The sequence below is a fragment of the Manihot esculenta genome, chromosome 18 (genome assembly GCF_001659605.2).
Source record: "Manihot esculenta cultivar AM560-2 chromosome 18, M.esculenta_v8, whole genome shotgun sequence".
Lineage (NCBI taxonomy): Eukaryota > Viridiplantae > Streptophyta > Magnoliopsida > Malpighiales > Euphorbiaceae > Manihot > Manihot esculenta.
This window is the reverse complement of record NC_035178.2, coordinates 7,241,457-7,311,749: the sequence shown is the minus strand read 5'-3', so window position 1 is coordinate 7,311,749 and position 70,293 is coordinate 7,241,457. Positions and strand designations below refer to the sequence as shown.

At 31.3% G+C, this 70,293-nt stretch overlaps 9 protein-coding genes and 1 long non-coding RNA gene across 17 annotated transcripts in view; 5 read left to right on the top strand and 5 right to left on the bottom strand.

The window, feature by feature from the left end:
- Positions 1-1,597, top strand: part of LOC110606162 (proteasome subunit beta type-3-A) — a 4,407-nt gene extending 2,810 nt beyond the window's left edge. Inside the window, exons 6-7 of the mRNA XM_043952963.1 lie at positions 305-399; positions 1,309-1,597. Of these exons, the coding sequence (XP_043808898.1) occupies positions 305-399; positions 1,309-1,357 (144 nt within the window). The 3' untranslated portion in view covers positions 1,358-1,597. The remainder of the gene's footprint in view (positions 1-304; positions 400-1,308) is intronic.
- Positions 1,598-3,497: 1,900 nt separating this feature from the next.
- On the top strand, positions 3,498-4,463 carry LOC110606682 (E3 ubiquitin ligase BIG BROTHER-related). The gene has a single exon (XM_021745605.2). It carries the CDS (start codon positions 3,739-3,741, stop codon positions 4,330-4,332), a length of 594 nt encoding a protein of 197 aa, XP_021601297.1. The 5' UTR covers positions 3,498-3,738; the 3' UTR covers positions 4,333-4,463.
- An 8,416-nt stretch (positions 4,464-12,879) lies between these two features.
- Positions 12,880-14,597, top strand: LOC110606683 (NAC domain-containing protein 2). The gene is made up of 3 exons (XM_021745606.2): positions 12,880-13,179; positions 13,265-13,539; positions 13,890-14,597. The coding sequence occupies exons 1-3, from the start codon at positions 13,020-13,022 to the stop codon at positions 14,316-14,318; spliced, it is 864 nt and encodes a 287-aa protein (XP_021601298.2). The 5' UTR covers positions 12,880-13,019; the 3' UTR covers positions 14,319-14,597.
- A 3,681-nt stretch (positions 14,598-18,278) lies between these two features.
- LOC110606161 (replication factor C subunit 3) lies at positions 18,279-22,376 on the bottom strand. The gene is made up of 10 exons (XM_043953068.1): positions 21,916-22,376; positions 21,257-21,473; positions 20,842-20,921; positions 20,590-20,749; positions 19,929-20,010; positions 19,408-19,537; positions 19,232-19,295; positions 19,079-19,147; positions 18,829-18,923; positions 18,279-18,675 (listed from the first exon to the last, which is right to left on the bottom strand). The coding sequence occupies exons 1-10, from the start codon at positions 22,289-22,291 to the stop codon at positions 18,638-18,640; spliced, it is 1,311 nt and encodes a 436-aa protein (XP_043809003.1). The 5' UTR covers positions 22,292-22,376; the 3' UTR covers positions 18,279-18,637.
- A 1,176-nt stretch (positions 22,377-23,552) lies between these two features.
- On the bottom strand, positions 23,553-27,388 carry LOC110606552 (aspartic proteinase Asp1). 3 transcript variants are annotated; one of them, XM_021745406.2, is made up of 10 exons: positions 27,244-27,388; positions 26,875-27,115; positions 25,769-25,886; positions 25,454-25,680; positions 25,003-25,236; positions 24,766-24,904; positions 24,466-24,660; positions 24,248-24,320; positions 24,085-24,172; positions 23,553-23,984 (listed from the first exon to the last, which is right to left on the bottom strand). In XM_021745406.2, exons 2-10 carry the CDS (start codon positions 27,084-27,086, stop codon positions 23,897-23,899), a joined length of 1,374 nt encoding a protein of 457 aa, XP_021601098.2. In that variant the 5' UTR covers positions 27,087-27,115; positions 27,244-27,388; the 3' UTR covers positions 23,553-23,896. The 3 variants fall into 3 exon arrangements, with proteins under 3 accessions (XP_021601098.2, XP_043809001.1, XP_043809002.1); XM_043953066.1 differs by having other exon boundaries at positions 26,875-27,279; XM_043953067.1 differs by having other exon boundaries at positions 23,553-24,172; positions 26,875-27,279.
- A 5,723-nt stretch (positions 27,389-33,111) lies between these two features.
- On the top strand, positions 33,112-34,277 carry LOC110606553 (guanine nucleotide-binding protein subunit gamma 2). The gene is made up of 4 exons (XM_021745409.2): positions 33,112-33,661; positions 33,754-33,806; positions 33,892-33,927; positions 34,005-34,277. Exons 1-4 carry the CDS (start codon positions 33,491-33,493, stop codon positions 34,072-34,074), a joined length of 330 nt encoding a protein of 109 aa, XP_021601101.2. The 5' UTR covers positions 33,112-33,490; the 3' UTR covers positions 34,075-34,277.
- A 189-nt stretch (positions 34,278-34,466) lies between these two features.
- Positions 34,467-47,281, bottom strand: LOC110606160 (ubiquitin carboxyl-terminal hydrolase 26). 5 transcript variants are annotated; one of them, XM_043952932.1, is made up of 15 exons: positions 46,971-47,281; positions 46,245-46,338; positions 45,549-46,145; positions 44,855-45,110; positions 43,378-44,123; positions 43,027-43,138; positions 41,550-41,728; positions 40,735-41,019; positions 40,446-40,653; positions 39,939-40,010; positions 39,357-39,584; positions 38,958-39,221; positions 38,301-38,442; positions 35,751-35,943; positions 34,467-34,596 (listed from the first exon to the last, which is right to left on the bottom strand). In XM_043952932.1, exons 2-14 carry the CDS (start codon positions 46,319-46,321, stop codon positions 35,861-35,863), a joined length of 3,249 nt encoding a protein of 1,082 aa, XP_043808867.1. In that variant the 5' UTR covers positions 46,322-46,338; positions 46,971-47,281; the 3' UTR covers positions 34,467-34,596; positions 35,751-35,860. The 5 variants fall into 5 exon arrangements, with proteins under 5 accessions (XP_043808867.1, XP_043808865.1, XP_043808866.1 ...); XM_043952930.1 differs by lacking the exon at positions 34,467-34,596 and adding an exon at positions 34,911-35,113; XM_043952931.1 differs by lacking the exon at positions 34,467-34,596 and adding an exon at positions 34,911-35,113 and having other exon boundaries at positions 46,245-46,333.
- A 6,050-nt stretch (positions 47,282-53,331) lies between these two features.
- LOC122722481 lies at positions 53,332-53,906 on the bottom strand. The gene is made up of 2 exons (XR_006349401.1): positions 53,481-53,906; positions 53,332-53,390 (listed from the first exon to the last, which is right to left on the bottom strand). It is a non-coding gene; the product is annotated as an uncharacterized LOC122722481 (long non-coding RNA).
- Positions 53,342-55,526, top strand: LOC110606407. Its single transcript, XM_021745202.2, has 3 exons — positions 53,342-53,560; positions 54,428-54,858; positions 55,007-55,526. The coding sequence occupies exons 1-3, from the start codon at positions 53,342-53,344 to the stop codon at positions 55,449-55,451; spliced, it is 1,095 nt and encodes a 364-aa protein (XP_021600894.2). The 3' UTR covers positions 55,452-55,526.
- Positions 55,527-55,660: 134 nt separating this feature from the next.
- LOC110606159 (aldehyde dehydrogenase family 3 member H1) lies at positions 55,661-66,053 on the bottom strand. Of its 2 annotated transcripts, none has more exons than XM_043953222.1 (11): positions 65,895-66,053; positions 65,548-65,789; positions 60,664-60,732; positions 60,459-60,555; positions 60,144-60,350; positions 58,779-58,894; positions 58,532-58,636; positions 58,255-58,427; positions 58,069-58,159; positions 57,444-57,593; positions 55,661-56,080 (listed from the first exon to the last, which is right to left on the bottom strand). In XM_043953222.1, exons 2-11 carry the CDS (start codon positions 65,779-65,781, stop codon positions 55,841-55,843), a joined length of 1,482 nt encoding a protein of 493 aa, XP_043809157.1. In that variant the 5' UTR covers positions 65,782-65,789; positions 65,895-66,053; the 3' UTR covers positions 55,661-55,840. The 2 variants fall into 2 exon arrangements, with proteins under 2 accessions (XP_043809157.1, XP_043809158.1); XM_043953223.1 differs by having other exon boundaries at positions 65,908-66,046.
- Between the last annotated feature and the right edge of the window lie 4,240 nt (positions 66,054-70,293).

Below are 70,293 nucleotides of genomic sequence, written 5' to 3'. Positions count from 1 at the left end.
GAATGACGGGATACTGCACAGGCTTTAGATCACAACATGAACATTGATGATAAAATCTATTGATATTTTATGCAGTTCTAATTTCTTGGTACTAATAGACTATTACTCCATTCATTTAGTTCTGAACAAGTTATGCCTGGTAGGAAATCTGATGAATGATTGACAATGACAAGTCAAGATGCTAAACTGCTGGCTGGCATCTGAAATTTGTTGTAGTTGATTTGATTTATATTGGTTTAGTAGTCCCTTTCCTATGTGTCATTGATGAAAGCATTATTAACTCTTTGATTCAACCTCTGTTCAGGAACCTGAAGAATTGTTTGAGACTGTATCTCAAGCATTGCTATCATCAGTAGATCGGGACTGTTTGAGTGGTTGGGGAGGACACGTCTATGTTGTGTAAGCCTTCTTGTGAACCTCCTTTTTCTTCCCTACTGCTTTGTAGTTTGTACACCATAGAAACTTTCCCCGTCCAAAGCAATGGCCTAAAAATGATTCATTTCAACAGTGTTATCTGTAATTTTTCTTTCTCAATTATTGATGATAATAGCATTTTAGTTTTCTTATCTTTGTTTTCAAAAAGTCTACAAATAGAAAGAAACTTATGCCTGATCTCATAGGATTCAGTTTGTTGTTGAACATTGTGTAACTATTCTTGTGGAGAGTTGTTGGTAAGACCTCTAAATGAACCTGTTTGTCTTCAATTTGAAGAGATGTATGATGTGTCTTGTGCTGCACAGGCAAAATGTAGGTTTAGCATACAAATTTTTGTGATGCCAAATGGTGCCTTTTTGAATTTTAATAAAATCTTTGTAAGATTGGGACTACATGAATATCCATTGCAAGTATTTTCAACTTTTCAATGTTTTCCGATGCCATATTCAACAATTAGATAGTATTGTCTTTGTTCTTCTGAATATCATATTTGTTTGACTTTTGGTTTTTTTATTTATTTTTTAAACTTATCTTCCATCATAATTGCTGGACTACTGAATTTTATTTTTATGAGGAGAATTAGAAAGTAGCTATATAAGTTTGTGGGACAATGATCTGATTTTCTGTAATGCAATAGTAGGTGTTGGGTTAAAACATGTGTGAGTGATTCCATTAGATGGCCAAATCCGGGCTGGAGGGTTTGATTGTCAGACTTATTTACTATATCTAAAAGTTTTCCTCTCAAGTTCATACTTTTATTCAGTTGTTGGTCATATATATGCTCATTAAAGATGCATTCATTTTCCCTTTTGGAGCTGTTTGTAATTGGTGACGGCCTAACCCTTTCTCTTTTAATTTATGCTTATGTGACAGTACTCCCACTGAAGTAAAAGAAAGAATCTTAAAGGGAAGAATGGATTGACCTTTTTTCACAAAAGGATCAAAGAGCTTCTATCTGAAGATTAGGCCCCACCAGTTTCCAATATTTTCCAACCTATTGTTCTGTAACTTGGTGAAAGTACTGTTGATAAGATTTTCAACTTGTCTCTATATTAAGTTATGGTGCAAAACTGAATGCAACTTCTAGTTCCGAGTTTAATTTGCTTGTTATCTGGTTGGAACGAAGTTAGGCCTCTGATAAGATGTCACAGCTATTATTCAAGTGGATCTCTCTGTTGTTCCAAGAGTGTCTGAATGTGTTCTGAATTCGGATGGTAGATTAACACAATTTCAAGAATGGGTTTTATATGATCCACCAGTTTATTCTAAGATGACTTATAAAAATGTTATAAACAAAAGAGAGCACATTCATTAATATATATAAAAAAAAGCATACATTAAAAACATTGAAATCATGCATGGTGTGATGGTAGAGCTTTTCTATTTTCTTTTTGGTTTTTCATTTTTTAGTTTCAAATTAGGTAATTTAAGATGAACTGTTATTTTTTCTTTTCCAGAAAAAATGGACGGGACTTCTTTTGCTCGATGATTAACAGCAACATCACCACTTTTAAACCGTACTATTGCCTGAAAAAAAGTAAAAAACAACTCCGTTCGTATAAATAGGAACGGCAATTTTTAGTCATGTACCCACAATAGAGCTTATCAATTTCCATACCAATTTAATGGCCTGGAAATTCCCACACTTACTATGGCTGTTTCATTTATGGAAGATAATTTAATTAATATTTATGAATTCTTAAAAAGTAATTTCTTTAGTTGATTTTTTTGTGTTTGAACTACACCTAAAAATTTTAGTTTATTTTAGTTTATAATATTAACATAAACACTCAATTTATTATTAGATATAAGGAAAAAAAAAAAAGAAAGTGAACTGATAAATAGCAACTTTATCCGGTGGCTAAACAGGTTTATGAGTTCAGTTTCCACAGGGTCTGGCCTGATATATGTGGGCTTGAAATATATATATATTTTTGTTCTTGTTGAGAGAGTTGGAGAGCATTTGAGGTCCCAGTCGAACCCGAATTCAATCCGCCTAACTCAGTGACCAGGTTTATCCGAGGTGGCTGCCCCTGATAGGTTAGCAAGTATTGATTATTTAATAGGTCAGTCTAACCCACTTTCTTGTCTTCAAGTGTTCGAGTCTATAATAAATCGGATGGTAAATATTCATCTATATGTATATGTCAGTCCAACCCACTTTCTTGTCTTCTAAGTCGAAAGTGTTCGAGTCTATATTAAATGGATGGTAAATATTTATCTTTATATATATATACATATATTTTGATCAACCAGGATAGTCTAAACAAGAAAAGTCCGTACTTTATATTATGTGTTTATACAGTTATTCATATTTTAATAAATATATAAATTAATTTCACTTTTTTATTTAATTCTAAAATTTATTATTTAACTATTGATCTTCTTAAGAATTTTAAATATAAAAAATTTATTATGAAAAAATTTATTATTTAAACTCTCAATTATAAAAAGCACATTAAAATATTTTTAATATTTTAAAAATTTACTAATTAATTTTTTTATTAATTTTAACCATTAATTATTTTACTATTTAATTTCAATAATTTAAAAAAATTATTAATTAATTTCTCAAATTTATAAAAAATTAATTAATTAATTTTTATTTTAAATTTTTTTATAATATTTAATTTTAAATTATTAATTAATTTCTCAAATTTATAAAAAATTAATTAATTAATTTTTATTTTAATTTTTTTATAATATTTAACGATTAAAATTAATAAAAAATTTATTAATAAAATTTTCAAGAGATCAACTACTAAATCTTTCCCGAATATAAAAATTAAATAGTAAAACTAAATAGTTATTTTCCTTTTAAATATAAGTAAATATTAAAAATATTTCTTTTAAGAAAATAATTTTAGCGGAACAAAGTGTAGCCTAATTCCAAAAGCTCACCCAATATAATTAAATGTAAAGATGCCTAATATTCTCCTAAAAAAAACAAAAATGCTTAATACAATTAAAAATCATGCAATAAATTAAATATGAATAATTTGACGTGTACCAGAAAAATAAATCCATGAGGAGACGTAGTGGATTGGATTTGCGAGAGAAGTTGCCTCAAGGCAAGGGCTTCACAAGCTTTTCAACTTAGGAATTTGAAGGAAACAACTTGGCAGAAATATTGGCTTTCAATTGCTTCACAGAAAAACCTTCCTTGTTCCTCAAGAAACTTGTTCAGCTAGCCTAGCGGCGATCGTCGATGCAGAGGCAAGAACATCGATATAACCCTAACCCTAGGAATCTGCAATTCTGCGTACACAAATTGATCTGATCTTCTAGCCTTCTATCATTACAATGGAGAACAACCAAGACGGGAAACGCCCAATGGACGATGAAGGGAGAAAGCAAGCTGCCATGAGAGGGCTATTGCAAGAGCAGGAGAGGGCTTTCAATAACCTAACAAGCATCGGAAGCGATAGTGACGAAGGAGAAGATTATTATTCGAGCGAAGAAGAAATCAATGGAAATGATTATGAATACTTCGAAACCCTAGAATTAGAGTTGCTCGAAGGACAAGATAGCAACAGCGACAACCAAGACATGGAAGAAGATGAACTATACGAAGACGAAGAAGATGATATTGATCCAGACGATCTCTCTTATGAAGAACTGATCGCTTTGGGGGAGTTCATAGGAGAAGAGAAGAGAGGACTGACCTCAGAAGAAATCTGCAAATGCTTGAGGCCATGGACGTTTGAGCATACAGAGAAGAGAAATGAGATTGAAAGGTGTGTGATTTGTCAAGTGGAATATGGAGGAGGCGATGATGAATCTTTGGTAGTTATTCCCTGTGGGCATGCTTATCATTCTGAATGCATAACCAATTGGCTTCAAATCAAGAAGATTTGCCCAATTTGCAGCTCTGAAGTTTATTCACCCAAGAATTAATCAATATTTGATAGGGTTTTATATAATTGTCTGATTAATTTCAAATGGATTGTACATATCTCATGAACATTAGTTCAATTGTAATTAATTTGTTTTGCTTAATCAAACTTGGTTTTGCATCAATTAATTTGTTTGCTTCTCATGATGAATATAACATTATATATAGTTGTTGAGATTCATTTAATATATTTAATTTATTTATCACTAATTTTATATAGGTAACATAACAAATTATTATACTAAAAATGCTACAATATTAAATAGAAAATATAATTTGTTAGGTTAATTGTGTAAAATTAGTAATAAATAGTTATAGCCAACAATAATACATGAGTCTTTAAGGCCCAAATATGAAAAGCCTACTGAAGAAACAACCCTAGAATTCCAAACCTGGAAAACCCAAAATGGAGTGTCGCTCTTCACCTCTGAACTGGGGCCAAATCTTGCCAGCTGCCTAAAATGACAAACTCACAGTAATGGTGGAAACTAGCATATTGAAGAGCAGAGAGCAAAATTATCAACTATAAAAACGAGCACCAGAGAAACAAGAGGCGATGGAGAACGGAGATCGCAAACAGGATAGCCAACAAACTAGACTAGAAACGAGCAGAAGAGAGATGAGATGCCAACCAAAAAGAGAGTAGAACTTCCACAATCGCAACTCAAATTCACCGCTAGGATTGAAAGGAGCAGTATCCAGAAGATTAAAAGCCAATAAAAGAGGAGAAGACGTTTTTGTAGTTTGTTGGCTACAAATTAAAATTATTTTTCAGTTTTGCACTCTTTTTGTAGGTAAACAAAAATGTTCTAGTTTATCTTTTGTCCACTTTATTTTATTTAATTTAATTTAAATAATAATTTTTTTTTGCATATATCTCTAGATGAAATTAGTAATATGAATTCTCATTTATTGGATTGATGAGCTTAAATATACATTTATTTTTATATGATATATTTATTTATTATTTTACAACTCTCTAAATTTTTATGTCTAATTAATTATAATGATTATTTTTTAATCTTATATTATTGTGCCATATAATAGAACTATTTGGGGTTTACATTTAATTTTTAGCTTTTAAACTTATGAGTTATACAAACAGTACAGACTTAATATAGTACTTTGATGTTGATAGCTTTTTTCATATAATATAATTTATATTAAGAAATTATATACATAACGATTAAATTATAATTTCGTTATTTTTATATTTATTATATAGATTTTATTATTTTTTAATTTATGAAAAAATCTTATAATCTGATATTTTTAGCTATTTCTAATAAATATAAATATGAAAAATAATTTTGCATTTGAATTTTCTTCAATTTGTGCAGGACCACTTGAAACAAAGTCTTGAAGAAGCCATTGGAAATATGAATAGAGCTGCCCCATGCCTCTACAGTATGCTTTAACGAGAATAATAAATAAATGGAATATCTGAATATTGCTATTATTAATAAATTATTTTTTATATTTTTAAAAATTAATTAAAAATTTTTTATTTTTTATTTTTATCAATAAAATATTCGTTCGTTCATTAAAAATAGATGAAAAATGAAAGTGAGAATTTTTAAAATTTAATTTACCTTAAAATAAAACTCTTTATTTAATTTTTTAGTATTATCATTATTAACAAGTCAGTCCCTATATTTTTATAAATATATTAAAATATTTTTTATTTTTTTTTAAATCTATTAAAACGTTATTATCTTTTCTCTTCATCAACGAAATAGTCCTACTCTTTCTTCTCGTCGGTCTCTATATTTTTATAAATTTATTAAAATATTCTTATCTTTTTTTTTAATTTATTAAAACGTTTTTATTTTTTCTTTTATTCTCAAAGAAAAAAGGAATAAAGAAGAATAAGAAGAAAAACAAGGAGGCGCCTAGAAAAAGGAGAAAAACAAAAAGAAGAAGAGAAGGAGTAGGTGTCTAATAAAAAAAAGAAAAGTCAGAATCTCAAAATTAAAAAAAAAAAAAAAAAAAGGAGAGGAAGGGGAAAAGAAGGAGTAATTTAGTTTTTTGTTATGTTTTTAACGGTAAAAATAAATTGAATGACTATTTTATTTAAAAAGAAAAAAAATAATGGCGTTTTAATAAATTTTTTAAAATATAGAGACTAACTTTTTAATAATATCAATATCTAGGGATTAAAAATTAAATCTCCCTAAATAAAAAAATTGCAATGTTTGAACTTGAAAATATATAATAGAAAAATTATTTTTTAGTTTTTAAGATTTAACTTAATTAATATTTCTATCTTTGTATTTTGACAATCTAATATTTAAATGTTTCACTTTTTATTCCGTCCAATTTCGTTGTCTTTCTGTCTAAAATAGTTGTTTGATCAAAGAGGTTTCGTTCAATTTCGTTGTTTTTCTATCTAAAATAGTTGTTTGGTTAAAGAGTTCAATGTGAGAAGTAAAAAGGTACGAGTTTAAACAAAAAAACTATGAGTTTTAATGGAATAAAAGTGAGATTTAAGTATTGACCCGTAAAAATAAAAAAATAAAAAAATTAATTATATTAAATTTTAAAAATTATTAAGTAATTTCCTCTATGTAATATAAATTACTCGAGTCATAAATAATAAGAGACGTGATGAAATAGTACGAAAAAAATTTAGAGTTTCACCATTAGACATAGATCAGCTTTAAAACTTATAAAAAAACATTTTAATTTTTTAATAGGTTTATCCAATGCAAATTAAATTAATAAAAAATATATAAAAGGACGCAAAGAAGACTTTCTCACAAAATATATGACATTTGATTAAATAGAGAAGACAATTTCTTTCATTAATATAACAAGCTTAGACAACAACTGATTGGCCATTAGATTAAGACCCTTCATTAAATGTTATCTTCATATATATATATTTAATTCACCACAATGCTCATTTATTACATCATTCAAATTATTCAAAAAGTATAACGTTGAGATGAATATTTAATTCCATTAACGTCAGAAACACTTAAATCTTATTTTTTTAATAATTATTAATTAAATTTTAATAGCTATTAAATCAGTAGGTAGCCAAAAGTTAAAAATAAAAATTTAATAATATTCTTTATTGGCCTTTAAATACTATCTTGAAATTGTTAGATGTTAGACATTGCTAAAAAAAACACATTCATATTCATATGCTAAAAAACATAAGCCATATATGTCAGCTTAGATTTAATTTTTGAGATGACTCATATTTAATATTCTTATTTGATTTTTCGTTTACTTATTTTATTTTATTTTATATTTTTAATCATCAAAGTTTTATGATTAGGTCAAATTAATTTATTTCACTTTATCATATTAATAATAAAAAAAATATTATAAAAATATATTTTATAATTTCATTTATTTTTATTTTAAATTTTATAGTTTAACTTATATTAAAATAATATCTATAATATTATATCGTTAACGGATAACAGTAATTTCTTGATATTATTAAAAATTATTAATTTAATAAATAAAATATAATTATTAATTAAAAAAATATTATTTAATTTTACTTATTTTCAATTTAGAGCGGTGATCGATATATGTTCAATTATTAATTTTCTGAGAAAATTTTCATATTAACATGTTGACTGCGTTTTAAAATTATTATTGTTTATTGATAATTTTGATATAAATTACATTATATATGTTAAAATAAAAAATTAATAAAATCATGTAATATTTTTTTATTTTTTTTAGAAAATGAATTATTATTATTTTTTAAATAATTGAAAATAAATCATTTATTTATTATTTGTCAAGCAATTATATAATTTATTTATTTATTATTCTAACTACTAAACCAAAAATATAAATCGATTTAGACCATGAACATCATATTCAACTCTGCCATAAAAATATTAACAAAATCCTTCCTATCAATGGGCGGACTTTTAGAAAAGCTTACTCACTCAGGGAATATGTTGGGTAGATTAGCTGATGCGGCTTGTCGTTTAACATGACCAAGAAAATAAAAATAGTATATATATAATAAAAAAGGAATAGTTCAGAGAATATACGGCCGCGAACATTCCTGGAACCATCTAGGTTTTAGTCCGACGTGGCCGTTGATCATCCACCAAAATTTATCTTATTTTTACTTAAATTAATTAGGCTTCAATCCAAATTGATTATTATTTAATTAGGATGATTAGGATTTTTTTATTAAGATAATGAGAAGAATAGAAATTTGATAAATTACTATTTAGTTTTTGCTATATAAGAAAAATTATTAATAAATTTTATGCAAAAATGATAAAAAATAGTCTTTTTTTTTTATCAATTTCATAACATAACATCCACTTATATTATTCACTGTCAAATCATTCTTGAAATTAATAAATTATATTTTTATTGCATATTAAATATGAGTATATTAAATAAAAATAAGTAAATTAGCATATAATTTTTAAAAAATAAAATAAAAACGTATTTTTGTGGGACAAGAGTAATAAAAAGAAGAGAAAACTAAAGAAATTAAACACTTCCAAACATGGAAAGCTTGAAATGACTAAACAGATCTTGTAATAATTCAGCCGACTTAGGAAGAATGTTTAAAACATGCATTTGGATTTACTGTAAGAGAGACAACAACAACGAGACAAATTGGCTGGCCGTATATAACAAGTCTTCCCCTTTTCACTATACCATAAATAAAGTATCAACAAAGACTCTTCACATCACGAGATATGTATGACCACTTTGTTCATTTAACTTGGACACAAAACACATTATCAAAAAAAATTATTCCGTTTTTCTTTGATTAGAGATTTCATATTTAAATTTTGACTATAAAATATCTTTCCTAATAATTTTAATAAGCAAAGCTTGACACATGATGATGATGTGATTGAAATCCACCCCAATTCTAATGCTTTCACACCTCACATAGCATAATTAATTAATGGATTTTTATTTAATTAATTATAAATTTAATTTAATAGTTTGAATAGTTAGTAATAATGAAATAATTTATCCGAATTAATATATCGTAATACTTAAAATATAAATAAATGAATTTATTTATAAAAAATTAAATAAATATTATTTTCATATGTTTTGAGTCTATTTTCATAATAATAATAATATAACATGTTTCTCGCTGAAAAGTGGGGCATGAGTTCGCTGTTGAAAGTCATTTAAATGAGGGTGTTTTCAGAGTAGGGGTATTATATTCATTTCACACCACAATTTTTTGTCTTTGTTCAGTGGATTTCAATTTCATCACCCGGATTTGGTGATCATAATTGAAAATGTGTGTCTGGACCATAAAGTTTAAATCTATTTTCGTATAATTATTATAAAAAATTAATTTAATTATTATTAAATTTAATATATATTTATTATACACATATCTTCAATTAATTGTATATTTATAAATATTTAATCTAATTACACTCATAAGCTTAAATTGATGATAAATGAATTTAAATAAATTGTTTCATTTAATTTTTTAAATGGTGAATAAAGTTTGATAAAAAAATTAAATTAAAATTTTTTTCATGACATTTAATAGTTTTTTAATGAAAAATTGATTATTAGTGTGTTGAGTATGTGATCTCTAAAATTTAACTAATACACTTACCAATATATTACATTTGAGTGAATTTAATGATTATTAAATTTAGCTTGTTTATTTACTTTATAAGAATACGAAATAATAAAAGTGATATACAAGGATGAATAATTAAATTATTCTCCTAAGAAGATAATTTATAATTATAAATAAAAATATTTATAAATCTACATCAATCATTATTGATCTTGACCGTCCAAGCATTGACCATCAAAATCTTAAATCTGATGTTATTGATTGAATCTGGGTCCACCAATTTTTGCCCATTCGTCGCGTTGAATTGCTTACCAATTTGCAGCTATTCCAACTAATCATAGTATGCCACGTCACGAGACAGGGGGCAATTTGGTCACTGAGGAGACGTTGATTAGGTCACTCATTGCGACCAGTATATGTCACCGCCTGTCACTCTCTGTGCAAGAATCACGTTCCAAATCGACAAGATTGACGTGGAGACAACTCCACCAGTTGAGCGTTACACATCGTGAAATTAGATTGTGTCGTGGCAAAATCTGATAGGTTGAGATCCATTGCGATTGAAAAGGACAGCATTAATTCAAGTAACCACCACCCAGCCACCGAAAGTAAAAGTTCGGATATGTCCACGTTTGGGAATTCACAAGTTCACGCCTGGCATTCCAAGCAGCACCTTTATTTTTTCTAGGGAAGGAAAATTTGAAAAGAAAAGAAATATATTTTATCTTTTATTTTATTTAGATTAAAGAAAAATATGATAAACAAAATAAAAAATTAAAATTATTATGCACTTTCTCCTCAAATTAGAGAAAGAGTAAATGAAAATAGATGTAATTAGTTTTTTATTTTTATAATTATTTATTTTTATTATAAAATAATTATTTTATTACTAAAAAATTACTTTTTTTTCTCTTATTTTCCTTTTTAACATCCAACTCATGGGAGGATACTTTTATTTTACTTTTTTATTTTTCACATTTTATTTTAATTTCTAGCTTAAAAGTTATCTAAATAAAAGTTCATTTTAAAAAAAAATATAAAAAATATTATATTCTTTAATTTATTTTTTATTATAAAATATATAATTTAATTTGTATCGATATAATATATTGTAGTATTATATCATTAGTAAATAGATGTAAATATATATATATATATATATATATATATATATATATATATATATAATGTTTTATTAATTATTATACTATTAAAAATTATATATTAATTTTTATGTGATTTGAATGTTGAATATTAGAAAAATATTTTATATTAAATTAATGAGTGTTAATATTAAAGTAAAGCATTTATGTCATATGAATTATTAATTTTTATTAAAATAATTTTATTTTAAACTAATAATTAAATAGATTATATTAAATTTTTAAAAAAAATGAAACTATTCAGAAAAATATACTATTTTAAACTAAATGAGACTTCAGTATATCAACGACTGGATGAGAGGATAATTCGGATATCCACATTAATTTTCCGGTGTCATGGTGTGCGCGCGCGCGAGAAAAAGCGAGCGTGGAAGTGGAGTGATTTGGCGATTCCGGCGCTTGCCGAGTAACTTCCTTCTTTTGGCCTTATCCATGTAGACTATTGACACGTCAATACCCAAACACCAACGTTCACCTACCAGAATGTTAGTGGTTTTTGTTTAAATAAATAAATAAATAAAATTGAAAGGTGCATGGCTCTAGAAAGTTTGGGTCAAGCAAATATTCTTATTTTACAATTGCCCACTAATACTCTTACCACATAATACTTCACCCCTACAAAACATTATTACTAAAAATTAAAATTTTAATTTCAAACTTTTTATGATTTTAATACTTAAAAGAGAAGATTTTACTACAGCAAACGTATTATAGCAAATTATTTATTAAATATTACATTAATTATGTATAATCAATACATATACTGATTTACTAATTTAGTATAACTCACAACTCTAATGTTGTAAGGATTAATATCTACTTAATATTTTTTTCATCATATAATTTTTATTTATTTTTTCATACATAAAAATAATATTGAATTATATTCATTTTAAATATATTAAATATTTATTATTAAATTTTATTAAATATTAAAAATATTTTAATAAATTTATTAAAATAAAATTATAATAATCAATTTATATATTATTATATTATAAAAAAGCGAGGTCATTAATTTTTAAATATTTTTATGATAGATGTTATTTTATGGTGTGTAAAAAAATTAAATAATTTATGAGCAAATATTATTTTTATCAAATTTAAAATTAAAAATTCACATATTAGTGTATTATATTGCTCCCATCCCATGCATTTATATGAAGATAAGGATTATCTTCTCATCTATTTTTTCACATTTACAAAAACTTACACTGGTTGGATCTCCATGCTCCTCTGCTCTGCTCCATCCTCAATCCTCAGCTGAGCTCCGGCTCCTGTGTTGCCAAATGACACAATCCGACATTCATTACCGGTGCACGTGGGTCACTCACTCTTCATTGTGTACACCAAATCCGCTGTTTAACTGTCGGCTCATTAACAAATAAAAAAAAAAAAAACCGAGTCCACACGATTTCGACAGGAGAAATTAGACTGTGTCTATTCCTTTTTTTAAATATTTTTCAAATTTTCAGTACGAACCAACTGGTTACCCTCTGTTTGGATGTCTAGAAAATAAGAGAGAAAATATAATTTAAGGAGGATAGGCATTTTTCTATTTTTTTGCCCCTTTATTTTTTTTTCATCCTGGAAAAGTTATATTCTCGGTGGTTATTCTCTGTTTACACTTTACAGTATCTCTGCACAAGAGTCCAAAATACTTGTTGTAAGCAGTGACAAAATCCTCCATGTGGGCTATCGACATACACGCACGCACCCCCACTTAAGATTTGGCCACGTGTCCCGGCTGCTGTCATGGGAAAAAAAAATAAAAGGGAAAACTTTATCAACCACGTGTATTCTAGAAATCACGTCTGCCCTGTGTCGTCCACCATTTTCCCCCTATAAATTCACGGCCTTCCCTTGCATTCTAAGTTTGCGAGAGAGAGATAGAGAGATTCAGAGAGAAGATCAAAGAGTAGCAGGTGTAGTCGACTAGTCGAACAGAGGAAAGGTAGAAAGGTCAAAAATGGCAGCAGCTTTGGATTTACCTCCAGGATTCAGGTTCCATCCAACAGACGAGGAGCTTGTGATTCACTACCTCTGCCGCAAATGCGCGTCTCAGCCTATTGGAGTCCCAATAATCGCCGAAATCGATCTCTATAAGTACGACCCGTGGGATCTCCCAGGTGAATTTATTTTCGCACTTTTTAAATCTAAGGGGTTTACAGATATATTTCGGGGGAAGATTACAATTGCTTCGTGTATTTACAGGTTTGGCTCTGTATGGAGAAAAGGATTGGTACTTCTTTTCACCTAGGGAGAGGAAGTACCCAAACGGATCGAGGCCGAATCGAGCCGCGGGGACCGGCTACTGGAAGGCTACGGGAGCAGATAAGCCAATTGGGCTGCCGAAGCCTGTTGGTATCAAGAAAGCTTTGGTTTTTTACGCAGGGAAAGCTCCCAAAGGAGTGAAAACAAATTGGATTATGCACGAGTATCGTTTAGCCGATGTAGATCGCTCGGTTCGCAAGAAGAACAGCTTAAGGGTATAATAGCCATTTTAATTTTCATTTCCACCGAAAATTAGGGGTAGTTTCGACATTCTATTGCATGAACATGATTCCAAATTCGCACGTGGAGGCCAAATGACTCTTTTAACCTTCCTAAAAAATCCTCTCTGGTATTGTCCATTGAAAGAATTGCTCAATTACACAAGCCTCCAATGATGCGTTAAATCATGTGATGGCGGTGATTGTAGTTCTTGAGTGGTTGGGCCCCACCTGAGTGAAATTCAACTGGCTAATTGCGTTGATAAATATTTATTATGCTTTCGGATTCTGATTATGGTACACGCTACGAATCATTCGCCGAATAACCGATTTTGATTTTGTTGCAGTTGGATGATTGGGTGCTCTGTCGCATATACAACAAGAAAGGCACAATTGAGAAGCAAGGGCAAGTAAGCAACCGGAAATTGAACTCGCCGGAAATAATGGAGGATACGAAGCCGGATATTAGAGCACCTTTCCCTGATCCATCATCGGCGACGGGGACCGCAAACGATTACGTGTACTTTGATACGTCCGATTCAGTACCGAAGTTGCACACGGACTCGAGCTGCTCGGAGCACGTAGTATCGCCGGAGTTCACGTGTGAGGTGCAGAGCGAGCCAAAGTGGAAAGACTGGGGGGACGTAAATGCCCTGGATTTCTCATATAATTACATGGATGCCAGCCTGGACAAAACGTTCGCGTCGCTGTTTCAGGGAAATAATCAGATGTCACCGCTACAGGATATGTTCATGAACCTACAGAAGCCGTTTTGAGCCAAATGCGGATCTAGTGGGAGTGTTTGACTTGATAAAGCAATCGAACGGTAACACGAGACTGAAAGTCTATGAGTGTGCCGTTGGAGAGAGAGAGTAAAGAAGAAATTCGTTCACCAAATGTGAAGGACCTATTTGGGTATAGCAAAAAGGAATAGAAAGTATAGCCGCCTTGTTATGTACATATGGTTGGATTTGTAATTTGAATTTTGACCTTTTAAGGTAGCTTTTGTAGTTTTATTTAGAATAATTATTAATTATTTAGAATCCTTTATTTAATTATACTCTTCTCTCATTAATTATATTGGTAATTTATTAATAAGTATTAGTTAGAAGTTATTAATTATACATTGGGATCAGTAAAAGTTTGTTTTATTATTATTAAATATATCCATCTCAAACATAATTAATGACTAAAAAATTAGTGGTTAAGTAAATGTTTTTTTTTTTTAATTTCATTGTTTGAAGTTTTTATTTAGGAAATATTGAAAGTTGATATTCTATTGCCTAATCTAGTGGACACTGAATAATTTTTATGCCTACTTATCTCGTAGGCTACTCTGGCCATTGAATGTGAGTGTTTGAAAGATGGTGATGGTTAGGTTATAATCCACCAACTACTCGATAGCTACAAATTATTTGGTATATCGTATGGTTTCCTTCTCCGCAAGGGTGGATTTTACCATATATAATTGAAGAGAAAATTAAAATTTTTAAGTAAAAAATATACACGTACATAAGTTGTCAATTTAAATCAAAGTAGGTTATAATTATATTAAAATTAAATTATTTTTAATTATTTAAAAAAACTTTGATAATTAAATTAAATCAAATTAAAATTAAATATGAAACATTATAAAAAGCGGACTAAAACTTACATAAAGTTCTGATTTTGATTACAATTTTCCTCGAATTCAAAAACTATAGCCAAGTTGGTCAGGCTATAACCAAGGAAGTGAAGTTTTAATCATTATTTTAGCAATGTCAGTATGGGAATTAACCCTTTAAAAATAATGTTAAGGTGATTTATTTCCTTAAATAACCTCATAATCCACTCTCACCGTAATCTCTTCGTTTAACTTCAAACAACTATTAAAAGAATTAAAAATTAAAAATGAAGATTTGAATATCATATTCCGTTCTAACATAGATTAATTTTATTTATGTGTCTGAACAAAAATATTACATAATAATTAAAAATAGAATTGAATAAAAAAGTAAATGGGTATTTGTTTATAATCATTTTATATTGATAAAAATTTTTATTTAAATTCGATTTATTATGAATTTAAAATATATACAAATAGATCACTTCTAATTTTTCACGTAGGCCATTGCTAAGTTATTGCTTTTCTTGGTGAATAGAAAATTATGTTTTATCATGTCACATTCTTAATAAAAATTTTGATATTTAAGTGAAAACAAGAACAAGTGTTCATGCTCTTTTATATATAAACTTGATAATGTACATTTCATTATGATATTAATCTATACAATATTTAATGTATAATTAAAAAATAATTAAACTGTTAACATTTATTAGAATACCTAATAATTAATTTTCTAGGTTTATAGACCATTGTCAGAGTACAATGTAAATAGATTATATCAAAACCATGAACTTGTTATATCAATGTTTTAATTTATGGTATAAAGCATCTTGCTTTCAATTTTTCATGTGCATGGCCATACCCTACTAATTAATTTATAATTTTTCAGCTAACCAAACAATAGGTTACTCTCATGCTAGGGCCACCTACATTTTATTTAGTTTCTACATTACCAATATTCATATTTAAAATAAAACTGTAAAATATAATTTAAACTATTTTTTTATTTCAGAGCTAAGGTTACCGTTAAATAGAAATGAGAAAAGAGATTAATATTGGTAAATAATATTAAATAGAAATAAAATATCATATAAAATCTTGACTGCAAAAAAATCATCTGTTTAATTTGCTTGTCTTTATGTATGTATGAAGAAGATAGACCGAATATGATCTGCCAAGAACTTAATATCCTTAATAATACCTTGAACTTAGGTCGGTAGAGAGACATTATCAATGACATCAATGGTGTTTTGAGAGTCTCATTCAATACAAATATTAGTAAAACTTAAATTTTTTACAAGCAAAATAACCTCCCTACATGTCAAGAATTCCAACGTGAAGATATATGAAATAGCAGAGTGCCTTCTACAGTTCCAAGTCAAAGTATTTCCTATATTATCGCGAGCTACTACCACTATAGACCCTATCTTCTTCCTATTGTCAACACTAGCATCAAAAGTTATTTTAATGGATGCAATAAGAGGTAGAATCCAACCAATTGGACGATTTCTCAAAAGCGATCTGGTTGGTTCTTGAGTAAAAGTAGCAATTTGAAAGTTTTGCTAACGATGGACTGCATGGAGGATACTTTCAGCTAGAGGTAGCTGTTGGTGTTTAAACACATGGAGATTCTTGCATTTCCACAAATGTCATATCAGGAAAATAAAAAAGGATAAGTCATCCGAGTTGTTACCTTAACCAATTATATAGTATGAAATTAAAGTCCAAAAATTCCTCGTAGAGTGATTTGGGAGCATAAATGATCTCAATTGAAAGGGAGAGTGAAGCCAAAACTAAATTGTTCTTGAGCACTTAAAGAAAAGATATGGATAAGTTTCCGGTTTCTCCACAGAAAAGACAATTCTATGATATATGAGAGAGTACTCAGTGTATATTTTCTATAAGTGGCAGGCATTCTCTCGTATAAGTTCAAAGGAAATTATGTAGTTTTGGAAGCACATTTACTTCCTGAATATATTTCCAAAAAGAAGTAAGATTCATCGATGAATCTGGACCAGGACCTGCATTTGAACTTGTAGAGATTCTATTAGTAATGGATTTAGCAATATAATAACCAAATCGTACCTTATACTGGCAATTTCTTATGTGATGCCAAACCAACTTGTTTTCATCTCTAATCATAACAATTGGGATGGAAAGGATATGAGGAATATCATTTGGATGAAAATTCATTTTAATCTGATTTTGATTCTAAGAGTGGTGTTGGTAGTTAATGAGTTGAAAATCCATACTATGGAAGGATCATGGTTCGAAAAAAAATTGGGCAATCGGGAAAAAAGCTCTAGGTCCTAGTTATCTTCTTTATAGAAAATTAAGCAGCTATCATTCACTTGTCAACGTATTCCTTTATTAATAACTTATCTGCCGCAAAAAATACTTCTCCATCATTCACTTACCAATTTTTCTTTTATTAATGACTTGTCTGCCTCAGATAATACTCTTCCAATCTGAAAAAGGATTGATGCCCAATTTAGCTTGAAGGAAAGATGAATAATTTTTACTTTTGAGCACCCTGATTAGAAAAGAATGTGATTCCAAAAGAAGTTTCCACCTTTATTTAGCAAATAGAGCTAAATTAAAAGTTTTTAGGTCTTTAAAGCCTAAACCACCACTTGACTTTGATTCACAAAGTTGATTCAAGCATGTCATAGCCCATCTGCACTCTTAATATCTTATAAATTATGAATATAAATTAGTAAACCAGCAGATCTTACGAATATATAGTATAATATCCAAACATGTCATAGCTACACACTTAATAAAATGAAGGATTTAGGAATATATATTTACATTCCTATTTGAGATTTAATTAATTAGACCTTTAAATTAAGGTCAGAACCTATTTAGTGTCTGAAATAATAATAATAATTAGTTATATTTATATCATAGATGATTTGTTAATAAAACAAGTATTCTCACATTTATTACTAATTACATTTTAATTTTTCTGTTCTAAATCTTAAAAAAAATGATAAAATTAATATCAATTATTTTTTTATTTTTCAATTTTACCTTTATTTCTACTAAATACAATAAGTACTGTTATTTTACTTCTCTTTTTGAATTATTTCATTTTTCTATTGATGGGAAATTATTGAGATTGAAGTCATTAGATGAGAAAATTGTAATATAGTAAAAGTATTCAGATCAAGCATAAAATGCCCTTGCGGAACCCAAAACAATCTGGGGCAAGAACAATGATTCTCCAACCCTGCAGCGGAAGGGGCAAGATCATCAAGGGTAGCTTAGAGTCAGGGCTGAGGGACGCCTCCTCGAACTACCATAATGCACTACCCTCCACCAAGTTTCTTCTTTTATAGGTGGCAAGCAGTTCACTATGGCATCATTCCCTGTTCGCTTTGATTATGCCTCGATAGTTGGATATTCAGTTTTTTCTCCAATCGGGTTTTGAGAGAATTAAAATGGAGGTAGTGGTAGAAGTTAACAAAAGCAGGAGTGGAGAATCTCCTAGCGAAATGCGAATTCGTCCATAAGCTGAAGAATTACTGTTTTAAATAATAGATTAAAAGCTTTCAATCAGCTAAGCTCTACACTCTTAAACATGGATGACTCGAGTTATTGCACACGCAAAATTCAACTGTACTGAGCTGAAATCAGCAATTGAAATGGCAAGCACAAATAGCTTGTCAACTACTTACCAGCAGCAGCAACCAGAGCAGATCGAGCCCGCGTGAAAGAAGCAATAAGTGACCCCAATTGCAACTTATCATTGCACCCAAAACTCAACCTGTACCTGCGGATTGTTTGCAAATGCCACAAATTAGTTCAATCAAGACCTCGATAAGTCTATTCTTACCTTCTTTTTTTATTTTTTCTCTTTTGGTAGGCTTGTTACATAACAATTTGGGATAATTGCAAATAAAACAAGAGCAAGACATGGCCACATACTCTATATCAGCCATGTCATTGATCAAATGAATTCTGACATCTGATGGCATCTTAATCTTGAAAACAAACCTGATTAGAATAATTCAGTGGAGAACATGTCAATTAATGCAAATTCACAGAAGTTGATGCCCAAAATTATTGCACAACACTTACATAGTCACTTCTCTCACAATATCCACCAATGCTAATCCTTTCCTCATCTTGATTTCAGAAATTCCTACAGAACAATGAGCACAAAACCAATAAAAGATACAAAGACCAATCATATTCTGCACTTCCATAACTAATATGAAACAACGGCATTATATGAAGAACATATTGTTGAATACGTTTGAAACTTTCTGCAAATGATTCATTTAGAAGCCAGTAAGATATTTGCTCAACGTCTCTGGGCAATGGATTTCCAGTGCAAAGGTATACAGCTTCTTCTGTAATTTGCTGAGAAGCCATGTGTGTTGACTGCATAGATCAGCAAAAGGGATTAAGGAGCCCATTTTGAATTCATTAACACAAGATGGCCAACAGGAACCATAATGTGATTGGCCATAACGATTATTTTACCCTTTCCCTTCCTTTCTAAAGGTTAAATTTCACATTTAATACATAATCATGTTAAATGGAGAGACAGAGAGAACGAGAGGAAAATCACGGAAGTTCTTCCCTACAACACATGCAAAAAGACTATAAAATACTGATATTTTCAACTTCAACCAAGAAACTCTATTCAGAAACAGAGATATTAACTTCCCTTGGTTGCAGATGTGAAAAATAAAAGTAGTCACCTTTTATCACCCAAGCATGTGTGAGGAATACATATGAAGGAGCACAAAAGGGAAAAATATATTAGAACCTGTAATATGTTCAAGGCCTTCCTCATATCACCATTGCTAAGTCGTACAAGTGCTTGCAAGCCACTTTCAGGTACATCAAGCCTATTTAGAGAAAGAGAGGCAGATGTTCAAAGCATTACTGGATAACTTCTAAGAAACAGGCCAAATTAAAACAGTCAGCACTTCTCTAAGGCAACAGATTATTCCTTTTCCTGTATAAACTCAAAAACAGGTCATCACTCCCATTAACTGTTCAAATGATTCAAAACAAGTGGCCCGAAAAAACAAACCCAGTTTGACACCATGCAAGTAAGCTACCAATCTCCACAACACCCTTCGTAGTTTAACTCCCTTCCATTTCTCTAACCCCATCACAATCAAGTCCACATACACTTTTATATGCATGCCCAAATGTTAGGAGAAAACAGCATGCATACATTGGATCAACAATGTGGAATAGTAAGTTATGTGTCTTTCAGCCTTCAAACAAAAACTTCATAAAAGCAAAATAAATTGTTATTTAATTATAGAAAAGGCTACCCTAATAAAAGAAGATGGACCATCTATGGTGCTTCAAAATAGGAGGTACCTAAACCTGGCACAAACCAAAGGCACCATCCTGTTTACACAGTTAAAATATACGTAGAAATCTAAAAAAGGACAAGAAACAGAATCTCCTACCCTTCAGCCTCTATAACATGTTTAAGTCGTTCAGTAACATGTATAGGATCGAGAGGAGCAAATCGAAATCGAGTACATCTAGATTGCAGTGCCGGAATAATTTTGTTCACATGATTGCAGATGAGTGCAAACCGAGTGTTCTTGGTGTATTTCTCAATCACTACACCACAAACAAGCAGAATATACATCAGTGCACAATAAATAACAAGGAGATGGGAGACCCAAAAGACAGTGATGAGTAACAATCAATACCTCTACGCAGGGCAAATTGGGCATCTTTAGTCATGGCATCTGACTCATCTAGTAAGACCAACTTTACAAATGACTTTGTCCTGTAAATAATAAAGCCTTTGTAATAAGCTACAATTGTAAAGAGCCGTTGAGCAGTACTTTCAGCCCTCAAATCAATTCACCTCAGGCAGCACATTCAGAAAATTGAAAGCAAGAAGAAACTATTGCTCTGTTAGATACTAAATAAGAATAAAAGCACTAAAATAATCACATATAATAGATTATCATTATTATGGCCAGGGAAAGAGTTCAACTCATTTGTGAATGTGACCACAAAGTCGAAAAATTATCAAAGCAAGTCGACTGCTACATTTCATGAAATTACTTGGAGCTTCATAACAAGAGCCACACTGTAGAGCAACATATAAAAGCTTACCCAAATGAGAAGCTCTGAGTGCTAGCAAAATCTTGTATCTGCTGTCGCACTACATCAATTCCCCTGTCATCTGATGCATTCAGCTCCAAGATCATATTATGGTACTGTGCCCCATACAGTTTACGTGCAACAGCAAGAATAGTTGATGTTTTTCCAGTGCCAGGAGGGCCATACAGTAGGAGGTGGGGCAATCTGTTTTCACTGGTAAGCCTATCAACTACCCAACCAAACAAAACAAAAATTATGATATTACTGGAGAGACATTATAACACAAAATACAAACAACAATATTCAATCTTCTTTTGATTGGATTATTCAACAACACAGTTCCATGGTTAACTTTTTCTCATTTATTGGGTAAGCAACATCCAAATCATTACACACTCAAAAGTGCAAAGATTATAAATTTTTTATCTTGAGTTTTCTTGGCAGCCAACCAGGAGGGGAGAAAAAAGGCACATTCACCAGCCAAAACGGAAAGGATGAGTAAATTTAGAGGAATAACACATTTCGAAAACAAGTTCGAAATCTTTTAACTCTACTTCTGAAACTTCTTATCAACTGATTGAAGAATTCGAAGAGCTTAATAGGCACGCATATACAATTATAAACATATACAGTGAAAACCCTAGAGGAAAAGGAGAACAGAAAATAATTACTGGTATCAACAATGTCGCGATGAGCAGCTACGTCGGCGAGTGACTGAGGGCGATACTTCTCCACCCAGGGAGTGGCTTTAGCATCAGGCGTAGTGCCAGCAACGACGACGTTTTTGCCCTTGTTTGATTTCAAGGAATGGTTTTGATTACGGTTCTGGTTCTCATCTTCGTCAATGTCCATAAGAGATACCACCTCTGTCATCTTTTCACACACTCTCGCTATCTGTCTAGCCGGAGAATTCAAGTTCAGGATCCCTCGACTGAGATTTGAGAAGCAGCAAGAGCACTGAGCACAGCGGGTAGGAGGTTTCGCTGATGGCGCCAAGCTGATTTTGAGGCAGGTGCCGAACTGGGTGTGGGCTTTTAGTAGTTCCATTTTGGGTCAATCGGAGCTTTTATGGCCCAATAGACCTTATTGGGCTGACTCTGCGAACCTTGAGAAAAATTTTAAATATTAATGATATGGCAATTTTCATGGATGGTTTATTTTTAAAATATAAAAGTTTAAAAGTATTTATAAATTTTACGTAGAGTAATATTTTTATGGAAAATTATAAAATTACTAAATTAATTAATAAATAATAATATTTCATAAACCATATAAGGATATAGGATTTCTTATAAATAATAAAAAACATTTTTTGCATTAATAAAAAAAATTATATGTTTAATATTGAATTAAATGATTCAATGCTGTTAGACTGAAGTTAAATTAAACCATATAAGGATATAGTAGTTCTTCAGCCAAAAGAATGAACTGAAGAACTGCGCAACCACATCTCTGGGCGTAAATGAACCACCTGAAATATTGTTATCATCCATGTGGTCTCAAAGCAAATTTCCTACACATTCCCTTCAAATAAGAGCTTAATGCATGCCCTCCATATTTGGTAACAAATACATGCTATGGTCTCCAAATCCTCTAAAAGACCTTTTCTCGCAAGGTCCTGTCCACCATTGTTTAAAAGATACCCAAAACAGGAAGTACTCAATAAAGAAGAAAAAACCCATATCTCCCAAACTGAGTGACAATCACGGCACAGGTGAATCTCTAATTTTGGGGAGGAGCACAACAAACATTACTTAGGATAAGAAGGAAGTTGCTGGTGAAGTGTAACCCAAATTGAGAGAATATTAAAAAAACTATAAGTTCAATTTATCTCATTTTTTTCTATAAAATTTCTTTTTTTTTATATATATATAACCTAGTATAACCATGACCAACGAAACATTGAAAGGAAAATAGTATCTTTTGTTTTGTTACTATGATGGACATGGGCCACCAAAACGACTGCTAAAAAAGGCAGGTGCTAGCTGTTGCACAGACATGTTAAAGTAGGTCATCGTAAAGGTTGTTTGACAAAGAAGTTGAGTTAGAAAAGCACTTTTTTAGGGAAAAAAAAAATACTTCTAATGCTGTTAAAAAAATTTGAAAAAAAAAACTATTTTGTTATTTCATGTTGTTATGATTAAAATATACCAAAAATCTCTGAAACATGACTTTGGGAGACAAAAAGCAACTCCTTTCTCTCGGTTCTGACACAGATGTCATTAGATGGCACTGGAAACTCTAGTGACAATGGATCAATGATAAGATAGAGTGATGTGACCGTTGATGCATATTGTCCTCAACAGAATACAGAAAGGACAGTCTGAATTTTACATGTAATTGATGACAATCATCAACAGAACAACTGTTTGATCTCTTACTGGTGTTATGCAATAGTAACGAATTTGCACAGTAACAGAAGTAACTGAATCAATTTATACCACCTCGTCTATAACTCTCACTAGAAGCTACAGTGCCATAAATTTGTAAGCAATGCTGTGTATGTGGGATCAGACAATTACATGTATTGTGAAGACTACAGAACACAGAAGAAGAACAACATTAAAATTTGTAAACCTGAGTGACTGAAATGTATGTGTATTTACTATGTATAATGCCATGAAACTATTTATTCTTTGTCCATAATTGTCTTCATACTCTGGATGGACAGTGCCCGTCTAGGATAACATAATTAGTTGCAAAAGGCTGACAAAGACCTTCATTATTATCACGGTCAACACTGTCAATAATCATAAACAAAAACAAAAAAAATCCCAGTGAGAGAGTCCTTCAGCAAAATTGCATGAAAGGAAGAATATCACTAGAGAATAGTTCAGGACTTGGGAAGTCTGTCACAATTTGCAGCGACCCAGCCGATCTGATGATTAACATTGTCATATATCACCAGTTTATCTTGTAAAAAAATGTCTGCACAACAAATATGTGAAAAGCTCGATGTTAGATCATAATTAACAACTTAACTACTCTATTGAGATCTCTTACCTCCAATTACTTCGATATTTCCTAGTCCTACTTCAGTGCCATTTAGAATCCCCAAGCACACATTTCCATTTTTCTGAAAGAGAAGTAGTTGTTACTTGTTAGATGTGTGTTAACTGCAGGGAACAAATAAATGGTTTCTAGAGATGCTTTATATTCAATATTCATGTTCTGAAGCGTTACTAACTTCAGTTAACATGTGCATTTCAGTTGGTCCTCACCGTGACAATAAGATAACCTTCAGGTGGCAACTGCAGCTGAACATTCTTAGATTTTGTAAAGCTTAGTGACAAGGGCTTGAAGTAGCTCTTCACATCACTAACAGATTTGAAGGGCTTTGCACCTTTCCAGCAGATAGAGAGGGCCTTCTCCTCTGGTGCGTCTTTTAGAGGCTTTCCAGAAAGATCTTTCCTTATCTGAGACAAAAATAAGTTATTTTTCCAGCAACAGAATTTCTAACCAGATTTTCCTGTATCCAAGTTTGTGACTCAGAGAAATACTCATTCTTATTCATATCTCACCAAATTAAGTGTGGCTTGGTATAACTGGGCACTGAAGTAAGTATAAGAGCTCCCACTATCAAAAATCAATTCTAGTCCCTTCATTCCTGAGGGCTTTCCGTCAAAAAGAAGTTCTGCTGGTCCTGATGAATAGTGTTTTCTGAATAAGAACATCAAGAAAGAACTCCATTTAGATTAATTATATGCATGAAAAGGTAAGCATATAGATATGTGAAAGCCCAGTAACAGAGCTCTTACTCCAATGAACTGCGGATCATTGGCGTCCAACTGATTCCTGAAGAAGGGATAAAATGATCTCCAAAAAATAAAAATCCTCCCCCCAGCCTGCTCAAACAGTGTCCAATAACATTCTTTACTATACCTAGGGTTTGCAATTGTGAAATAAAGCTTGTTTTGCCATTGCCAAGGCCAAGGACCCCTGATGTGGAAGGAGGTGGAAGTGGGCCTGGATTCTTTTGATCATACCCACACCTACAGGCAAGATGATCATCATGCATCATAAACAAAATATCACAGTAGTCACTAGGCAATTTAATCAAAGAACTATAAAGGTAACAACTTTTGATCCTTCACATGCTCAAGCTATTATGAAACTGATAAACTTGTTGCTGAGTAATTATTTACTAATTCTTTTGATGATATGAACAATGTCTTCATCAAAATCAAATGCTGAAAGTCCGATACCTACCCAAAGGCCATTAGAGGTCTGAGGAGAGAACCATTCATTAATTTTAGGAGAAAATGGTCTAAGACCAGCACACCAAGAGATGAACCATCATCAGCATACTGAACCTCATAATCGCATTGATCATTAGAAGACTCGCACTGAAAGCTTCCTCCAGAGTGGATGGCGCTGCATAAGGGATCAGTACAAGGCACTAGATTGTTTTTTGGCTTGTAAAGGTGATCAAGAGGCTGCATTAATGAGCATATGTAAGTACAGTAGGTATAACCATGAAGAGAATCTGTTGGAAGTGTTATAATTTTTATCTAGCACATTTACCTTTGTACAACCAGTGCAAGGTGCATCACATTGGACCCAAGTAAGGTCACTACCAGTATCAATATCTAATTCGAAAAGCTTGGGGGGATTGCCAATACTGAGTGACACAGAATAGTACCTGCAAATTGGGAAAAAAAATTGGAAAAAACATTCCACTTCAGTGGCATATTTCAATCCCTGAAAAAAAAAAAAGAATCACATATAATCCACAAATTGGACAAAACTGAGAGATTTGGACAGGAATAAAAGATCAACATCCAAATCAGAATATCAAGAACTTGATCCTTCCATTCATCTAAAGGACACAGTAAGTGAAATTAAGAAATGACACTCATGCTTCACTCAATATGAAACAACTCAGCAAATTATTTACTATTCTATGTGAGGATCATACGCTTATGGGTAAAAAAAGTAAAAGAATTTTAGATGAGGAGACTGCTTACTGCTTCACAAACAGTATTTTCTCACTGTTATTTTAGATCCCAACTTGGCAAAAATAGGTTCTTGGGTAATTTTATTTTCCTGCAATATATGCATTCATCTTAGGTCTCTTCCTACTAGAATCTTTTGCATGTCTAATCAGCCAATCTGAAAAAAGGTAATGCAGAAGACCTAATACAATATTTTCTTGTTTTGCTTAGAGGACTATTATCTTTTACTCCTATTAAAAACCAGTTTCCCCCCTCTAATAAATTCTCCGTTATCCACTGAAAGACAAACAGAGAAAATTATTTTTGGACAAATGGGATGAAATAATTTGTCAAGAAACTAAACAAAATAGAAAAACGGGTATTTTTTTACCAGAATAATCCATGAAATTGAATATGAGACCGAGAAAATGATATAAAAATCATTTTAATACAACATCCCACAAGTATTAATTTAATTCTTTTTAGAAAAAAGACACCGTTAAAATGTTGCAAAAGAAAAATCATGGAAACGATGGAATTCAGTTGCAAACTAATTGGAACAGACCAAAACTAACCAAACAAATAACAAGAAATTACAGAGAAACAAAAGAATCACACAAGAATCCACATCGAACTAAGATTAAAAGAGAAGAAAAACAAAAGACTAAAAATGCATTCCAGTAATCAAAGAGATACCCAAGAGGATAAACATTTCCAGCAACGGGAAGAAGAAGAGAGGAGCCGAAACTAGCAGCCACGGTCGGCTGGGTTGACTTTTTCTTGTTGGATGTGGGTGTTTGACTAGCCGCAGAGGAAGAGCCCTGGAAATTTGCAACCAATACAATAAAGAAGAAAGCCGTCACTGAATATGACAGTGACACCCTTCTTCTCTTGCTTTTCTTTTCCATCTCTTCGAGTCTTTATAGGATTTCTCGAGCTGTTTCCCAAAAGATTTCAAGATTTCAAGTCATCAACGGATAAAGCAACAAAAAAAAATTTGGAGAAAACGAGAGAGAGAGAGAGAGAGAGAGAGAGAGAGAGAGCGAGCTGAGGAGCAAAGTCTACCAAGTTCTGCAGTCTCGCTGCTTGATAGTTGATATCAAGTTTCGGCAAACGCGGCCGAGCCCATGTATTTTAAAGATAGCAAGACGTCGTCGTTTAAACTGGAATTATCGCAGAAACGGAGTGACAGTTGGATTGGCGCTAGGGCCGCGTCTAGAACGCGGGTGTATTTGGTATGAAAAGTCTAGATTACCCCTAACTAACTCATCGAACTTGAGCGTATGGTAGGGCAAAATTGTCTGGTGGATATGAGCGCTGTATCTTATTTAAATCGAGAAAGGACGAGGAAAATGAGGTTGGGGTTTTAAATGATGGGGCCCAATGTGATTTGGACTTTTGTCGTTTTGTATATTTTTTTTGTTTTACAAATTGGGGGAAAAAAATTATGTGCCTATTAAATCCCTAATTTATTTTCCACTAACATTCTGACTTCATATTTATATTGAAATCGACTTATTTTATTTTTTTTGTAAATATTTAAAATTAGTTTTTTTAGAATAACAATGCAAAAATACTTTTCTAAATATTAATAAAAAATTTAAAAAAAATTCTGAATTTAAACTGAAAATTTTAAAATAATTTTAAAATTTAAAGGCATTTTTAATATATTCAATTAATACATGTAAAGTTTTGATTAGAAGATGGTTAAAGACTTTGGAAAATTCAAAAAAAATAAATTTTACTAAATATTAGAAGATGGTTAAAGACATTCTGACTCTCATAAGTTTACAGAGTTTTCCAACTATTGAAAAAGAAATTTTTGTTACTCTTTCATTTTCCCTTACCAAATATTTATTGCTTTTTTTATTTAAAAAGTAAAAAATAAAGACCGTTTTAATAAATCATGTTGTTTAACGATCCAAAATGTTAAAATGAGTCTACAAATCAGTAGATTTGTGGTTTCAAATCTTATAATTAAAATTGATTTTACTAAATATTCTAATAATTTGGAATACTTTTCAGTCAATTTAAAAAAAAAAATTAAGGTTTTGATTGATTGGAGATTAATTAAGTTAAAAAACTTTAAGTTTGCAATAGGTTAATATATCAGTTTATTCAGTTGCCATTTTATCTCAATTCTATAAAAATTTAAGGAAGTTGTTTTTTTTTTATTATTATAAATAAATAAATAAATAACCTGTTTCTACTGGGCTTCTATGGAGTTTGGACCAAATTGAAACCAACAATTTTCCAGAAATTTTATAATAATAAAAATTAAAAATAAAATAATAATTTATCTGAACTTTTACATTTCATTCAATTTTTTCATTAATAAAATATGTTAAATTATATTTTAAGATAAATAAAATACTTTAAATCTTTGATGAAAATTTATTTTGTAAAAATATAATTTTGTAAAAATTATTTTTTAATCAGACTAAATCGAAGATTAAGGATTGACTTTTATTTTTAGTTTATATCTAATTTATATGAAATTGCAAACTTGAAATCACCATTGCACTATAAAATTTCTCCCATTTAACATCAATCCAATTAGCGTTTTCTGCTTAAAAATTAAAAGCTATTCAATTTTCCTCAATATCTCAGCATGGGCACATTCTGATCCACGCTCGCATCTGGAACATGCAATTTGGCAAATGCAGCGTATAACTAATCACACTGTTTTCGAATTTATTTCTTATAAAAAAAATAAATTTTATTTATTTTAAACAAAATAATAATAAATTTAAATTGATTTATTTCCCTTATTATTCTTGTTATTTTTAAGTTAAATATAAATATGTATTTTATAAATAAAAAATATTTTTAACACTATTATTAATATTTTCATAATATTTAAAATCTAAACTTTAGTTTTTTTTACTATTAAAATATATAAATTAGATGGACACTCTTTTTTAGAAAAATTAACAAAATAATATAATAAATTTTTTAATATCAATTACAAATGCATACTTAATATTAAATTAAATTCTAAAGAAAATAGTTATTAATTAATAAAATATAAATAAATTTAAAATTAAAATAAAAAATAAAAGAAAGGAAAAAAAATAAGATTCTCAAAAGAACTAATTATATAATTTTGATAAAAAAAAACAAGATTTATTTTTAATTCAAAATTAATTCTCACCAAAATTTAAAATTAAGAATTAAATTCTTAACCCACAAAAGTTAAGAAAAAAGAATTAAATTTGAATCCACTCAAAATTTGAGATTCCAAACAAGAATCAAATGATTAGGGGTCATAGAAACTCAAATCAATTATTTACTTTGAGTCTCAATCCCCGGAGTTGAGTTTGGCACTTCTTCTCCGCCTATTCGATCTTTCTTCTTCTTCTGATGGTGTTTCCGATCCGCCCATGCACACTCTCATCTTCCATCTTCCTTATATCTCTTCCACCTCTCTCTTCACCATGCACAACTCCATGTCTATTGGTTTTTGTATGGTGTTGAGAAATGTTTGTTTCCCAACTCTTATCTTCTGAGCGACGGAAAAAAGATCACAGCAAGCCTTTCCCCAGGCCGAAGGCAGCTGAAACAAGCATCTACAGACTTCTCCAGCCTGTTGAGTTCATCATTAACTGCTTTCCTCAGAGCTTGGAATACCCATGCTGCCGTCTTTATCCAAGCTTGCCTCCCTCCTGTTGCAGTAAATGTATCCATTTGCACGACTTTATTGCCTTGCCATTGCATATACTACTCTTTTAGCACAGTCCAGGTTAGGGAGATGCAAGTTTAACATGCTTTAACCACGTTTGTACGAAGGTTTCTCGAGGCTTTTTGCCGATTTAAGGAAAGGAGATATTTTATTTGTGAATTTGAGATAAAAAAAAAATATTTATAAATTTAGGATTTAACAATCGAAAAATATGTGTGACAACTATTTAACAGGTGCTAGAATCTAGTGTTATATCATTATTTATATTTTTTTAATTTTTATATATGATTTCAAATTAGGATTTATTTATTTTTATTGGGCGCAATGTCATAATTTTTTTATTTTTTTAATTATTAAAATATTATAATTATATTAATTAATTAATATATTATTTTTATATTATATTAATTTAATAATTATATTTTTATTATAATAAATTTTATTAATTTTAATATATTTTTATAATAATATTATAATTAAATAATACTAATTATAAATTTATTTACCTGTTATTAAATATATATAAAAAACACTGAATTAAATAATTAATATAAATATTTAAAATTATAAAAATTAAATTTATTTTTATTGGATTGATTTGTGCTGTCGCACATAATCACATAATAATGTTAATTTATAGCAATATATATAATTATATAATGATAGTAATTTTATAACACTAAAATGATATAAGGTGAGTAATATTTTTAATTTAAATATTAATAATAAAATATATTAAATATTAATATATAAAATAAAATTATACTGTTAATCAATTTATTATATGATTAGATTTATTTATTTATTTATTTTCTTTTGATAATTTATAATTTAATATTTTCATATAATATCTAATAATAAAATAATATAATAATTTTAAATATTTTATACGTATTGTTTATAATTTATCAAAGAGAAAAAATAAATAAATTAAATAATTAATTTAATGAAGTGATTTTATATACTATAATAGTAAGATAATATTATAATTTTAAATATTTTAATGTGTAGTCCCTTTAATACTTTTATATATTAAAAATACTTTTATAAAATATAATAACCGTTTATAACTTATTTTAGTAATTTGTAGAAATTTTAGTAATTTATAGAGTTATAAAACAATATTATTAAATGATTAAAATATTACTGTATTAATTTATTAAAATAATAAAAAATTTTATCGAATAAATATATACTAAGAATTATTTTTCTATATCTAATCACAATTAAATTATTTTTATATATTTAATTATAATAGTCTGATATCTATAATAATTGAATTTACTTAGATGGAGAGAAAGGTGTTTTCTCCCCTTTATCCTCCCTTTTATCCTTTTTCTTTTGTCTGCTGGTAACATTCAAAGGCCTCTCTATTCCTATCTCTATAGGTCCGTACCTACGTAAGTGTCGGGACTCCTCTCAGCGTCAGGACCCTTTGCGTATGTGGGCAGGACTGCGAAGTGACTGAACCTACTGTATTTCTTCAAGTCACATCACCGGACTGGATTCTTTGCGTTGAAGGCTCACGGGCGGGCCAATCTACCTTCGTGTTTGGGTCAGGACCGAAGATGTTGGATCGATTAAAAATGTTGGATCGGCTAAGTGAGAGAAATCCGACAGTTATCAAATCATATAATAATATATTTCATAACTCCTCAAAATATTAAAATATTTATATTATTATGTGATTATTTACGACTGCATAATAACAGTCTAATAAAAATAAATTTAATTTTTATAATTTTAAATATTAATTCACTCACAGATTTAATATAATGGTAAGTATATTCGAATAAATCGGATAAATTTTAAATTCACTTTTCGATTTCTATTTAAAAAAAAATTTAAATATTATATATATATATATTTAATAATTGATAAATAAATTTATAATTAGTATTATTTAATTATAATATTATTATAAAAACATATTAAAATTAATAAAATATATTATAAAAAATTTATTATAATAAAAATATAATAAAAATATAATTATTAAATTAATATAATATAAAAATAATATATTAATTAATTAATATAATTATAATATTTTAATAAATAAAAAATAAAAACAAATAATAGCCTTACATCTCTCTAAGTGGCGCTAGATCATTTTTTTAAAAAATATTAATAATAGCGTGGCGCTATTTTATACCGATTAAACAAGCACCAAACATGTTTTTCGGCTGCAATTTGACAATCCGACACAAATAATTTTTTTTTAACTCTAAATTCATAAATAAAAAATATTCCACACTTAAATAGGCAAAAAGCCTGGTTTCTTGCTGCAAATGATATTTACCGGATCACTGGTGGAATGAAAACACCACCTAGGTGGGCCTGAATAAGGTTATTATGAAGTAAATGCCAGTTGTTTTCTTCCCCTGCTCTCTTAGGACTCTGCATCAGGCCAGAAATATAATGGCTTCTGCTTTCAGAGTCGCCAGTCATATGCCTGTTCAACTCAGTTAAATAGTAGAACTTATTGATTCTGAAACAAGCAAATTCTAATTAACAAGAATTAAGGGTTTAGAGAGACACAAAAGCATAGTAAATGCAGGGAAGTGAAATATCATTAGCTCAGAGGAGCTTCAGTCCCTCTATTAACATAATAAAAATTAAAACAAAAAATATATATATATATATATTAGAACGTATGTGACAAAGGCAAAGAGTATCAGTGATGATGTCTGCTCACTAGTTCAAGTTTAAAATATGCCTTACAAGATCACCCTTCAGTTATGGAGAACTAAGAAATCCAGTTCAGTTTAATCTACATATCAGATTCAGGAAGTCGATTCAATATAATATATAGATGTTCAGTGAACAAAAAACGTCAGCAACTTCACCAAGCATAATAGAGATATATTTTCATTATTCTGCAACTCGAAAGAAGTGGTGAGCCAAATTATTTCTCTGCACGAGTTCTCCTATTCTCCTCCTCCCTCTTGACTGCCAGCAACTCTGATTTTTTGTTTTCCTCCGCTGCTGCTTCTCCTTCTTCTTCTTCATCATCATACGATGATTATTGCTAATAGTATTTGCAGAGGCTGATGCTATAGTGCCAGGGGCGGGGCGTAGAATGGGCAAACTGATCTTTCAAGGGAAGCGGAAGGAGAAAGAATAGCTCTAGGAAAGAGTGGGATTCACGTCAAACACCGATCACTCTGTTAATGCTAAGCATCCATCTTCATCGTCATCCAATTAAATTGAGGAATAAAGAAACCTAAATTATTGGGCTTTTTGAGAAGGCCTAAACACCCAATCAGGCCCTAATAATTCATGCCAGAGAGCTTAGAATCCTTTGAAAATGAGGAACAGAATGAACAGTAGTGATCCGCTGCGGGAGAGATGATTGTGATAGGTCCCCAATAACCATTTCATCACAAATCCCACATGTTATCTGTCCTGTTCTCGTCTCTTTCAGTTCTTGCTTTAGTTGGTTTTTGTCGATTGCGTGAGTAACGCAATTTCCTTTTCTCCCTGTTCTTTATCATTTGTTTATAGTTTACTTCACACCATCTTCCCTTCAAAATTTCTCTATGCTTGCTCCACTCTTCGCAACCATCCATTAATTTCTGCTCACCTATAAGCCGGCGATAACGCCTCTTCTTTTTTGACATATTCTTCATGGACCCAGAATCGATACCGCCGGTTGATGACTCACTGTCAAGGAGTGAAAAGCAGCATACCACTACATCATCAACTCTCCTTCCCAAAACACAGCCTAAAGGTTTCCTTGGGAAACATCGGATGGCAGCTGCAATTTCCGATCTCCAAAGCCAAATCAACTTTCTCCAGGTTCATTAGTTTCCCAACTTTTTCTTCTGTAATTTCCTGCAATTAGGCCACAACTGAAAAAACTCGTTTTATTTATTTATGTAAATTGGCAGGAGGAGCTAGACCAACTTGAGGAGTTGGGTGAAGCCTCCATCGTTTGTAGAGAGTGAGCACTGTAGAGCATTTAAAGCCTTCACTATCTCCGTTTTCTTCTCTTTTTTTTTTATGATATTATTATATATCTCCTGCAGGATAATTTCAAGTGTTGAATCCATTCCGGATCCACTGTAAGCATAATCTTGTCGCCAAATATGAATACGAAGTTTTTTTATGGCTACAAGTGAGAAATTGATGGATTTTGTAGGACTAAAGGATCAACCAATATTAGCTGGGACCGGTGGTTCACAGGAGCTCCAAACTCCTGCAAGCGCTAGATCTAGCGAGCTTTTACAATTATCAGCAATCCAATTCATCCAATTCTCCCAAACATAACAAGTACAGCAGCTCCCAATCTTTTTGAGAAATCCCATGTCCTTTTTGGCTCAGAATTTGCAGATGCTACTTAACTCAGTATCCATGTACTCTTTGTACTCTGATTATTACAGTTCCGACTTCTTCAAAAGCAATCATTTTGGGAGTATGCTCAAGTTTCAAATTGGTGTCCAATGGCTGATTCGTTTCTGCTTTCCATACCAATCTAATGCTCATCGACAAACAAAAGATATCTCTTTAAACCTTTATGGAAGAAAATGATAAAATTTAGCCCAGTTTACGCCTTATCCCCCTTTCATTTAAATACCAATAATTTAATGCGGTTATACAAACACATTGTTTCCCCCTTTTCTGGAACGATGAAAATGAAAGTAGAACAGGTGAAATTTGCTTTCAGCAAGGCTTCAATGGGTCTGCAATCCTGCAATGGATGAATCATGGACGACACAACCTGGAGCTAGGAGCTGCAGTCCACAACATCAACCCGTTAAGGTGTTTATTAAGCGAATAGAAAAATCATCAACATAGTTGTTGCCATAACAGAGGATATTGAAGGGCGTGGCTAAGACCTCTGACATTCCATTCAACCATTGACGACATAGTCATTTCCTAGACCTTGAGACCCTTGACCTATCCAAAACAACATAAATTTCCCCTTTCTCTCTTAATGAACCCAATGAATAAATGGACAACACATCACATGGCGTGACTTTTAGCAAATTAAATAGGACCCCAAAAGAACAAGGCTACTAAAATCTAGCATCATCAAATCACACAGTTTTCACAACAATTGGCTAGCATGAAACCAGCTAAACACGTTTCATTTCCTTTCCAAGTGTTAGGCAAAAGTAGGGAATGAGGCAATACATCTGTACCTCTGTAAGTATAAATGTTACAAAATATTTTGGGAGCTTTACAAGTAGTATTGGACCACGCTTTCATAATACAAAAAGCCAAAAACACCGAGCTCAACTGCTGGTTCTGCAAAGGAAACGATAAAATGACTCATCAATGAATGCCTAATGCAGTTGCGGAGAATAATAGCAAGAGAGATAGAAGAGGACTATAAATACTTTAAACAAGCAAATACAATAAGAATTATCCAGGACAAAGCAGCAATCACAATGGGTGATTCACAGTACCTACCCTTCTCCTGTAAAATGAAATGTGTCCTTTCTAAATTACGTTGAGCTGAAGGCCATAACTATGAGGCCTTCTAGCAGGCTAAGTAACAGCAACTACTATGACAACTATAAATAGTCTAGCAGGCCAAGTAACAGTAACTACTACGACAACTAAAAATATTAAATAAAGATTTTACACATGATCCAGCATACCATTGTTAAACTATCTAGAATTAGTTTGAAATATTATTTTCATAATAAAGGGGCAAAAGAAAAGAAAAAAACAATAATTCTAGCTGTGTAAAATAGTACATCACTTTCCAAAAGAAAATGATGACTGAGATCCAGCATTTTAGTTGGATCCCTACTCATCACCTCTGGTACAACCAGTCACCAGATGCTGATTGGGAAGTATTTAAGATTAGCAAACAATCTGTTTTAAAGACAATATCATTATCTATACATAGAATAACATAAGATGTGTATATTCTTACCTCCGATAGGCAGGTCAAATATTCAAGCTGTTTTCTCTCCCCATATATATGTACAAAAAGGTGATGGGACATGAAGACAAGTACTTTCAGCATACATCTTAAATGACTGGTTAGGAAATATTTGAAGTCAAAAGTGTTCCACGAAAACCTTCCTCAGCATGCTGTGAAGTCATCTTCTGCTCAGCAAGCTCATCTGTTGAACACGTAGATCAGAAAAATCAGTACAAATTACAGCTACTTCAGTGCAGGAAATCTTTCAAATAATTTGCTTTTTGGATAAATAGAAATAACAAAAGGGCACCAAACTCATGAGCATGTATTAACAAAATTATTTACAGGATGAATAATTCATGAATCTAGAACATTTTGAGCATCACACAGCATTGCATCCTGTACCAAAAGTGAAGATTTAAATCCACCTACACAAAATAGGACTGAGAAGCATCTCGTATGTTTCCCTAAGGATCCCTCCCTAGAAAGTTTCCATGAAATGATATTGAGAGGATTAATGACCAAGCTAGATGTCTGCCACTTGATCATGTTGAATGCTTTAAATGAGAATCAGGTTTTTCGTGTTGAATGCTTTAAATGCACATCAGATTGACAAACACATGCATGCCACTACACACACATACACACAAAGACACACACAGAGAGAGGGAGAGAAAGAGAGATAGTCATTAAAAGTTTTACTTGGATTCCAGCATGTCTGATTGTAATGCTGGCTTTTTTCAAATATTTTGTACACTTCCTGATGCAGGACAATGAGTTCACTGGTCATATTGAATGTTATCTGCAGATGATGATACCTTGCCATCTTGGTGAATGAACAAATGAGGTAGTTAATTAAAAGTTAAAAGAGTTATGGAGAAGGTCTTGAGAGTAAGGGCTTTAGACTAACTAGATGTAACACATACTATGTGTATTGCAAGTTTGCCTTTTATGGAAGAAATGGAGGAGTGGTTTGATGGCTGGAGTTTTGGTGCATATATGCAACAAACTCAAGTATTTAGGTTCTATCATGCAAAATAACAGAATAATAAATGTGAATGTAAATCATAGGATCAAAACATGATGAACATAATGTAATGATGCAACTAATATGTAATGCAGCCGTAAGATCACTGGTAAAGTGAAAGCTAAGTCCTATGGAACTGTAATCAGGTTAGCTAAGTTATATGGGAGTGAACGTTGAGCATCTAAGGTATAACATATCCCCAAGATAAGTGTTTCACATATGCTGATGTCATTTGATATTACAATAATGGATAAGGTTAAGAGTGATCAAATCCTCCAGTGCGTGAGAACATCTATCTTGGTCATGTTCAACATAGAGAATCAACACTCCTATATAGAAATGGTATAAATTAACGGTAACATGAGTTGGGAGGAAAAAGGAAAGACTTAATAAAGTGGACAGAAGTAATATCAAAGATTTGCAATTTTAAATATAGATGTGAAACTAATATCAAACAGAGCTGAATAGCGAAAAATGGGATATAGTTGTCTCAAGTAGTTTTGGAATTGAGGTTTAGTTGTTGTTTTCTGATTCAGTATAGGTTACGCAACCAGCCTAATAATGCCTTTAGGCTGGGAAATCTCCAACAATTAAGAGTTAGGGTTTGAATTTAAGGAAGGCAGGAAGTTTAGGCGATTAAATTTGTGCTGGCTAAAGTGAGAAAATAGAAGAAATGAAAGGTTGTCTGGGGGCTGAAAAAAGTTCCCAAGGAATTGTAGGAGCAGAGAGAAAGGAGATAAAAGAATAGGAACATAAATCTAAGCACCATATTGTTAAGGCAAAAGGCGATAGGGTACCCAATGCCTAAGAGACATACATTTTGTTAGGACTTGGAAGAGCAAGAGACAGGAAGAGGAGAGTTTTTTGCTGCTGGTCTTTGGAGTGGAAGAGAGAAGGCTAGGTTTTCAGCTCATAAAAAAAAAAATCACTTACTCTTGCTTTAAAGAGGCAGTGCCTATGATGCCTGGCGCACCTCTGTCCAGAGGCAAGAGCCTCATTGAAGGGTGCCTTGGCTAGAGGCACCTTTAACAAAATAACTAAAGCACAAAGAAATTAGAAACCAAATCAAAATTCTCAAAATTTCTCTCATCAAAGACCTAAGAAAGAACTTAATATGGGTAACCGCAGAGAATTAGTAACAACTACTAGGATTTGTAATATGAAAAGTAAGAAAACTACATAACAGTTTTAGATTAGAGTACATCTTCCTAAATAAGAAAATCCCAAGGGGCAAAAGGAAACTAATTCCAAAAATAGTACAACCATCAATCCGAATTCTCATAATTAAGAATCAAATAACAAATATCATAAGTATGATTTTACTTCACTCATCACCTCCCCACTAATTCAAAAACGCCATATCCACATCCATGTATATTTATCAGGTACAAGTGTATAAAGAGAAGAGTCAAAGACATAAGTTCAAATCTGATGCCAAAATTTTATGATATAGTCAATATAACCCAAGTATCCATGGACTCCTAAGAAAATAACCAATTAGTTTAAATTAGTTTAACGAACAGTCTAATTACCAGCAATATCTCTATGCTCATGGATTTCAGAATCTTGAACCCAAAGCTTGTCTCCAGGGAATATATTCAAGTCTGCAAGAGTAGCACATTCCTGATCAAGTATCCTAGAACCTTTGTGTAGTATCTGGTTCTCCTTAACTACCTGAACCAAAAAAAAATAATAATAATAAGTTAAAGGATGCTTGTGGCCATAAAGCCTGCCAACAACACTCCATGGTAATAAGATGAATGAAGTTAAACAACAATGGAAGCAAGGTTAATCTTGAAAATGCAATAACAAAGTACATAACCAAATGAAACTGCAGGTCATCAAGGAGAATCTCAAAGGGATGCATATATTTAATGCAGGATGCACATCATTCTCATATTGAGTGCAAGCCTCACGGCAATGGTAACATCAATTGCCAAGAGAGGTCAGGCACTCACAGAAATAGCATCCTTGGAAATACAAGGGCCTGAAGGCTACAACTTTATACCCCAGAGGTCATCAAATTACAGAACTAGCCTCATTGAAAACACAAGGGAAAGGACCAGAAGGCTACATGATATCTCTTATACGATGCATGTAATTATTGCATTCAACATATTAATTCCTATATCATCTCATGCATCGAATATCAAAATCAAGATATTCATATATAAATTAATGTAGCTTACCCCAAGTGATTCCCATATCATCATTTTTAGCTGGTATATAGACGTAGAACCGGAAACCTTTAAATTTACTGAGTTGCCATAACTGGTCTTTCGAGAGCGTTTGGAGGCCCGTCGATCAGGCTCAGTAGCTGTCTCAGATGCTTCCAGAATTGATCGTGGAGCTTCCTTACCACGTACAAGGGATACATATATGTCACCATCAGAGTAGTTAAGTTTCTGCATCAACTTACAACTTTCTCGTTCACCTATGCAGTCCTCGCAGATCTAGCAGGATTAATAAACACCATAATCAGATAAAGAAACAAAAGTTGAAAGTTCACCTGAAGATTGCAAAAATTTTAACTGAAGCAAATGATGTTTCACATATAAAAAAGAGAAACATGGTTAAGCTTCCATTACCTCCGGACAAGTCCTAATTATTGGCTGTCTGGTCTCAGTCTCCTTATTTACTTCATCTTGAGGATTCTGATGCTCCTCAGTAATTGTCTCTTCACAGGAGCCAGCTAAATTACTTTGTGCAACATTATCAGGCTCGATAATTGCAGATATGCCCTTGTCCTTATTACCACCCCACTCTTCACAGAAGTTGTTCCAGTCATTCTCAGTAATAATTGTTAAGCCATCTGTCTAAAATCCAAGGATGGGGGAGCATAGGGAGAAATTCATTACTGTAGAGCAGTCATAGCAATAGTGACTATTCATTTTACTCGCTTTGTATTTTACTCATTTCTGCTGGTTCGATCAAGTAGTAATTGGCTTTAAGCAGAAATGGTCAATTCATTTATTTTCCAGGGGAGCTAGATCGAGTTGCTCCAGGGCCCAACAAATGATAAGTACAAGATTGAAAAAGGAAGTTCTAGCCTAGGTTACCACTGCTAATGGCATCTTTCCCTTTTAGGACACTTTAAATCAAATAACATAAGTTCTGTTTATAAATCTATATTCCTACTTGCCAAATATATATAATAATATCACACTTACCATAGAGCCCTTTTGGAAAAGTATTCCACGTTTGGACATCAGGTCAGGAGGCCTCTCTAGGAGCCGTGAATGCTGAAAAAAGGAAATAGGAGAGGGAGAAAACAAACATAACATTACAATTTACATATTTATGATTAAAATATGGCTAAAAATGAAAACAAAACGAGCTTCATATGTCCCAAGACATTTGTCACATTCTAATCCCATGTTGAGTTGTTGACCATAGAATATCTTTGGTCCTTGCCTAATTGCTTTGTTCATATCAATATTCACAAAAAACTCATTCCATACAATACTGAAACTTAGCAAAAAATGATTTAAGGTTAGAGAGGCAGAGCTGAATTCAACTCAATGGCGAATGGAGGAGAAAGCAGGGATTAAAAGGAGAAAAGTCCAGTTCTCAAATACAAAAAGTGAATTCATGCATTACTGACTACAGGAAAAAAAATTCTGGGGTAGTACTAACTGAACAATGTAACAGAATTTTCAGGCAAATTAGCAAGTTACCTTTTCGCATTTTAATGAATCAATGACAAAATCAAGAGTATCAGGTTCCACAGATGAGGAAACATTCTTGCCACTAGCAGTTACATAGTTCCTCCACTTTGTAAGCCATGAAGAGGGGACCAAGTAATAAGAGCATTGTAAAGAAAGGGGAATACTTTTTCCCATAGCCAATTTCTCATGATTCTGACGTTGTTTAAGTTTCACTGCTCTGCAATGAGGACACAGGAAATAAAAAACAAGCATGAACACAAAAAGTTAGTTCTGTGCCATTAATATGCAGGAATATTACCTTAGAGAATCTTCCAAGCAAGCAACTTCAGAAAGCTCATCACAGCATTGAGGGCACTGCTCAGAATCTGAAGGAAAAGTTGTACAACCCAAGGGATCATCAGGTTTTACTGCAATGGCATCCTCATAAATGAACAGCCAGAGTTCCTCTGGAATCAGCAATCGCTTGGCACCCGGGGCTTGCTCAGGCAGAAGCTGCCCATGTGTACACCTAATTGAAAGTGTTGGCCCTGCATCAGCCTCACTTGGAGCATCGAGGTTCTTTCTTCTCACCCATTGCTGTAACCTACAAGCGAAAAAGGAACAGAATCAGTAGAAACATGCCCAAGCTCCACACAGAGCGAAAAAACTAAGTGATGGATGTCGAAACCACAAAAAATAACCTATCCAAATCCAACAAATATAAATTGCGTATAGAGTAAATAGGATTGAATCCACAAAGAATTAATAAAAAAAACCTCCAATCAATAACTAGGAAAATAAACAAGAAAGTAAAAGGGGGGGATTTTGATCAAGATTCAACTAAAATAAAAACGAGACAATTAAAGAAAGCAGTAATCAAGAGAATATCAAATTTAAAATGTATGTTGAATATGTGCATCATCACTAAGGTTCAAAGATCATAATGATACATATGCCTTAAAATTTCAAGTGGTGCATAGGGAAAAAATGGATATCAAAAAGCAATACAACTGTTATGATCAGTTGGTTCCTAAAAATGGTAAATCCTTTTAGTAAGCCACATCTAATCATTGATACAAGCAAACAAAATTCATTTGGAAAAAAGTGGGAAAGAAGTACAAGATTAAATCTTACCATGTCTTAGATACATAGTATGTTCCATCTAGACGCTTCCCTGCAAGTACGTCACTTGCCAGATCCCTCATTAATGTCCTCCGATCCCTATAGCTATCAGCAAAGACGACAGATTGTGCACCATCAATAAGGCAGGCCATGCAGTAGTCATTATTTGTCAGTGGTGGCCCTCCTTCATACTGAATTTTACAAACATTTAACAGAAAATTCAGCAATGATTTCACAGCCCAGCAAATCAGCAATAAGCAAGAGAAAAAAACAAGGGGAGGAAGGAGAAAGAACTTGAAGAAGTTAAACATGAGCTCAAGAAAGGAGAAGTGAAAAAAAAAAAACAAGAAATATGGCTCTCAATCAAAATTGTAAATAATACTTTTAAATATTTCATGTAGAAAAGAGAAAGTTACATACAATCTTGCACTCATCTGGGCAATTAGCCAAGTACAGGTGCCTTCAGACCCATAAGGTGAGGTAATTACATTGAGGCATGCCTTGCCCCATGTGGGAGGCACTTGAGGTGAGTACCAAGAATATCTAACCCTCCCCCCCCCCCCCCCCTTTTACCATTGACTTGCTATGCCAGCCTTGAATTTAAGACAACCCATAGTAGCAAAAGAACTTGTGCATTTACTTTTTGTGCCTCTGAATTCCTTCTTATCAACTTACTTAAAATGTCTCTTTGTTTAGCTATATGCCTTGAGCTTTTACCCTTGGCTATTGTAATACCAAAATAGAATAGTATTTCTTCAGATGTTATCAAATAATCAATTCATTTCTCCCTCAAATGAAACTTTTTTTCTCCCCTCACTTTCAGCCATATAATGTTTCTATGCTGTTTTCTATTTTATTTTATCTTTAATTTCTTATAGATAACAAAGACTAGCAATTTCATACTCAGGGCTTCATGTACCCTTCTGTCAACTTCTTGAATACAATTTCCCATTTTCACCATTCCATGGAGTTGTAAATGTGAAGCTCACTTCTTCCCCCAAATTTCCTTGTTATTTCTTCCTATATAACTCCAATGCACAAGCCAAACAAAATAAAGATTATTGTAATCATAGAAATAAATATTAATGGTTCTTGGAGAAACAAAATGTGATGAAACTTGTACAGCATTTTAATTCAATAAAACTTCATCTCATTGTTCATAGCATTTTTTATTTTATTGCATTAGATTATGTTTAATTACATCTTAATGTAATGCTCATAGTGTTAATGTTACAAAATTAACAAAAAAAAAAGACGTTTTTTTTGGTTTGGGGGGGGGGGGCGGGCGGGTGTAAGTTTACTTATTACACAATCCTTAATATACTCAACACATGCCCTTTTGGCACCTTAGCACCTCAGTTTGTCTGGGAGACCTAGCACATAGAATGCATCTTTCACCTTTAGGCTATACAGAAACATAATTAGCCAGGAAAGCAGCGACAGATACAGTTCTCTGGACATAAGTGAGACAATGTACACTTGTAGATACCTTAGAGAACAATTTGGTCCAAGCTGCAGCAGACATCCGTTTCATGGAGCCAACTTTTGACACTGGGACTTTTCCATGCGAGCATTGGATAGGGGTATTATCCAATATACTGCTAGAAATTATAAACAAAACCATAAAAGCTTACAGATAAGTTGCCAAAGTGTGTCATGAATATCACTATAGAAAAAAAAATATATTAGCAAAAACTCATTAAGGTAAAGCATAAGAAGTACAAAAACCTTTTATCCCAGAGGTAGGAGACATGTATAGGTACATAATACAAGCAAATAAAAAGAAGAGAAACTTCAAATGGATGCACATAACAAGCATGATATAGAATCTTGAGCTTACGGTGGAGTAAGGTTATCCGCCCATTGGCGAAGCCAGTCCATGGAAACCCAATAAGTTGGTTCTTCAAATGACTGGACAGGAGCTTCAGAAAGAACTGATCGCACTTCTTGTCTCCTTTCGGTGATATGGTTCATCTCACTGTCCTTCTTCAGCTTGTACTGTTCACAAGCTTCAAGATATGATGCATTCAATTTGTTTATTTCTTCAAAAAGGTGAGATGGAAGAGAAGTATCATGTGAAGAACTCTCACAACCTTCTATTTCATTTTTGCTGGCACCAAAAACCACATGTATTTTCTCATTTACCTTCTTAGTACGCCTAAGATTATACATCAGCATATATGCATCACAGGATGAGAACACCTCTACATGGCTGTCGGTACTAGATTTCAAAGAATGTAGCTGAACAGAATCTACATGATTTCCATTGGCAAGAGCATGTTTTTCTTCCATGTTAGCTGGTGGCTCACTGTGAACAACTTTAGATGTAGAACTTGAAGAGCCTTCTCCAAAGGGATGAAATCCTAAGTTTGAGACATGCTCATCATCAAATTCCCACCACTGCCCAGTATTTTCATCCTTAATATGAGCAATGTAATGGCCACTGTTTACAGCAGTTCCCTTATGAATCAATACAGCTGACAAGTCATATACCCAATCCAACTGAGAAGGTTCAGACAGCCTCTGCTGCATATCCAATACTCCAGGGAAACAAAATGCTGATGTGATTTTCTTCTTTGTTGTGGTCTACTGACAGAAATCAATATACAGACAAAAAAGAAGAGGCTCAAATATATATATTTGTAGATGCTAAGAAACTAGTTTTCCATTATAGCCACTGGTAAAGTCCTCAGATGAGAACTATAGGTAAAAACATTAAGTTGATAGCAAGAGTTGAAATTCAAAATATCAAACCACTGTTAAGCCGAAATAATAAAAACAAAACTCAGAAAACCTTGCACCATTCACAAGAAAAAACTATTAGCAGCAAATGACTTATTAACTGTATCCAGTGTTGAGTCAGCATTCTATGACGTGCCTATAGATATAAAATTAGGAACATCCATAGACATAACATCAAAGAATAAGCAATTAACAAATTGCACACGTCAAATATCCACTTTACAAAACTGACACAAAATCTATGAGTAATTATTTCCTCCGAATGCAGTCACACATCCATAAACACATTCTTCTTCCTTCAAGAAAAATCATTGAATAAGAAACCAAATGCAAGATATAGCATCTATTGTTCTCATAAAGCATATATAATGTACATGCACACATACATACATAGATATGTGTGTGTGTGTGAATATATATATATATCCATGTATGCAAGTATGCATGTATATAAAGAAAGAAAGCTACATTTCCAATTGCCTTAAAAAATTAAATATTCTGTCAACTCATACAATTTTAACAATAAAATCAAAAGAAATACAAAATTGTGCTTTCAAAAACACGTCATAAAGTACCTTTGGAAGGAAAACACAACGCTTGAGCTGAAAATTCAGGACCTCAGGCAGAGTTCTTAATTTGATGCTGCGAATAGCATCAACTCGGGCCTTACACAGCTCACAAAAATATTGATTCTCGCCATGAAGCTCTTCCACACTAAGGTAATCATCCAAACTCTCATCTAAGCTTTTCAACCCTTTTACATTCAACTCCAGTTCATAGAAGTCCTCCATCTTTGAAGATGCTTCAGAATCTCTTCCACATTTAGAGCACCTGCATACAGAAGAAAAAAGAAAGGTCAATTTGCTAAGTTTGCTTCTGAAAGAAACATTTTGCCTTTCTTTTTGGAATTCTAGTACAATATAAAGGAACTCTCAAGCTCAAGAATAAATTATATGCATCCTTTTTTTGTTGTGGTAGTTACCATAACGTCTACATTTCATTTCTTCCTTGTTTATTAGGCTCTTCAATTCCATTCTGAAGGAAGGCTACATATACACTTTATCACTCATTATCATTCTATAATGGGTCATCATTCACCCTATCTTCTGAATCGCAGTAGAGAGGAAGAGAGATAGCTCACATCGTTGAGGCATCAAATAAAATTGTGCAAAAGAAAAATTATTGATCATTTTTACATTTTTTGGATGATCAATAAATGCCAAACAACAAAATTCTTATTAAAGGTTTTCAAATTAGCATTTGCCTTACGTTGTTACATGTGACACGCTTCCACGGAAGAGATCTTGAACAATAGTTCTTGCTTTAAGAACATTAGAATGGTTTAGACAACGCTCAAGCAAGGAAAGAAGTAAGGTCAAGAACTCATGGCTATCCTGCTGAACTCCATTATCTAACTCCAGTGTCTTTATAAATGGAGCTGAGTCGATAAAAGCCATCTTACTAGAATGCAACTGTGCAAAAAGCCGAGCAAGCTGATCCAAAACAGGATGTTGCTTCAGTACTTCTGGTTCGACAGAGAAAACACCTTCTCGGAAAGATGTATTCATGTAAAGATATTGTAGTATGCTATTGGCATAACATGTTGCTCCCAGATTTGTGAGTCCAGCAGGTGAATCAGCAGAAGCACGAAGATCTTTGCATGGGTCTGGACCAAGGGCTTGAATGATATCCGACAATTTCTGCCATAAGCCAGATTTCCGACTCCCGTTAGGTGGTGGAATCAATCCACAAAAGCAGTTGGGATTATCTTTAGTGTTCACACGGCAGCCTTGACAAACTGGCTTCTGAACCATGTACAACTGATTTACATCGTCATTGGAAATTTCACCAGTAGCATGAATTTTCCTACACAAAGTACCAAACAAGATGCAAAATAATACATAAAAGAATATGCACATGAAGCAGAAAAAATATACAACCTACAAGAAAGACAAACATTAGTACCTCAAAATTTCGGAAGTAATATTAACATTATCTGGTCTGTGTCTTTTATTTTTGCTGCGTGTAGTTGGTCGGCTCATTGTACCACCGACCTATTCTGCAAAGAAGAGGAGATCATTTAGGGTGTAATAAAACTAGCTAAGTAGAGTTTTATGAAGATCAGGCTCGTTTATAAAAACCTTTATTAGAGGTAGGTTCAATTGAAACTTGTTAACATCTTTCTGAGCTCAAGTTGTAGCTTGGCTCAAAAACATAATTGACTCCCTGAGCTCAACAACAAAGCTTGAGCTCGAGAATTAAGAAGCTAGAGGTCGAGCTCCAATTGAAAACACAAATGAATAAACTCAAAACACAGATAAAAAGGAAGCTCAGAGCTTCTGTCTAACCACAAATAAATACACTCAAAACACATACGAAATGGAAGCTCAGAACTTTTGTCCAACCAAACCACAAATGTGATGGAAACCAAAAACCAAAATAGGTAGCTTAGGCAATTCAATAAGTCTATTGGTAATTTACTATCAAGATCATAAATCTATTGGTAATTCAATAAAAAAAAATCCTATGAATTAGTGATACAGAAAATAGTTTATTAGCAAAAATCTCACACTAAAGTGAAGCAGGGACGACTTTGGATTGTAAACCCACAGAATTGGGAGTGAGGAATTTTTGGGTTCAATCTGAGCTATTATAAGCCATACTAAGAATTTGGCAAAGATTTTAATGTACCTGAGACAAAGTAAGAGATAAATGCAAGTTCAGTCTGAATCGAAGGAGGCGAAAGGCGCTGGAGATGCTGAACTGCTTAGGGCACGCGGCGGAAGGGATGGCAGGAGGCTTCAGATGAGGCCGGACGGCTCAGGCTGGTAGTACGGCTACGGCAGCTGGAGATTGCAGAACTGCAACAGGGATTGGGAATCGGTTTGGACGCGGACGATGGGAATTCGGAAGAGCCCTGTATCGCTGGATCGGGAGGCACATGGGAGGGCAGACCAATTTTTCTATTTTTTTTTTTTTTTTACCGGATGTCAGACCAATTTGAGCTGTTATTCAATTCAAAGACTGTTAAGTTAAAAAATCACTTAATTTTGATGGACTGGTATTAAATATATTTCTTGTAATTGAGTAATTTTAAATTGGTTCATAAAAAAAATCTAAGGGGAAAAAATGTAAAATATATATATATATATATGAATAATGTGGTTTTACTTTTTTTTATTTATATAATTTAATTTATATTAAAATAGTATTTTATGATATTATGTTATTAATAAAAATAAAAATTTTAAATATTATTGAAATATATTGATACAATAAATAAAATGTAATTAATAACTAATATTATTTTAACTTTTTTAGTGAGAGTACAAAAATTTTTATTAATTTTTTATTTTAATATTTATAATTTATCTTCAGATCAATATTTTATGACAGCTATAATTAATACTATAAAGTATTGCTTCAATACAAATGAATTACATTATTAAATTTAAAAATTAATAAAATTGTAAATATTTTTTATATTTTTGCAAAGTCTAAAATGTTATGTTAATTAAATCTTATATCTAAAACTTTAAAGGTTGTATAATAAAACTAGATTTTTAGAATTAAATTAAAGTTCTATATTTTATATTAGTAGAATATAGTCTTTTAATTTAAAACTTATATTGAGAGTAAATATATTTTATATTTATTATATGTGGTATTAAATATATTATATTGAATAATTATAAATAATTTTATTGATAAAAAATGATATTATTGAGATAAAAAAAATATATATTTTAATAACTATTTTATTAACTAAATAAAATTTTAGAAATTATATTGTAATTTATTTTTTAAAATTTAATTTAATATTAAAAACAGAAAAAAATTAATTCTATTATCTAATACTTAAAATTTTAAATATAATTATAAATTATCATAAATATTTAAATTTTTATTCAATAAATTTTTTAAAATTATATAATTATGTTTGATGAATTATATATATATATTTTATAATTGAATAATTTTGCTTAATGTGTCTTAAATGTAATTTTTTATAATTGAATTATTTAATTTACAAATTATTATATATAATATCTTGAAAAATATATTATTTATATTTGAGAGATAAATAATTAAGTTCAAAAAGTATATATATATATATATATATATATATATAAAGAGAGAATAAATATAAAATTCTCATAAATATATTAGGGAGTATATATATATAATAGCGACTAAAAAATAAATTACAATATTTATTTTTTATAAATATGAAATTTTTAATTTTAAGAAAGAATAATATTAAACTACTCATTTTAATATCGGTTGATATATATATAATTTTTTAATTTTATAATAATAAATATTATAATTATCGTAATTATTTTTTAATATTTTCAAGACACTATCTTATAAATAATAGTAGAAAATTAAAAACCAAAGGCAGATACCATAGCCAAATAGATACTCAATAAACACAAAAACCACAATCTCTCTAATGGAAGCATTATTTATATACTGGCAGAATACAGTACAATAATTAATTTTATTTTTAATATAATATTTTAAAATTTATTTTTTAATTATTTAGATTTCAAATAATAATTAGTTTTCATTTGAACTTAGTTTCTTAATTAATTTAACTTTAATATTTTTTTACTTTATTTTGTAATATCTTTCAATTAATTTATATCATAATTAATAAAAATTATATTATATTATTTATAGAAATCATTTAAAACTTTATTGGTTTAATTGGTCAGACCAATTTAATTACATTATGTTAATTTTTATATAATAAAATGATGAATATTGATTATTTTGAAATTCAATTTATTAGTGTAATCCATTATTTCTAAAATTAAAAACAATAATTTTTAGAATGCACTCATATGCTTTACTCACATCAAGCTTGACTGCCATCCTAAAATTCTTCCAGTTCTTGCGAAGATTTAGGCTATGCAAAACTCCGTGATTAATCAAAATATTATCTGAAATTAGTTGATCCTTAAGGAAGACATTTTGCTCGGGGCTAATGATAGAATTCATATGAATTTGAAGTCTATTTGTGATGACCTTTGCAATTATCTTATAGAAAACATTGCACAACCCGATGAGTCGAAGATCACGCATATACTGAACTTGCTTAACTTTTGGTATAAGGGAAATGATGGTGTGATTGATAAAGTCCGGAACAATGATCTCACAGTACTGCTGAAAAAAGATTGCAGTTAATCCATCCTCCCCCGGGGCTTTCGAAGGGTGTATGGAGAATACAGCTCGTTTTATCTCATCTATGCCCACCAGTCGAATTAGATCTGCATTAATGTCCTCTGAAATTCTACTCTGGAACCCTTCTGTGAAAATATGCAAATTAGATGGGCATGTGGATGTATAAATGGAAGAGAAGTACTGTTCAGCTATATTTTGTACTTCCGCGAGATCAGATTTCCATTGCCCCTGACAGGCCCATAATCAGGTTCCTCTTCCTTCCTTGGAGAGCAGTAGCGTGAAAGAATGCAAAATTTTTGTCTCCAGATTTTAGCCAAGAGATTGAAGCCTTCTGTTCCCAAAATTCTTCCTCCCTACGAACTTCTATGGCTAGCTCTTTTTCCAACCCCCGGATCAGTTCAAAATCAACCTGAGATGAATTCGACTTGCATGGCAGAAGACGGGCTTGAATGTAATCAATTCGTACTCTCAAATTAAGATTACTCTGTTTACTCCAACCATTGAGAGCATGTCAACAAGCTTTCAATTTTGAGAAAGTTTTAAAGAGAGTTAAACATGTGTTGATTGAATTCCATGCCCCTTCAATCACATCTCGTGTCTGATGATACCCATCTTGAATCAAACCGAAAGAAACGATTTGGTTTAGGCAGATAAGGATCTAGATCAATCAACAATGGTCTATGATCAGACCCCACATCTTCAAGATGGGAAACTGACACATTCGGATAAAGTGAAAGCCAATTGTATGAAACCAGGACTCGATACATCCATTAGTGCAGCCTGAGATACAAAATTTCTGAAAACCTGAGCAATATTTTCAGATAGCTCCTCACCACCTGACTTTTCCCAAGACCATAACACACAGTTGAAATCTCCCAGGAAGATAAAGGGTTCAGAAAGACCATTTTTGTATTCAAGGAGAAATTTTAGCTGCCTTTAACCTTCCTGATGTTCACAACTTGCATAGACCAGGATTGTATTCCAAGAGACATTTTTTGCTAAATCAACAATTTCTACATGAATAAAAAAGGAACTGTATTTCACTAAGGAGACTGACATATCACTTTTCCAGGCCACACATAAACCACCAGAAGCTCCCCAAGAATCAACCACAAACGCCTCAAAGAAACCACTAGAAACAAAAAATTAGGGGGAATGGGATGAGCAAATCCCTTCGATATTATGGATTGTCAAGGGATTCACCATACCCCTGACAATTCCAGCACAAGAACTTCATTGATGACTGTGGGACCAATTCGGGCTGGCCTCCTCCACCTCAGTAGAAGAATAACAAGATTTCTTACCCTTTCCATCCGCTTCAAGTGCAACTCCCGTTCTCTTCAAATTAGCCACAGGAATGTGGTGATCAAGTTCCTGGTCTCCTGTACATCAATTTCCTTTACAATAACACTGGAACTGGTACTTTTCTTCTGATTTCTAGGCAATTGTTACCTTTTCTTCCTTTCCTACCAAGAAGGCAGCGAGATGAATCAACTGGTCGAAAGTCATAAAGTCTTCTGGTCCCAAAACCTTCTTCTCAATTCTTAACAGTGGACATTTGGACAGAAACTCCAATTTCCGATTATGCCATTTCTCACCACAATGGGCCTGAGTAGGAGTCTTCCTAAATTCTGAAAGGAAAGATCCAGTGGGCTGGTGGCCTTCAGATCTGGAGTCAGTAAGAGTGGTCTGTCCACCACGATTCAATTCAGGATCTGGCAACAAGGAGATGGGCTGGGCTTGAAGGGGGTTCCTGGGCCATACCAGCGACTTTGGCTTCCAGAGATTTATTAGCCCAACCTGTTTTTCCTCTGGTAAAGGTCTTATCACCATCTTCTTTGTCTAGCTGAGAGCATGCAAAAACATTTAAGGTTTGAAGACATAGGTAATTGCATAGAAAAGGAAAGGTTTTGAAAAGTCCTTGCACATCCACCTTGGACTTCCCAATTGTTTGAAGATATTCCTTAAATAACTGAGGAATCTCATCAGGAGATAGAGATAGGTTCAAATTCTTATGCTTTGAAAGGAAAAAGGGTGCACTGCTCGAGGGAACAGATTTGGAGCTGCAGCTGACTTTTGGGATCTCTAATGTAAAGCTTTTTTCCAGAATTGGTAAATGCATTAAATCCGTTGCAGGAGCTTCAACGATAGCATTTCCAGTCACCTCATTACCGTTGGACGGTACCCGAGGTGCCTCCTTAATTCGCTCTTGAATCTGATCTGGTAAGGCCTCTTGAAATGGTCGATTAATGTTTGTGGTGACATCAATCTGTAAGGTAATGCTGGCGGCGGATGGAAGCGTCATTTTTGTTTCCCTTGTCCTTCTTGGTGAGAGGACTTTCATCCATGGTCCGAATGCCAATCTCCTTCCACTTGCTTTGTGCTCAGATGGCAATCTCTAAATTTGGCAAGATGCGCTAAAATGACCAGCCATTCCACAGTTAAAGCATAGGTCTGGTAGGCATTCATATTTAAAATTGACCCATTGGATTGTCCCGTCTTCTTTCCTCCTATGAAACCCTGTTAGGAAGGGTTTGGTGAGAGGAATGGAGGCCCGAATTCTCAGAACATCGGAATCTTAGGGAGGATAGTTGAGATAGATCTTGTTCAATGAAACCCCCTAGAAAATTTCCAAGAGAATTAGCGTTGAGAGAAGTTATAGTGTTGGGTGGCAGACCAAACACCTGAACCCAAAAGGGTTAGCAATCCAAGGAGAGTTCCTCAAATGACAGCTGTGGGGGCCATTCTCTGAGAACCAGCAGGTAGTTATGTATTGTCCAAGGTCTGTTCTTGAGGTTGTGAAACGGAAAATGAACATATTGTTACCTCTAAGTTCCACTTGTACTTCATTAATATTCTGCCAAATTTGAGGGAGAATGGTTTTGATGGTGTTAGCGCTGAAAGACTTTCCTGCCATTGATTTACCTACCAGCACCAATTCTCGAGCCTGTGAGACTTGAATGCTGTCCATTTCTAGAGTTAGAGTAGGTTCCCTACAGTGGAGATTTTCTGTTAGGGCTAATAACTCACTAATTTCTTTCTCTATTAAGATGGAAAAGGGGTGAAGGGAAAGGTGGTTGGTGGAGGTTGTTGAGAGTAAAGGACGAGGGGAGGTGTTTGGAAGAAAGACTGTATGAATGGAGAGGAGAGAAGAAGGAGCTGAACTGATGTCAAAAAGAACAAGGAACAGACTAAGAGCTAAGACAAAAACAGATTTTAAGAATCAAACAGAAGACCAAGTCTTCAGAGAAAGGGCTTAAACCCAACTGACATGACCTAAGTGGTGAAGTTTGGTGGGATTACAAATATCAAAATCATATTACTAAATTATTAAGTTGTTATAAAAAATAAAATTTGAAAGTAAATTGTTATATTCTGAATTTTAATAGAATAATTATTTTGTTAATAGAATAAAATTTTAGAAATTAAATTATTTGTGGAATTAAATTATGAATTTTATTAAATTTTAAAGGTTATATTATAAATTACTAAAAAAAAAAACGTAACTCTGCCATTGAAAGATATATGGCAAATAAAAAGGGAAAAAATATTTGAAAAAAGAATAAAAAAAAAACCACCTTCTAAAAATATGGAAATGAAAGTCCTTGTTCTTATCCCGATTTTTTCTTTTTCTTCATTTTAGCTTTTCTTTTCTGTTTTTAAAAAATTATTATTCAATAATGCAAAAGGCTGGAGTTAAGATTAGCCATTCAATCTTCTGACAACGGATGCTGCTAATTAAAGGCCTCAACAAATCCTCCATGTTTGGCTTGCCATGAATTCTTGTGGTTTAGTCCTCTGAATCATCATCTCCTTCTCTTTCTCTCGTTCTTTTTCTCTTTTTTCTTGTTTTCTTTTTTTCTCTCTTTCTAATGGTAGATCCTCCTCAGATTCTTGGCTTACAAACAGGTTCCTCAATTTCTGAGCAAAAGAATAATTGTCTCGGCGTTAAAGATTTTTGTAAACTTGATTTATCAGCAATCAAAAAATGGTGTAGCTTTAAGAAATCACCTTCAACATCATCCCATTCTCCTGGCAGGAAAGCTGAACTAGAAGCAAAATCTCAAGCAGCCACCCAGAAAACTGCTGAGGTAAGAAAAAATAATTATATAATCATATCATTAAAGATGAACAAGATTCCAGAATGTTTTAACTTCGTCATCATAGCTCGTTTATGAAATTCTAGAAAAAAACAAATTTACCGAACCTTTTGCCTATATTTTCCTCCTCGAGTTTGGAAAAAACTTTTTTCCAAAGCAGGGTGAATCATTTGTAAGATGCGGTAATATAAATTTAATTAATAAAAAAAATTAGCTTACTGCACATGAAAGGTACGGTAAGTTTATTCTTTTAAAGCAAATTACTATTAGGTATTTGAACTTTTTAAAAATTTACTAATTCATATTTATTTTAAATTTATTCAATTTATATATTTTTTAAAAAATCTAATTATTTAGTACTTTCGTTAAAAAAAATTACTAATTATTTCAAATATGTATATTATGTATTTTATATAATTTTTATTACATAAATTATTTAATTTTTATAGTTTTAAATATTTATACTATTTTATTCCTTATATCAAGAATAAAATAAATTTTATAATAATTTTTTTATAAAAATATTAAAGAGTTTGATTTTAAAAAGATAAAAATATTTTAATTAAATGATTTTAAAATAAAAATAAACTAATAAATTTCCTACAAATCTAGAAATCTATTAGAAATTTTCATTTTTTTAACTAAAATAATCTTACAGTGGCAAGGTTATTTATATATATATATATATATATTTTATCACTTACCGTATCTATAAAATGCATTAAGTATTACCACATCAACATGATGCAGCTTTGTGGCAAAATGTCCTGATTTGAGAAAAAAAATTTCCAAAATCCGGATTAATTTTTTTATTAACCCTGATTGGGCAAAAAACCTAAATTTACCTCTATCTTGCAGTGCCTTGGTGAGGAAAAAGAAGAGGAGGAAACAATGAATGCAGTGCACAGCTTCAGATATAATGCTGATAGTGTGAGAAGCGAAAATCCTGCAAGTCCTGGAGATTGTTACAAGCACAAAAGCATGGATAGCTGTTTTCCAAATGTATGTTCATCTTTATCAAGAAACGGGAGCCGAAGGAGTCCCTCTCCAACACCATCATTTCTGCGCAGAAGCAAAAGCAAGGGAAGCACCGAACCTAATCATCGCAACAGTTTACCTATTTCAAGAGATGCAAGCAAGAGGAGCTCTACACATATAATGTTTTCGAATTCAACAGGAATGGTGAAACCTCCAGCAGTTCATAAAAATCTCGAGTGCACGTTGGAGGAGCTTTGTTATGGATGCATGAAGAAGATCAAGGTTACAAGAGATGTTCTTACAAATACAGGGTTTGTACTTTGTTCCCATGTCTGTTTTAAGGTTTTTAAGATTCAACAGTTCTGTGTTTTTATCTGTTTCTGAAACCTGAAAAGCCTGGAACGACTAGGTAGTCGTTTTCGTTTATATCAATGTCATGTCTATTTGGGATTTTGGCAGGCAAATTGTTCAAGAAGAGGAAATACTGATAATAGATGTGAAGCCAGGATGGAAAAAGGGAACAAAGATCACATTTGAAGGAATGGGAAATGAGAGACCTGGAACTTGCCCAGCAGACATAATTTTTGTAATTGCTGAGAAAAGGCATCATCTATTTCAGAGAGAAGGAGATAACTTGGAGATAGTAATAGAAATCTCCCTGTTAAAGGCTCTTACAGGCTGCGAAATTTCGATCCCGTTGCTTGGTGGAGAGAACATGAGTTTGATGATTGATGATATAATTTACCCTGGATATGAGAAGATCATCAGAGGACAAGGTATGTCAATCGCAAAAGAGCATGGAAAGAGAGGAAATTTAAAAATTGTCTTCCTAGTTGAATTCCCAACAGAACTAACAGACGAACAACGATCCGATATTCTAAGCATTTTAGAGGACTCTTGTTGAATTTTTTCAGTGATTCTGTAGGGCAAAGATTCAGCAGAATATTTATGGCATCATCAGATATATTTTTCATATTTCTATAAATTCTGAGAGTTGAGAATTTATCAGATTCTAAGAATATTCGTGAAGTGAAGTCATGTGAACTCGTGTAGATATGCACATGTAAAGATGAAAGATGGTCTGTAGAGATTGAATCAACACACCCCAAAAACTGGTCTAAAATAATCTCACATTTCAGAGCAAATCAACACACAGTCATCAAAAGGTATAAATAAGTACAGCAACATTCCACTGTTGCAAACTATTAATCCTAATCCAATTTAAATTGTACAAGAAAAATAATTTACACGAGTTGAGTATTTTAAACTTACACGAAAAACCACATATTCTTCTCAAACCTTACCCCAGCCAAACAAAGCTCTGATAATGTTCCATATGCCACCACCGATTAAAGCCTTCATCAATCTCATCTTCCCTGTGGTATATGGTGGATACCTTATAACTGCATCACCAACGAGACTTCGATAAAGTACTGCCTTTTTATGAGTAAAAGCATCAAAAGAAAACTTTCCATGGTATGCACCCATGCCACTCTCCCCAACACCTCCAAATGGTAAGGTTTCAACTGCAAGCTGCATCAATCATATAAATTTTTTCAGATATTGACTAGCATTCAGTTTTTGTGATATTAAATCCACAAATTACAAGGATACATGCAAGTAATATAAGAATGAAAGACAGGTATTGACTATTAGCAGAGCACGCAAATCTTGGATCATAGAAGAGTATTACATGGAACTTGGAAAAAAAAAAAGCAGAAAAGTATGCACAACTAAAACTAGTTTCAATTTCTTAAATCAATGTCGGCATCAAGCCAGCTGAAGTGCCAGAACAAACAAAAGTTCCAACCAGTGCCACCTTTCAAAATCTAAGGGGTCATACAGCGCCCACCCAAGTTATCAGGCAACAACATGAATTTCAAGGCAACTAACTATTCCATGTGAAAATGTTGAGGATTATTTTCAGCTCAAGCCTCTAATTTTGCAGGAATAACGCATCTCTTTTAGTACAGGAAACCCGGCTTGCAGTCCATTAATACAAGAACCAAGCATTACTTGCCATCATACCAATGCAAACTGACTGCTATGTTATTTTTTAGAACTTTCTTCCTATGCAAAAAGTGTCTCCCTGCTGCCACTTACTGCTCTTGCATTCTTGTGATTCTATACAACATTTCACTACCTTGACATAAATCCATTGTAGGGGAAACTACTATTTAGTCATGTGGTTTAGTGAAACTAACTATTTAGATCCCCTATTTTGAAAATGCACTAGTTAATTCCTGTTTTTTCAAACCGTTAACTATTTAGGCTCTCCATTTATTTGAGCTTAACATGTTAGTAATGTGTCAAATAACTAAGATACCCTTGTTCTTAATTAGTTCCTACATTTGCAAAAAACAACTGTTCAACCCCTATAATTCGAAGTCACAACTATTTAGTCCCTACAACTTTGAAATATCAAATGTTAAGTGCAATTCACTGAAGGAACTAAATAGTAATAGCTTGAAACACAGGGAACTAACTAATGTATTTTTAAAAATAGAGGCACTAAGTAATTAGTTTCATTAAACCACACAATCTAGATAGTAATTTTTCCCATATTATATGGCTTTTTTACATTGCAGGTATATCCTCCCAAAGAATTCCCAAACTAAGAACAAAGTTTCAGCCAAATTAATCACTGATAATATAGTGCTGATACACCTGATATGACTGTTCAATGCATTTGAATAATAACTCAACAGCACCTAACAAGATCTGAAGATGTATGCAAAATTTATGTCAAGTTACATGCATTGTCCTAACTCCTAAGTAACTCTCGTGCCAATCAGAAGCAGCAAGTTCTTAACTTGTTATTCTATCAGGAGATGTACTAAATTATGAGTGCATACGAATGCAACTAGCTTCCACAAGATCAAGAAAGAATAGTTACATGCAGAGCAGTGTCATTGATGAGTAGACCTCCAGCAGAGACAGACATCACAAACTGTTCCTTGAGTTTCTTGTTATTGGAGAATAAATAAGCTGCAAGTGGCTTTGTTCCCGAGTTTATCAAGTCAAAACTCTCCTCGATTTTGTTAACCTGTTCCAAATCAAAAGGGGAAAAAATTACAAATTTCACCTTGTCAAAGATATGATATCCATAAAAGGCTAGAGATTAAAATTTTAGGCTCCCAGAGTCCCAGTAAAATGTAGTGATTATTTAGTTTCTGCTTTCAGGCACAAGGCCATTATAGCAGCAGAAGATTCTTGAAATGAAATACCAGAGTCCCAGTAAAATGTAGTGATTATTTAGTTTCTACTTTCAGGCACAAGGCCATTATAGCAGCAGAAGATTCTTGAAATGAAATGCTACTTCTTAATTCCTATTTCTACATTTTTGGAAGAGTTATTCTTTTTTGCTATCACTTTTGCCAGATTTGAAGATCTAGACTATTACAAAATGTTCCAGGAGAATTTTAGTTTAAAATTTTAAAAATCACTCTCTCTATACATCTGAAGAATACAAGTTTGCAACCCGACAAAGAAAACTAACTGAAGCAGATCTTGGATTTTACCAGGATAATAGGAAGCAAGGGACCGAATATCTCCTCATTCATTATCAGAGAGTCTCGTGGGACATCCAGCAAGATGGTGGGAGCAATTTTCCTGCCATTGAGAGAAAGAACATTAAGATGAGAGGTCCATTACACCCAGCCAAACCATGAACCAAGAAAACATTGAGGATTCCCAGTAGAACTCACAGGTTTTCTTTATCTCTTGCACCTCCATAGACAATCTTACCAGAAACCTTATCCTCATCCAGTAACTTAGTCAAACGAGCAAAATGGTTGGAATTCACAATTCGAGACAAGTCTTTTGATTCCAATGGTGTCTTTCCATAAAATCTCTCTAGTTCTGTTTTCAGGGTATCCACCTGGATGAAGGAATTAAAAAGAACAATGAAATGAACAAAAAAGTTGGGAGAAAAGCAAATAGAAAAAAGTATTGGAATAAAATTTTAATAGAACTCAACATTACCAATTTTGGAGCATAATCGTTTGTTGTTATAATGTAATCAGGAGAAATGCATGCTTGTCCATTGTTACACCCCCACTTTCCTGCAATTATCCGCCTAGTTGCAACCTTGGAGATAAAGATAAAATAAAAAGTGTCAGAAAGACGTACAACTTAGCGTTGGTGTCATAATTAACAGAACATGACAAATGATGCTGGTTATTGACAAAAACCATGTCCAAGTGCATGGACAGAGAAAAGAGCTCGCTACCTGTAAATTGATGCCTGCATCAATGACAACAGGAGATTTTCCCCCAAGCTCCAAAAGAACTGGTGTCAGATGCTTTGCAGCAGCAGCCATCACTATACGTCCCACTCTTCCATTTCCTGCAAATTCAAGTAATTTGTTCAACTTTTCATTAAATATAGGGCTGAAATAAGAATACCATCATTAAAAGCATTGATTGAGTTTTACTTTTAGCTATAACGTTTAGATTAAACAAAATAACTTAAATTTTCATAAATTTAGACAACAGTTAATTGTCCTCAATTTAACTCGTTAAAGGGGAAGAACAAGACATCCAGAGAGGTTAATTCACACATCCCTGAGCTTGGCTGGCCAACACCCAAGGTCAGTCATCATTGCAGCCACTGTGATTTATCCTTTTGTGCAATTTTCTTTTCTAGACCGCTATACTATATTGCATAAATCCTCATTGATGCAAACATCCTCATCGTATTTTTTTCATTGAAGAAAAATTATGTCCCTGACTTGCACCAAACACCAAGATAATTTCTAGCTGATTTTCAGTGTTATAACAAAATAGGAGAGTCTATAAGAAAGTCATTTTCCATAACAAAAAAAAAATCACATATACTTTCAAGTTCCAACAAATATGTTTTGAAAAGGCACCAAACTGTTAACTTTCAAAATTACTTCCACCCAAATGTATGAGTTCTCAGTGCAACAGTCTAAATAATGGTCCACCTTCTCCTGAAAGAATACCAAGCTTCAGCTCACTGAGCAAGCAAGAGTAAAACTCTTTTCCTCCCTGCACAAGACCTTTTATTTTCCCTCTAATTTTCTGTGCTTCAAGAGGGCGTAATGAAATATACATGCAAAAATATTTGTAGGAAAATCTCAAATAGACAATTTTGGACATCAATCTTCTCTCACTACACCTGATTTCTTTATTAAGAAGTCTCTACCATGGTCAGCTGTTAGACTTCCACATAATTGTCAATAATCTTTTTGTACTTTGAGATCTCTAAACACATAAGTGGGTAAAAGAGGATTACATCCCGTGTACTACTCCCTTAGTCTATTTAATTGACCTATAGTTGGTTCAAATTTCATTATTGAAAAGGTAAATTGTCCTATAACACTTTAAGCTAAATGGATGAACTGAAAACGTTTTGAAATATTCTACCTTCAGCCAGAAAAAGTACGTTCTATGTGTTGCTACTGCATGTCTAACAAACTGTTGCATCCATGTTAGAAGAGCTGCATATAGTTTGCATTCATAATAATCTACCAACTGAATGTTAATATGTGTAGAGTTGCAAAGAATTTAATTATTATTAAACCTTAACGTCACAGAAAGGTAAGGTAAATAAATGAAGAATGAACAAGAACCTGTATAAAATATCTTGTCCCACTTTTGCTCCAGCAGGGCAGTTGTTTCAGCAACAGCCCCCTCAATAACCCTTATGGCAGAGCTATCCAAATATTTCAAAAGTAGTTTTGAAAGCAATGAGGATGTGGCTGGAGCAATTTCTGATGGTTTTAAGACCATAGCATTACCAGCTGCAATAGCTCCAACTAGTGGATCAAGAGACAACACTAGAAAAAAAACAAAGGGAGTGAGATTTCAATCTTATAAAATTTAATAGACAAATGTAAGGATGGAGAAAATAACACATAGAAACGATCACCAGGATGTCAACATACAAAAAGGATAATTCCATGCTGAAATTATCAATACAACACCCAAAGGTTCTGGCAAAATTTGAGCTGATGAAGGAAAACTGGTTAATGAGGTCTTTGCCTACATTAAAACAAGATAGTTAATTGAACTCGAGCCAATGACCATAAAGACAATAATATTACGACAGTGCAAAAATTGAGAAAATTCTTTACAGATTATGAGGACTACCTTTTCTGGCGCAATCCAATGTTTCAGTTCCTTAAGCGCCACTCTGCATGAGTTCTTCAGCATGCCTACCTGCACCACAAATTATCTCTATTAACCTTACAAGTATAGTAGCATGTATTTAACAATTTATCATAGAACCTATATGATGACAATTTACTTTAGGAATTATATTGAGCAAACCGAAATTTTGACTAATGAAGTTTTAAGAATCTCTAAAATACTAACCGAATCGAACTGAAAATAAATAAAAAAAAAACTTACAAACTGATACCAAAATATTCAATCAACTATCAATTATAACCAAATTAATCAAAATAAAAAAAATATATTAGTAATTAATTAAAATATAAATAAAAGTATATCATAATTTTCTATTTATAAAAATACTATATAAAGTTTATTTTTACCAAGATAAATATTATAATTTAAATATTACTGATAAAATTATAAAAATAATTATTGTAGAAAACATTTTATTAACAAAGTTATAATTCATATATTAATTAATAGAAATTTCAATTATTTTGTTAGTTCGATTATCAAACTGAAGGCAGTCAAACCAAACCGAAAACTGAATTTTTTTAAAAATCACCAACAATAACCAAATTGAACTAAAAATAACTTTACAAAAGATAACTAAAATTTATCAATTTGGTTATCCAGTTGTAACCAAATAATGCATATCCCTTAATTATATTCATTGTAAAATTAAAACGTCAAGATATGTATAATTTATTAGCTCCATTCATTATTATTTTTCTACCTTGTTTTATTTAGGATTCCTAATTAGTATTTTATTAGGGTTTCTCGTTAAGAGTTCCTAATCCTGATAGTAATAAAAGTATAAAAAACTTTTTATTTTTGTATAATTGACTGCGTTAAAGACTCAAACTTGAGATATTACAATCTTGAAGGAAACTCAGATACCACTAAGCTAAAGTACTACAAATACACGTGTTATCTAAGACTTTTAGCAAATTTGACTATTTTGATTATTGCTAAGACTTGATGAAATTTTTTGAATTTGCTTCTCTGGAGAAATTTTATTTCTCTTCCTATTGAGATTTTGCTTTCTTGATCTTTGTTCTCATTTTAAATCCATTTTGGTATTGGAGACCAAAATAAATCCAAACCTTCCATATCCTCTTGCAAAATTCCCAAATATGCCACTTGTGTTCTAGGCTTCTAGCATTCCTTTTGAAATTTCTCTTATTGTTTAAAGAGAGAGAGAGAATAAAGTTGGTTCCTCACACAGAAGAGCCATGGCCAAACCCCAACTCCAACATCTTCCATCATCAAATGACCACGAACACTAGATCAACACATTGACCCATATCAAGATCCAGCTATAACTTTGCTATTTCAGGTTCTAAATCCTCATCTTCTCTCCTTCTTCCATAAGGAACATCAGTTATAATGTCAAAACTCCATTATGACACTACTCCTCAAGGTGCACTAACCTAGCTTTGTGTGAGATCGCTCACACCTATTCTACTGTTGCACCCAAAACATAAACACAACATACAAGCAGACACATCACCTGCCGCATTAGTCTTGGTTTAGGTTATTATTAACACGTCATTAGCAAATAGATGCTTCTCAAATTCCATGCATCAACACATCAAAAAACAAGAATAACAACACCATGTCATCATGCCATGTCGATGTACTCTGCTATGTCACCTAACACATTAACTACCACGTTAGTAAAATTTGACAGAGTCTCTTTTTTACTAATTCGCTAAGGATGATATTGGCCTCCATTTTGGACATAAAGAACTCCTAGAAGTTGAAAGTTGAGTTTTTACTTTTTTAAGTGAGGTACACTTCTTTAATGAGAATTTCAAGGGTAGACTCACATCAAGAGACTACAAGATGAATTGATTACTACAAAACTATTGTTGAACTACTATGTTGTAAATCAAATATCATAATAGCAAATTACTTTCTATATGTCATTGGATTGGTCATGATCATGAGTTATTTTATTACTTTGATATTGAGAATTAAACAAACTTTACTAGATAAGGGAAGAGAATTGCGAGATATGTAACAAATTTTACAAGATAGGGAAAAAGAGTTGAATCATGGAGGAAGAATTTGTGTTCCAAGCACTGCAAAAATGAAACCAGAGCTTAATGGGCATACTTGAACTGAAAATAGAGTTTAATGATTTATCAAAAGTTGTTAAAGATAAGGTAACAACAGCAGCAAGGCAGCTTGAATCCAGAAAACAACTGGAAGCTGAGAAGCAAAAGAAGCAGACAGAAGAATCTAAGCTTGATGGGTTTGAGCTCAAAGAATCAAAACCATTGGTTAAAAAAACTATTTTTGGAAATGCATGTTGAAGAACTTAATTCTAGAACAAGGAGATTATGCAATTGAGGAGGAGAACGTAAGGAAACTAGTCTAGAAATAAAGTAAATCCAGACATTAAAACTTCAATAGAAATTGAGGAAAATAAAGTCAAGGAGATGACAATGAAAATTGAAAGATTTCAAATTCACATTTTCCTAATAAACTGAAATATGTTCCTATTGAAGTTGTGATTAATTTTTTTATGTTCATATGTTTTCAAGGAAGCAAAGGAAAGTATGAAGTTCTTTGTTTTAATTACAGTGTCAACATTGAAGAAGATAGAGTTGTGTTTTCTTCAAATTCAATTATTGATCCTTTCACACTACAAGGCTCGAGGTTAAGTTTCCTCCAACTAGGAAAGAATGGTGCAACATAGGAAAATAATTTAACTTAGGAATTATATTCATCATACAATTAGAAAGCTTAGAGTTTTATCATTTAGGAATTTTACTATTAGGTTTATTATTAATTTTCTAATTTGTTTTATTTAGTATTGCTAATTTGTATTTGATTAGGGTTTCTTGTTTAAGTATTCCTACTCTTAATAGTAATAGGACTAGTTATTTTACTATAACACATGTGTTATTTAGGGATTTTAGCAGATTTGAATATTATGATTATGAATAAAATTTAGTATAGTTTTTGAGTTTTTGCTTTTCTAGTTTTTTTTTTTTTTTTTTTTTGAGAATTTGCTTCTTAATCTTTGTTCTTCTGTTTCTAGTTCTACATTACTACATATGATACAAGTTATTGCACAAAGTTGTGAGGAGGCTAGTTAACTCAAAATGATGATAGACCATTGCTTGCAGATATTCCTTTCTATACACACACAATACAAGTGCACACAAATGCATGCAGACCGCATGATATCAATTAAGTTTGCCAGAGCAAAAAAAAAAAATCTAAGTAACAATAAGCAATAGAAAACTAAGAATTCCATCTCCAGATAAAAATGGCTACACTACCAATATCTACCAGGAGTCATTGAATGAGTTTAACATGTCATTAACTTTTCCAGTTGAAAATGTCCAGTAACTTTTGCATTTTCAATTGGCAACATTGGAACCTAAATTCGACATTTAATTTCATGTAAAATTTGATTGCAACCTTATCAAATAAAAAGAACAAAGTTGAATTGCACAAGAAGTCCATTGTTTAAAGGACCTAAAGAGAATTTAGTTTATATCAAACAAAGTGCCAACCTCTATGCTTAATGAACACAAACCACAAACATCTGGAAAAAATTCAATCAAGTTTCAAACATGCAAGTGTCCAAATGAACATGATATTGATTAAAACGAAATTCTCTGCTATTCAAATAATTCAACAATTTCCTCCAAGTTTTTCTGCCATGGTATATATCCTCTTATTTTCACATCATACAATTTTGAATACCTGGAATCCCAGGTTTTCATTCTGGTTATTAGCATACAATTCAAAAGACATTTTTTTTTTAATTCCATTTCCATTGACCAGCTAACAAAATGGTCTCAATAACTTGCAAAGTAGTGAGGACCTAAGCATTTGCAATTCTTGATAATTTCCAAATAACTCCTAAACCGTGTATCAATCACTAGACATGGTAATTCCAATTTCAAGATTGTTGGCAAGTTCATGGTAAGAATTAAACCGAGTTTCAGAGAACTTTAATAAAATCAATAATCGGTTCCCTAAAAATATTTAAAAATAATAATTATTATTATTATTAACAATCATATCATATGGAACTTCCCATCTGAAATTTAACTCTAAAATAGATTTCACAATCAAAGTTGGAACATGAGCACGACTTATCATGTTCATGCAAAATGGAAAGTATTCAATCCAAAAAGATTAAAAGGAGAGGCTGAGACGTCCACGTGCTCTTTTTCCGCTGCATATGGATAGAATCATTGAGACAGAAACGGAGCCTATTTCTCTACAAGCTAAGCTAATAATTGCCATTAATGCTTCCCCCAATCATCTGTTAGTGAAAATTTGACACGACCCAAATATTCGTAGAGCACATATTCTAATTAGTGCACAAAAGTAGTAGCAGTAAGTCAGAAATATTAATATTCACGTGAAAGTGAAACAGAAAGGCGACCAAATGGAATCCAGTTCAAAACCAACGCATTAAATCAAACGAAAAGAATGTTAAGGATTAAGTGACAACAGAGCAGCGGCGACAGGATTGGAAATCCAACCAATCCAGGCGGCTGAAGTTTTCATTAATTATCCGGCTACAACAGTCAATTACCGCTTCCCGAATCACCCCCAAGGCCCTAAGTAAGTAACTATACCCAATTAAATACACCAAAAATATATATATATATTTTTTAAAATAAGGTTAAATTCTACACATCAACCATCTGGAATAGTTGAATCCGTGATAACTGAAGAACAATCATATATCCTTTTTAGCACTATTGACAAATAAAACTCAACCACCAAACAGCACTAGAAGGAGAATTTCAAAAAAAAAAAATCCATTCAGATAAGTAGAGAGAATTTTTATCTACTTAAGTGGTGAGGTGAGATGGTGACCTCATAAACAATGGTTTCGAGTTCAGGCTTTGAAAGATCCTGGCGAAGAGCCCCGGCGATCTCATTCTCATTTTCATCACACAACTTTAACAGACTTTTCAACTGACTAACTCTCCATTCATAGCTCCGAGTCTTACCAGAAGAGAAAGTACCTCTCAGCTCCTTCACCAAAGCACCCGCTGCTTCCGCATCGAACACCGCCTTCTCCTCCTCCTCCTCCACTCTCCCAGCCATTTCACTGCCTGAAATCGATTAACAAAGCTGAAACTGTATAATATCTATATGTAACGACACAAAGAGAACACGCAGAGAGAAAAACAAAAGAGAGACAGAGAGACAGAGAATACAGGAGAAGATTGCCCTTGAAAGTATACGCCGGCTTCGATGGCTAGACGTTTTGTACCGTTGTGTCGTTTTAGTATTTTATATATTTATATTTTTTAATATAATAAAATATAAGGACGTGTTTGGGTGAGAATGGAATTGAGTGTGTGAACGGAATGCGCACAGATGAAGGCAAATGGCGGAATAAAGAAAAGGAGAATAGGGTATTCGATAAAGGAAAGAAAAGGAGTGGAGAGGAAAGGGTAGTGCCGTCATCAGCTGCTTCGCATACTTGCTTGTCACTTTTCAGCTACGTCTGGTGTGACCTGTTTTTTGTTTGTAGGGATCCCGATATCTACGGATGCCCGAGTTGTTCACGCAACTCCCAACGCGCGTGTGATATGACATTGTTTCGGCAGGCGCGTGCCTGTGTGGCTGCTTCTTCAACGCCTAGTCCCTAGCGAGGAAAAAAAAAAAGAGCACGTACTAATTTGTATTAATAATTTAAAGAAAAATTATTATTGAGTTTCCATACTAAAAAATTTTTTAATTAATTTTTAAATTTTAAAAAATATATTAAAATATTTATAATATTCTAAAAAATTTATTAATTAATTGCACTTATTAATTTTAACTATTAAATATTATAAAAAATTTAAAATATTTCTAATATTTGATTAATAAAATTTATTAATAAATTTTTATAAAAAACAAATTAAATTATAAAATATTTAATTATTAAAATTAATAAAATAATTAATTAAGAAATTTTTTAAAATATCAAAACTATTTTAATATATTTTTATAATTAATAAATGGATCAATAAATTTTTCTTGCAAACTATAATTATAGTATTTAAATTTTTTGTTTACAATTATGAATGTTAAATTAAAATATAATTAATTATATTAAATAAAAATATTTAAATAATTGAACCATTAATGAAATACTTATCAATTGGATTGATTCAATTATTGAAAGATGTACTATTCAATTATTGGATATACACTATACAAAAATCTGCTCTATTATTTTCCTCTTAAATGTTACTATTCAGTATATGAGGTGCAATCAGTATGAATTATTTTAAAAAATAAGTTTACTTTTTTATTTTAAAAATATAATTAATATTATTTAAAACAATTAATTTAGTTTTATTTTTCTTTGACATATATTTTATTCGTATTAGTTTAATAATTATATTATTAAATAATTTATTGAATTAATAAATTACATATATACGATTTAATAATTATATTATTTAATAATTTATTGAATTAATAAATTTATCAAATAAACTACATATATTTTGATTTTTTATTGAATTAATAAATTATATTTATTTTAAAAATATTAAATTTTATTAAATACTAAAAATATATTTTGAATTTTTTAAATAAAATAAAATAAAATTATAATAATTAATTTATATATTATTATAGTATAAAAAATAAATAATAATTTTAGAATAATAAAAAATAAAATAAAAATATCACTAAATTTATTTTAAATTTTTTCGTATTATAAAAGTAGATAAAATTAAATAGATTAATCAAATGATGAAAGTGATACTTAAAACTTTTTTCAAAAAATTGCTAAAAAAAAAAATACATGCTTATGTGCAACATACATTTAAATTATAAATTTTTTTTAATAATATATTGCAAAACGGTTGCCTTGATGTATTGGTACATCAAATATATATTATTGCGTTTAATTTATTATATTTTTATATTTATTTTAATTATATTCGGACATTAAATTTTTTTCAGTAGAAACTAAAAGAATTATCACATTATTATTGTGTCATTTTATTAAATCAGCGAAATTTAAAATATAATTAGTTAAAATTTAAAAAAATTAAATTTTAAATGATAAAATTTTAAAATTCAGATGTAATTATATTTTTTTATATTGAAATACTTTTAATATTTTTTATAAAATTAAATTTATAATATTAAAAAATATTTCATGTAATTATTATTATAAAGTTTTTAGTTTTATCAATTATTTTGTATATCAATTTATTTTAATTTCATTTCAAACTAATCCATCTTCTAAATTATTTTTTAAAATTTATACTAATTATTATTAAAGTAATTATTAGTAACAAATTTATTATTTATTTCAAACTATGTGTTTTTAAGGCTATTTTATAGTAATATTTCTTTTATTTTATTTTATCTCCTTTTCTTTTATTAAATAATTAAATAATTTTAAGCCATTTCAAACAAGAGCTTAAACTTATTTGTATCAAAATTATTTCAAATTGAGAACTCATTTTAAAAGTATATAAAATTTTGTAAAAAAATGATTTTAATTTGAAAACTCATTATTTTATTTTTTATTTGTCAAACAGCGACTAGGTAAAATTATTTTTATAAAATCTTAATAATTTTGACAATATTTATTTTTAATTTAAAATTAATTCTCACAATATTTAAAAACAATTGAATTTTTCATTTTAATTTTGTCAAATATAAAAAAAATAATTTAAACTCCCTCAAAATTTATCATTCCAAATAAAGAAATTTAGAACAAAAGGCTTAATTTTTTTAAACTTATAAAATATATATTTTCTAAAAAAAATTATATTTAATTTTATAAAATTTATTTATATTTTTTTACAAAATTATACCAAACAAAGGACAAACAAAATTAATATTTAAAAAAATACTACAATTTGCTAATAACAAATATTTCTTTCATTTCATAACTTTTATCTATTTTATTTTTTATACATATTAAAAAATATAATTTTTTTAATAATTTTCAAATTATACATATCTTAAATATATTAAATTTTATTAAATATTAAGAGATATATTAAAAAATTTATAAAATTAAATAGAATTATAATAATCAGTATAATATAAAATAAATAAATAATAATTTAAAATAAAAAAATATAAAAATATAAAAATAATGAGAAAAAAATTACTATTTTATTGTAAATTTAAACATAGTGCAATACATTTAACCGTCAGTCACCTTTTATTATAATTCCTTAAAAGAATTATAAAAAATTATTTGAAAATTTTATATTTTGTATTTATAAATAAAATAATTTTTTCTTATATTTTGTATTCATATTTTTTTATTATTCTAAAATTATTATTTATTTTTTTAACTATAGTAATATATAAATTATTTATTATAATTTTATTTTATTTTATTTTAAAAAAATTTAAAATATTTTTTAATATTTAATAAATTGAAAAGTTAATAAAAATATATATTTTTTAATATATATAAAATTTAAATTAAGTAAAAATTATAAAATTTAGAGAATATATACATTCTAAAAATACACAACTTTTAAACTTCAGTTTCAAAATTTACACACTAGTTATATTATTAGAAAAGCAAAGACATTACTTACTATTCTCTCATTGACTTTGATTTCTTAATAACGTAATTTTAATCAATTGTTGCATAAAAGTATTGTTTTCAGGTTGTATAGTTCATGGAAAAGAAAAAACTTTGACTTAATAAAACGGTCTTTAAAAGAAATTGATAGTCGTTGTCTCTATCCACTATTAATTACTCTTAATCAAATGCTGTGCATTACACGTACATGCTGAATTTTCACATTTATTACAAATACTTGTATAACCAATCATATGTCTCCCTAACTAGTATGTGCAATTTACTCCATAAACTCTCAATTTATAATATATATTTAAAAAATAAAATCTTTTATAGCTAATATATAGATTTATTAAACATTTAAATTTATTTATTATTTATATGTTTATTTTTTAAATAAATTATTATATTTAGTGTGTGTATATATATATATATTATTCATTCTGTTTCATTAAAAAACGATATTGGGTGAAAAGGAGAAATAAATGAATTAAATATAATTATTTTAATAACGTAATTTACGTTGATTTAGATGAATTACATTAAGTGTAATACAATATTATTAAATTATTTTAAATTGAAAAAAAAATATTTCATTATGATTCTTTTACCAAAATTTATAATTAATAGCGTAATTCATCCTTGAATTAAACTTGCGTGGCATGTCAACCGAGTCTCCCCTAAATGTAAACCGAGTCTGACTCATGTGGTGTTGCGGCATTCTCCACACTGTACCGGGATGGCGGCGGATAGGCCGTTCAGCTACTGCAAAGTTAGGTATTTCTGTTGGAGCAAACTCGGGTGCCACACGCTTCCTTGCACGATAGAAATAATTTCTCTTTTTATATATATATTAAAAAAATAATTTTATTAGTATTTTTTAATAATATATTACATTTATATATACATATAATAAATTTATGTGTATGTGTATATTAGATATATTGTATATGATTATAATAAATTTAAAAATTAAAATTTAATTTAATGAAACTTTATTAATATAAATAAGAAATTTTCGATATTAAAATGTGAATGTTCCGGATTTATTG

Excerpts from the sequence above, each read along its gene's own strand:
- LOC110606553 (XM_021745409.2), top strand. The coding sequence starts at position 33,491 with ATGGACCCAGAATCGATACCGCCGGTTGATGACTCACTGTCAAGGAGT. Across the intron at positions 33,662-33,753 it reads GCCAAATCAACTTTCTCCAG|GAGGAGCTAGACCAACTTGA; the intron begins GTTCATTAGTTT and ends GTAAATTGGCAG. Across the intron at positions 33,928-34,004 it reads GAATCCATTCCGGATCCACT|GACTAAAGGATCAACCAATA; the intron begins GTAAGCATAATC and ends TGGATTTTGTAG.
- LOC110606552 (XM_021745406.2), bottom strand. The coding sequence starts at position 27,086 with ATGGAAAAGAAAAGCAAGAGAAGAAGGGTGTCACTGTCATATTCAGTG. Across the intron at positions 25,681-25,768 it reads CTTGCACTGGTTGTACAAAG|CCTCTTGATCACCTTTACAA; the intron begins GTAAATGTGCTA and ends TCATTAATGCAG. Across the intron at positions 23,985-24,084 it reads AATTGTGACAGACTTCCCAA|TGTTGACCGTGATAATAATG; the intron begins GTCCTGAACTAT and ends GATTATTGACAG.
- LOC110606161 (XM_043953068.1), bottom strand. The coding sequence starts at position 22,291 with ATGGAACTACTAAAAGCCCACACCCAGTTCGGCACCTGCCTCAAAATC. Across the intron at positions 19,538-19,928 it reads AGGCCTTGAACATATTACAG|TCAACACACATGGCTTCTCA; the intron begins GTTCTAATATAT and ends TGATCTATGCAG. Across the intron at positions 19,296-19,407 it reads ATTTGCAGAAAGTTTCAAAC|GAATTTCTGAAATCAAGATG; the intron begins GTATTCAACAAT and ends ATTGTTCTGTAG.
- LOC110606407 (XM_021745202.2), top strand. The coding sequence starts at position 53,342 with ATGGTAGATCCTCCTCAGATTCTTGGCTTACAAACAGGTTCCTCAATT. Across the intron at positions 53,561-54,427 it reads CCACCCAGAAAACTGCTGAG|TGCCTTGGTGAGGAAAAAGA; the intron begins GTAAGAAAAAAT and ends TCTATCTTGCAG. Across the intron at positions 54,859-55,006 it reads GATGTTCTTACAAATACAGG|GCAAATTGTTCAAGAAGAGG; the intron begins GTTTGTACTTTG and ends GGATTTTGGCAG.
- LOC110606159 (XM_043953222.1), bottom strand. The coding sequence starts at position 65,781 with ATGGCTGGGAGAGTGGAGGAGGAGGAGGAGAAGGCGGTGTTCGATGCG. Across the intron at positions 60,733-65,547 it reads TCGAAACCATTGTTTATGAG|GTAGGCATGCTGAAGAACTC; the intron begins GTCACCATCTCA and ends TTTGTGGTGCAG. Across the intron at positions 58,428-58,531 it reads ACGATTATGCTCCAAAATTG|GTGGATACCCTGAAAACAGA; the intron begins GTAATGTTGAGT and ends TCCTTCATCCAG.
- LOC110606682 (XM_021745605.2), top strand. The coding sequence starts at position 3,739 with ATGGAGAACAACCAAGACGGGAAACGCCCAATGGACGATGAAGGGAGA.
- LOC110606683 (XM_021745606.2), top strand. The coding sequence starts at position 13,020 with ATGGCAGCAGCTTTGGATTTACCTCCAGGATTCAGGTTCCATCCAACA. Across the intron at positions 13,180-13,264 it reads CGACCCGTGGGATCTCCCAG|GTTTGGCTCTGTATGGAGAA; the intron begins GTGAATTTATTT and ends GTGTATTTACAG. Across the intron at positions 13,540-13,889 it reads GCAAGAAGAACAGCTTAAGG|TTGGATGATTGGGTGCTCTG; the intron begins GTATAATAGCCA and ends ATTTTGTTGCAG.
- LOC110606160 (XM_043952932.1), bottom strand. The coding sequence starts at position 46,321 with ATGAGCCGACCAACTACACGCAGCAAAAATAAAAGACACAGACCAGAT. Across the intron at positions 41,020-41,549 it reads TACTATGTATCTAAGACATG|GTTACAGCAATGGGTGAGAA; the intron begins GTAAGATTTAAT and ends TTTCGCTTGTAG. Across the intron at positions 38,443-38,957 it reads TGATATGGGAATCACTTGGG|GTAGTTAAGGAGAACCAGAT; the intron begins GTAAGCTACATT and ends TTTTTGGTTCAG.